This window comes from Galeopterus variegatus, unplaced genomic scaffold (assembly GCF_000696425.1).
Source record: "Galeopterus variegatus unplaced genomic scaffold, G_variegatus-3.0.2 Scaffold2579, whole genome shotgun sequence".
Taxonomy (NCBI): domain Eukaryota; kingdom Metazoa; phylum Chordata; class Mammalia; order Dermoptera; family Cynocephalidae; genus Galeopterus; species Galeopterus variegatus.
In genome coordinates this window covers 66,439-125,318 of record NW_007728690.1, presented here as the reverse complement: position 1 = coordinate 125,318, position 58,880 = coordinate 66,439, and the positions used below count along the sequence as shown (strand labels likewise).

Below are 58,880 nucleotides of genomic sequence, written 5' to 3'. Positions count from 1 at the left end.
CAGACTTTGGCATATTCTTAGAGAGGCTTCAAGGAGTTGTGCAAGCAGGGTATGTTCCAGGAAATTACAAGTCCTTTGTGTTTCATGTTTCTTGGCTGCCAGCAGCTGGCATCTTTCAGAAATCACATGAAAAGTGGGCAGACTTCTTTGTGCAAACTTCAGAGTGGAGGGTTATGGCAACTTTGTGTGTAACTCTTAATCTCGTTGGGAAATTTTAGGGTGAAAAATGTAATTATATCTGAAATGCCAACAAGCAAGGCCAGAAGGAATGTCTCCTCTTTGGAAGGTTCTTTGTTGATGAGATTAAAAACTAAGCTCTTGTGCTCCTGCCTACAAATTATTCAGATCATTTGAAAAGGGGCGAAAAAAGACACTGGGAAGAAAAATGCTGCATACCACACTATGTAGTACTTAACTATCACTCACCTGTTTAGCGATTAGCTCAACAAATATTTATTGAGTACCTACTGTGTGCAATTCAATAGAAACTAGACAGATAAATCCCTGCTCTCCGTGAATAATTTTTCAAGTACGGCATATTATTAATTATCTGTCAATGTAAAGTTCTGGTCATAAGAAGAATTCAAGGACTCTACAGTTTAGCATAGGGCAAGTTCTATATTGCCATCAATTATTTAGAGATATAGATTAGCATGGGCAATTGGATTGGCCTGAACTCCAGGGCTGAAGGTAGAGAGGGGTAACACGCAAAAGAACTAAAAGGAATATAGGAAAGGGACACAACCCCACTGGAATGTAGGGTTAGAGTCAGCTAACAGTGAAGTCTTGTGAGCCTTGTAGCCATGGAATCAAAGTCATGACAATGAGCATAATTTGTCGTGGGGTGGAGATCTGCCATTATCAAAAGCTTCCTTTGTCCACATGTAACCCCACTTAGTCGTCTTCTGCCCCAGCACGAAGATCTTAGGTTGCCCCATTTTACAGAGGAGATGTTAAATTGCACCTCGAAGGTCACACAGCTAGGAGGTGAGAGCCCGGTTCTGTTCTTCACCATTGAATGTGTGCTCTTTCTTCAGTATGACATGGCTGCCACCAGCCAACACACAGCAAGGGGTTCTTCAGACCCAGCTCCTTAAACCACATGTCAAAGTCTCTCCTCAAATCAATTAAGTTCCAAGAGTTTCGTGATTGGGAAATTGAATAGTGACATGTATTGTTTATTATACATTATACAAAAGGTCTTCAAAAAGTTTGTGGAAAGATTCATATTGACTTTTAATTCTACTTTTCCACAGACTTTCTGAAGTACCCTCATACATCTTATATATATCGTTGCAGGATACATATTGTGTATGTTAAACATTGTGTTAAGTGCCCAGGCTCACCCACGAAAGCTTGTGTCATGTTGCTAAAATTCCTATGCTTGTGGAGAGTGTGGAGAAAATAATGGAAGATAATAACTGTAAAGTAATAAGAAAAATAACAATAGTGAATGAAAACCTAATAAGAGCTCACCCACGAAAGCTTGTGTCATGTTGCTAAAATTCCTATGCTTGTGGAGAGTGTGGAGAGAATAATGGAAGATAATAACTGTAAAGTAATAAGAAAAATAACAATAGTGAATGAAAACCTAATAAGACATTGATTGATCTTGGGCCCAAATCCTCAGGAGAAGTGGTCTTGTTTAAAAAGAACAAGGAAAGGTGGTGCCCATCTTACAAGGTTGTTTTGAGAATTAAATCCATTAAACTATGTAAAGTATCTGGCATGTTATAAAAGGGATGTAAATGTTAGTTGCATAGATAAATGGAGAACTTTAAACAAATTTGAAAGGGAATTTCTGAACACTTTTAGAGGTTTTAGAGAGAGATCGCCTAAATTATTTATTCTGCCTGATTTTACTTTAAAACAAGAGTTCCCTTCTACATTGCACCTTGCCATTTGTGCATGTGGTAAGTGCCTGTCAACCATTCATAATTCTGAGACTGCCTGCCACAGCCAAAATTGCCAAATAATATAACTGAGCAGCAGCTACTGAAGCCGCACAGTCAGATGCCTAACTTCCAGCTTTGGAAATAAAAACTAGTGAGCGATGGAGCTGGAATCTGTAAGTGGACAGTTTGCTGGAGGGCACACACTATGATAAGATTTCTCAACCTGAGCACTGCTGGACACTTCTTGGTCTTGCACCGTGTGTATTATAGAATATTTAGTAGCATCTCTGGCCAATAACATTCCTGTGCCCCAGTTGTGACAACCAAAAATGACTCCAGAGATTACTGAATGCCTCCTGGGGGGCACATTGCCCCTGATTGAGAATCACTGCTTTACACCGAGATGTATTATACATGTATGTCCTGGAGGAATTCCTGGAATCGACTTAGTACTTTAACAAAGTATGACCCACAGACTGAAGTAACCTCACAAACTTTACAGCCGTGAAGTCATCTCCTGCACTGGTCAGAGGAAGCAGAACTTTCTTGTAGGGAGGGATGGGAAATGAATTTCCTGAAAACGTCCCTGTGCGCATTAGGACTAGGAAGAGAGGAACAGCAGTCAGGTTGTGCATGGTAGGTAGGGGTACAAAGGGGAGGGTGCTGATCTGAAAGAGGACACATACCTGCCACTGAGAACCCAGCAAATCTGAGCTCTCTGGGCTCCCACACAGTGATTGAGAAAGCTCCTGCTAGAGTCCATAGGCCTGGTGCAAACTGCAGCTCCACCACTGAGGAGCTCTGTGACCTTGGGCCCGTTGTTTCATCTAAGTGTCTCTGTTTCCTCTTCTACAAAATACTGGCAATGTTATTTTCTACCTCATGGTAGTGTTGTGAGTTCCTAAAAGCACCTGGCATACTTACAAAAAGGACTGCATAGATGCCAATCAATTAGTTGTCCTGGCTACTCCACCTGAGGCTGTGGTGTTTAGTGGCTAAGAGAACAGGATATGGACTCAGACTGCCTAAGGGTAAATCCAGCTCAGCCACATCCTGGCTGTGTGATCTTGACTGAGTAGCTCAGCCTCTGTGAACCTGGGCATCCTCACTTCTCGTCCCTGCCTTGAAGAGTGCACATGTGGAGGCTGTGAGATGATGCGGTCAGCCCTCTGCCCAGTGCCTGGCTCCCAGCATTAGCACCAAAATGACACTTCCCACCTTAAGATTTGGACTTATTTCCTAGGGCTGCTGTAGCAAAGTGCCACAAACTTTGATCAAGGTGTCTGCAGGGTGTCAAGGTGTTTGTTCCTTCTGAGGCTGTGAGGGAGAATCCGTTGCATGCCTCTCCCCCACCTTGTGTTGGTATGTGGCAATCTTTGGCATTCCTTGGCTTAGAGATGCAACCCCTGATCTCTGACTTTATCTTTATGTGGCATTCTCCCTATGCGCGTGTGTCTGGGTCCAAATTTCCCCTTTGTATAAGGACACTAGTCACATTGGATTAGGGGCCCACCCTAATGATATCATCTTAACTAATTACATTTGCAACAACCTTATTTTCAAAGAAGGTCACATTCTCAGGTACTGGGAGTTAGGATTTCAGTGTTAGTGGGACACAATTCAACCCATAACAGGATTCTATGAATCTTTTTAAGGTTTCTTTCAGCTCTGAAATTTCATGAGGGATTATTGAGGTCTGAGTACTTTGGGGCAACCAAATAAATGAACACCTGTGAACAGTAGAAAGAGCACTGCTTTAGGAGTCAGGAAATGTGCCACTTGAGGGAAGTGTCTTGATTTTTTGACTTTTAAAATGAGTTTACTTGGCTCTGAAACCTTCTTTATCATATGGGGCTAACAATGACCACTTTCACCCCCCGCCCCAAATTATTCTGCAATTGAAGAAGGATGTGGCTGTAAAGACACTTTGAAACTCTAAGTGCATTATGATTATCATCCCCATTATTTATAAAGAATAAAGCAAAATGTTGACTCCCACAGGATCTGGCGTCTGTTAACAGGGCCTCGTTTCTCTATCACTGCTTCCGTTTCCCCATCAAACGCGGACCTGCTGCCGAAGTTTTCAAAAGCTCCCTGTGTTGCGAGATTTGAGCAAACTTGATCTTCCAGGTTTAACTTAAATATTGTTTCCATTTTGAAGCCTGTCATGTGGGTGTACCACAAAGAGCATTCGGTTCCCCCCAGCCCTCGAAGCCTGGGCCACAGTATGTAGGCAGTAACAGAATCCTAGGAAGAAAGAGAGAGCCTGAAATGGATCCTCAGCTCTCGGCCTGTGCAGAGACAAAGCAGGATGTAAGTAAAACCATTACTTCTCCCTCCTGATCAAAGGCGGGATGGTAACCCCGCCCCTCCTCCCCACCACCCAGCAAGCAATTAACACAGCCCGGCGTCTCCTCTGCAGTGATGGGGATTCAAGGCACTGGGCCAGCTCTGGCTCATCAGTGTGGAGAGTGAGGGCACCCTGGTGCCCAGGTTGAAAAATGTGCGCATTCGTAAACAGAGTACATTACAAAACTCTCTAATGGGGGAAACACACAAACAAACCTTGTTGACAGATTACTCTGTTTATCTGCATTTGGCGCAGAGATGAGAATGTGCCAGCAGAACCTAAAAGTTAAGATCGCAGGAGTCAAGTAGACCCAAGCAGACTTTACAACCACCTATAATCTTATTAAATGCAGATTCTGATTCTGCAGGTCTGGATGGAGCTTGAGATTCTGCATTTCTAACAGGCTTCCAGTAGGGTTTTGCTGGATTTAGAAGGCAAAAAAAGGCCAGTTGCCCAGTTAAATTTGAATTTCCTGTGTTTTATCTGGCAACCCTACTCCCAGGCAATGTTAGTGCTGCTGGTGTGTGGACCACACTTTGAGTGGCAAGGATGTACATCATAAAAACATAAAAATCTTATGGAAACACCAGGCTGAGTTAGTGTATGAGCATCTGGTACAATTTAGAATCAAGTTCATGGATAGTCACTGCAAAATGTGACTGTGCTATAGGCAGAAACAAACAACAGGAGCAAAGCATGTACATGCGTCTTTAGAAACGGGGTTCCTTGAGTTCCTAGGCCTAGAGTCCTGGGGGCCACTGTGATACTCATGTCTGCTTTATGTATTTATTTACTTAGCCACTTATTTAATATTGGTAAATCCAAAGTGAAGTTATGACTATAAAAGTAAAAAAGGTTTTTAAAGAGCTAAAAACAATGCAAAGTTCTATGCTGAGGGCCTCGGGGGTTGACATTTTGCTGCATTCTGCCTCCCTCTAAAATGAAGGAGCCACTTGGAGTCCTCCAGCAACTCAGCCCCTGACAGGTGATCTGTGAGGAAGTGGGGGCTGGGGCTTAGGTTTACACTGACATTTGACATGCAAACCAAGGCTTTGTTCCCTTTGAAGCTGAAAGAACCTATTCCAGCTTCTTTGAGGATACCGGGCCACCAGAGCAGCCACTTATAGATTGCCTGAAGGTTGGAAGGGAGCTTAGCCATCATTTATTCCATCCCTTGAATTCTACTGATGAGGGGTAGCACTGCAAAGAGCAAGTTCCCCCCCTTTGAGCCCCTTTCTCTTTTACTGACTACTCTGGCATGTGCACTGTCAGAGCTTTATCTCAGGGGGCTGCATAGGGTTAAGATCTGGTTTTTTAAGATCTGGGTTTTTGGAGGTTTCTTTATTTTATTATCCTATTTTAAAGTACTGCAATACTGCCCACATTCCAAATCTTCTTTGCCTGTATTCTGTAATGGAAATTATCTCCCTTCTGTCCATCCATTGTTGAGATTGGGTTGAATCTCATATAATATGTCTACCATGATTTTAGTAGGCTTGATTAATTAAAGGCAGACACCATACTTCCTTAAATTGAATAATGCCACTTGTTTTATTCTTCAGGTGTTTATTGAGCATCTACTATGTGCCAGATCTATGGAAGGCCACAGCCATCCAGAAACTTAGAGGACATATAGCCTTCTCTCATCCAGCGTGTCTCATCTAGACTTGGCTCTACTGCAGCAGTGAATAAGCATGGAATTTTCAGCTGAAATGCTTATAGGTTATTGATTTCAGAGGTTATTCATTTTAGTTCTTTGGCAGGCTTTAATTTCTGAAACACATCACTTTTCAAGTCCCATTTGTAGAAGTCCTATATGCCCTCTACCCTTAGTGGTATGTCCAACATGGTATTTTTCACCTAATTTTTAAAATCTACTGTTGATTCATGATTCTGTTCTCATTGTAAAAGATTTAAACTATGCTAAACAGCTTAAAAGCTCAATGCCCCTTTTACTCTGTCTCCCAACTCCACACTTCTCCCCAGAAGCAATATACCCCAATTAATTGGTAGATGTGACCTTTGTGTGCTTTTTTAAAATTTATTTTTTATTTTTTTTTGTGACCGGTAAGGGGATTGTAACCCCTGGCTTGGTGTCGCCCGTACTGCGCTCAGCCAGTGAGGCCCCACCTGCGGCCTCGGCGCTCCCAGTGCCGCACTCTCCCGAGTGAGCCATGGGTTCGGCCCCGAATATGTGTACTTTTACACTTTCCATTTAACACATATTGGATTATTTTATACAGACTCTTCTGTGATTTGTATTTTTCACTTAACAGTATGTTTTGGTAAACTATCTGTTTTAGTGCATGTGGATCTTCCTCATCGTTTTCTAATAGCTACAGAAGCATTAGATGGAATTTCCCTGCCAAGGTTTATTTAACCACTTACAGTTGATGGATATTTCGATTGTTTTCCATTTTTTGTTATGACAAACAAGACTGCAGTAAATAATTTTGTATATAGTTTTTGAGCATGTGTACAAGTATTTTCATAGAACAGAGACCCCGAATTTTAATTTTCTACATGAAATGGATCTGATAAGCTGAAGAGAGCAAGATTGGTTGCCAGTTGGCAAATACATTGAGAACTGAGTCTTAAGTTTCTTAGCCCATGCTGTTCTGTTTGAATTAATTCAGGATTTCCCTAAAAGTACTCCATGTTCAGACCCTGCTGGCTGACATTTTGAAGTCTGGAGTCGAGCTTCATAGATTAAAAACCTTAGATTGACAATATTTAAATATTTTAAAATGGTATGGACTTTATTGAGAAGGAAGTAGAAAATGGAGAAAATAAAGAGAATTTCCCTAATAAATGGATTAAAAACTCCACATTGAATAGAGCATTAGTCTCCCAAGAAAGGAGGTTGGCCCATTCTTTTTGAAAAGAGCATTTTTTATGTTTTTCTTTCCAGCTAAGCCAACTCCACAAATAGCCAAAACTAAATACGTCATGAGTGTGCTGTGTTGATATGGGTTTTGTTTCAGATTTTTAAATGTAACTAACAGGGTGTGGTAGGTGGAATTCTGAAGCGGTCACCCCCAAGACTCCCTCCTTTGGTTGTTCAATCAAACCCTAGTCCAGGCACTGGGTGAAGGGACTTTGTAGATGGAATTAAGGTTACTAACTAGCTGACCTTAAAATAGGGAGAGTATCCGGGATTATTCAGGTTGACCCAATGTAATGACATTGGCCCTTGAAAGTGAAGGAGGAAGGCAGAAGAGGAAAGAGAGGAGATGAGGCAGAAGGAGAGTCAGAGAGATCCCAAGAGTGAAGACAGAGGAAGGTGGCCATGAGCAAGGGAACGTGGGTGGCCTCTGGAAGTTGAGAATGACTCCTCGCCAGCCACCAGCAAGGAGAGTCCTACAGCCACATGGAGCTGAATTCTGTCAGTGACCTGAACGAGCTGGGAAGTAGATTCATCCCCAAAGTTGACACCTGGACTTTGGCCTTGTGAGACCCAGAGCAGAGAACCAGCTGAGCTTGCTATACCAGATTTCTGGCCTACAGAACAGACAGTCAATAAATGGATATTTTTTAAGTCATTAAATGTGTGGTGATTTGTTATGACAGCAATAGGAAACTAATATACAGGGGTTCAACCACATCCATGGGTTGGACACAGCAGAAATGGACCCATAGGGCAGTCTGTTGCATTTCTTACTTCCTAGCATCTGAAGCAGGTGGGGCCCAATGTTATAATATGAAGAAGATTAGCTTGCATTTTCTGTGTGCTTACCATGTGTTAGGTGCTGTGCTGGGTCCTTTATGTGCATTCCCTCCCTTATTTTTCACAACAGCCCTGCAAGGATTGGTGCTTTTATTATTATGCCTATTTTATAGGTGAGGAGCCTGAGGCTCGGAGAGGTTAGGTAACTGCACAGGGGTCACATGGCTTATAAATGGCAGGGCTGGGACTCAAACCTGCATCCTACAGGACATCATACCCAACATAATGCACACGAATGCTATACTTCATGGTGCACCACCACAATCAAATGTGAAGCTGATATATTTACAGATATAAAATTGCTGATATTTAAAATCTTGCCATATACAACTAAGAATGCCTTTCAACACATAAATCCACTTGACCTTGTTTTAATGTCCTTGGAATACTACACCATGAGATGCTGAGCAAGGAGAAAAAAATCAAAGTTGGATGGTCAAGGAAACAGGAGACTCTTCCCCACTTCCTCAAGAGCACAAGCACACTCCACGCCAGAGCACAGCGCACACTCTTATATTTCTGTTCAAATCCTTGGAGGTCCCACATGTTCTAGATTGTGTCACAGATTGTGCTCTCTTCCCTGCAGCAGGCACTCAATTCCAGAGGTGAAAGTTGTGATGGAGACATTTTTATGTCTTGAACATAAACATCAGAAGCCAAAAGGAATATCGGGTGGAGCAAATGAGGTTCATAGCTGACATTTTATCTGGGGGTAAGGGATGGCGGGGGTTGATGTGCTGATTTGCCCTCAGTTGTCTGTACAGAAAGTATGACCTCAAATTCAGCCAGTGGAAAGTCTGAGCATGCAATAAACTCCTTCTGATGCTTATTCATTCACCTGTTCAAGCATGTAACAAATATGAACTAGGCTCCTATATTGTGCCAGGGTTCACACTGAAGCTGAGGATACAGTGAAGAACAAGATGAGTTCCATGTTCATGGGTCTTACAGTCTAGTGAAGGAAGCACAGAGAAGCGAATGATTTCAGGCCAGCATAATAGACACGATGATGGAGGAGGCACAGACTGCCATTGGAGCATGTGGGAGAGACACCAGACCCAGACTCAGAAGACAGAAGTAGTGGCCCCTACACTGGGGCCTAAAGAAAAAGCAGGATTTGGCCAGGCACAGAGCAGGTAGGGGACAATGTTCTAGACCAAGGGAATGTCATGATCTAGGTCTGATCTGGAAACATACATGTGTATGTAAATACATCCGGAAAATAGAAGGCAAAGAGACAGAATGGCAAAGGATGAGGCTGAAGACATCAGGAGGGGCCGAGGTCAGAAAGTCCTTCTCCTATGTCAAGGAGTTGCACTTTCTTATAAGGTAACTTGGAAACCACTGAAAGAAAAGGCTGAGCAGTGACATGATTAGATGCGGTTGCTTTAGAAGGATCCCTCTGGTGGAAGAGTCAAGAATTGAGTGGAGGCAGAGAGGCTACTGAAAAGCTAGAGGCGGTGGTAGGTGTCAAGGAAGGGCGGGATTAGGGACAGAGAAGAGGAGCTGGATTCCAGAGATACCTGGGAAGGAGGGTCAATGGGATTTGGTGGTGTGGCGGAGGGAGATGAGTGAGTCCAGGATGACTGCCAGGCCCGACTTGGCCAGGGCATCATCCAGCTATCATTCTGAGTGGACAGGCCCAAGTTGTGGTCAGCAGAGAAGAGATGGGATTGTAGTTTGCTACCTGTGAGAGGCCTGAGGAGTAGGGGATCAGCCAGGAAGCAGATCTTCCTTCTATTGCACTAGGCAGCTGGGAGCACCTCTGTGGATGGGCAACTTGGGGATTTCAGAGCAGGTAACTCTTGGTTGTTTTGAATATGCTGACAGAAGAACAAAAGCTTTAAGGAAAACAAAGCCTAACCCCTTATGAAACAGGAACTGATACACAGTTTCAAATGCTTGCTTTTTCTCCCATGCTCTTGTTTTCTGTGGAGAAAGATGCCTTGCGTGTTGAAGGTGGCAGGTGCAGGTTGCTCTGTGGGCCTGGAGAAGGGTCAGTGCAGCTGTAACCTGTTCACCCCATGTGCCCTGACATGCTGTGACGTCTTGACAGGTGTCCTGACTCTTGGTCTTGACATGTCACATCAGGGCTGCCAGTCAGCTGCGACAGGGCTGGAAGATCCTGCAGGCCTGGGGCTTGGTAGCACTTGCTTGGTTAAACACTTGTCACTGCTATGGCTAAGCCCCATGGCAGGCTGACAGATCAGGGCTACTCGGATCCACTTACAGTGATAGTCCTTCAGTCCTCTTCTTACTACTATAGTTCTGCAGCAGGGGGAGGGAGACCTTCGTGGGCAAGTGTGTGGGATATATTCAGTGCCTGGCAGTGATGTACAGCTATCTGCTGCTTTGGTCCACCCATTATTTGCCTCCCCATCTCCTGATACCAGCAGCCAGACTTTCTTTAGGGAACTTCTTTCAGTTTGTGCAGTTCTGGTGCAGTTACCTTTTACCCAGTACCATGTCAGGTATGGGCACAGGACTCAAGCCAGCCAATCAGAGTCCACTTTCCCTGGACTTGATCACTCAGAGGGAGCTATTCCTTGATTGGCACGTAACCGAGCTAGGCCAGTGAGTCTCAGTTCGAGACTTTGCATTAGGGCTGTTGAAAAAGAAGTGTTCATTCTATGGAATTGGAAGCTGGAATGATGAAGTTTGGGGTCCAAGGGGCCAGAGGGCCACAGTATGGAGAACTACCTGAGAATTAAATCGAAATGAAAAGGAAAGTAGATATGGGGGGTGGGGGCAGAGACAGATCCCTGGAGACATCATTTGAGACCCTGAAGCCACAGTATGGAGAACTACCTGAGAATTAAATCGAAATGAAAAGGAAAGTAGATATGGGGGTGGAGGCAGAGACAGATCCCTGGAGACATCATTTGAGACCCTGAATTCAGCTGTGCCCAAAGCCAGCATAGTCTGAATGATTTCATTACAAGAGCCAACAAATGCCTTTTTCCATAAGCCAGTTTAAGTGCAGATGAATAGAAATTTCATCCATTATTGAGTCCTGGTTCAAGTCAATTAAGCCAGTATTTGTTAAGCTCTATGGTGGGAGTTATACTTCAGAACTGTAGGGAACACACGAGGCATGATATAATCACAGCCATAACAGTAATTATTATTATTGTTCCATTTATTGAAACTTTCCTGTTTTCAGACAGTTCTGGTGCAGTTACCTTTTACCCAGTACCATGTCAGGTATGGGCACAGGACTCAAGCCAGCCAATCAGAGTCCACTTTCCCTGGACTTGATCACTCAGAGGGAGCTATTCCTTGATTGGCACGTAACCGAGCTAGGCCAGTGAGTCTCAGTTCGAGACTTTGCATTAGGGCTGTTGAAAAAGAAGTGTTCATTCTATGGAATTGGAAGCTGGAATGATGAAGTTTGGGGTCCAAGGGGCCAGAGGGCCACAGTATGGAGAACTACCTGAGAATTAAATCGAAATGAAAAGGAAAGTAGATATGGGGGTGGAGGCAGAGACAGATCCCTGGAGACATCATTTGAGACCCTGAGTTCAGCTGTGCCCAAAGCCAGCATAGTCTGAATGATTTCATTACAAGAGCCAACAAATGCCTTTTTCCATAAGCCAGTTTAAGTGCAGATGAATAGAAATTTCATCCATTATTGAGTCCTGGTTCAAGTCAATTAAGCCAGTATTTGTTAAGCTCTATGGTGGGAGTTATACTTCAGAACTGTAGGGAACACACGAGGCATGATATAATCACAGCCATAATAGTAATTATTATTATTGTTCCATTTATTGAAACTTTCCTGTTTTCAGACATTCCTCAGCACTTTACACAGATTATTTCATTTGACCCTTACAGCAAGTCTTTGAATTAGAAATAATTATCTGTATTTTATAGAGAAGGAAACCTAGACCAGAGAGGTAAAGAAATATGTTCAATATAATAATAATAGTGAAAGAGTGAGTCATAGTCTACTATGGCCTCAGACTCTGTGTCTTCACCACCCTGCTTTCTTGCTTCCTTCCCTTGAGTGGCTCACACTCTGGTCATGGAGGCATAAAGAAAACACACTGGGTATAGCAGAGCAGGTGAGGTGACTCCCTCCCACCCCAAGGACTTTGAAATAAGGGAAATAAGATCTTATACCCATGAAAACGAAATAGAATGGATCAGAGTCGAGATTTGCGAAATTGCCCTACAGAGCCAGGACGGCTTCCAGCCAGCCAGGCTAGGGCTAGCTGCCTGAATGTCCTGATAGCAAAGAATAAATGGTGTGTCAGAAGAGGTGTCAGCCAACCATGGAAGCAAAGAGCAAGGGGGTCAAAGAGGAGAGTCTTGGGAATGGACATCCTAGCACTTTCCAGGAGATGGGTGCTACAGCCAGAGGTGGCCAGACCATCTCTTTGGGGAGCTGGGAGAGAAGGTGGGGCCACAGGATCCAGCAGTCATTCTTCTCATGAAAGCCACCACTCCCCCTGGGCCTGCTTCAGCCAACACGCCGAGTTCTGGGGATGCCATGCTTTTCTTCATTATGACCTTTCCTACTCTCTTTTAAAACCTCTGCTTCCCTAGAGGGTGTCTCTGTAAAGAGAGGACTTTTCTTGCCACGTGTAGGCAGGCATTCCAGGTTCTGCAATGATGGTTGAATGTCACTGTAATTTAAACTGGCCTTCAGAGTCTAACTTGGTTTCCCTTGTGAGTTCCTACAAGGAGGGACTGGGTTGGTTAGAAGCTCGCAAGGCGTCGGGTCCATACATCTGTTAGAGTTCTCCATATAAAATAATCATAAGTCTTCCTAATTTACAATGTTAACTACACAGGAGCTGGCTACTTTGGAAGCTGCCCTTTTGGAGATGAGTTTCTTCTGTGTGCTGATAGGGCAGGTTTCAGAACCTGCCAGACTCAAGGCCAGGCCTGGATGATAGCACAGCAACCGTTTAAAGTGCTTTCTCATGTACATATCTATGCCTGGATGAGAGAGGCTGAGCAGCTTTGCAGACAGAAAGAACATCATGTGCTTAGGAGTTAAATGAACTTGAACTTGAATCACAGCTTCACCATTCCTAGCTCTGTAGATAAGCTTTCCACCTTTCTAAGGCTCAGTTCTTTATGTAAAAGATGAGGACAATAACAGGACCTGTCTCACAGAGTGGCTATGAGGACTAAAATGAAAAAGAAAAAAAAAGAATGCAAAGGGTTTAGCAGGGCACCTGACATAGCCAACCTTGTTAGCTGTTAGTGACTCTCTTGTTGCTGATACCATTGCATGCCTGGCACAACACACCCCTCTGACCACATACTTTTCTATGTATGGTCCAGGCCCGAGTGTTCCATACAGTGACACAGGCCATCAGGAAGGCAGGGTGTCTTAAAGAAAGAGAGCACCTGGCTTTACAGGTGGGCTCGTCCACCCAACTGTCCNTATGTAAAAGATGAGGACAATAACAGGACCTGTCTCACAGAGTGGCTATGAGGACTAAAATGAAAAAGAAAAAAAAAGAATGCAAAGGGTTTAGCAGGGCACCTGACATAGCCAACCTTGTTAGCTGTTAGTGACTCTCTTGTTGCTGATACCATTGCATGCCTGGCACAACACACCCCTCTGACCACATACTTTTCTATGTATGGTCCAGGCCCGAGTGTTCCATACAGTGACACAGGCCATCAGGAAGGCAGGGTGTCTTAAAGAAAGAGAGCACCTGGCTTTACAGGTGGGCTCGTCCACCCAACTGTCCACAGGGTCCAGACTGGAAATGTCAATGAGGGAAATGGGTCAGCTGGGAGGGGTTGGACGGCATATTCAGGCCTGGCTAAAGAGGCCTCACAAGTCAGCTCCCACCCCACATGCCATAAAGGAATGAAGACCCAGTATAGCCATTTCTGTGCATTTTTCATTAAAGCTAAGAATCTAGGTTTCTTTGTGAAGTTTCCCATTTCTTACATAATAGCAACTAATTTAAATTCTTTTAAACATTCTTCAGGTCCACCAACTGGCCTATGAACCTGAAACAGTCTTGGGCTTTCATTTTTGATCTCTGTCTTAAATTCTGAGCAGGATTGGGGTAGGAGATGTCTGAGTTTGGGTTCCCCCAGAAGAAGATCCTATATGACACCAACTGGCCTATGAACCTGAAACAGTCTTGGGCTTTCATTTTTGATCTCTGTCTTAAATTCTCAGCAGGATTGGGGTAGGAGATGTCTGAGTTTGGGTTCCCCCAGAAGAAGATCCTATATGACAAGGAAGCAGGACAAGCAGTTTTAGGGGAATGTGATCCCAAGGAAGCAGGACAAGCAGTTTTAGGGGAATGTGATCCCAGGAAACATCGATGGGGCTGTGAGGAGTGGGACAGGGATAGGAAAGCAGTCGATAAAAGGGGGATTATTGAGTCACCACTGTGGGTGACTGGTGACTCGAGCTTATTCCTGCTGGGAACTCTGGGAGCCAGTGTAGACCCTGAGTCACCCCATCCTGGGGTGAGGGAGCTGGGATATGTATGTACTCACTCCTGTCAGTCATTGGCTGCTGGCTGTTCCCTGGGGACATCAATACCCTCACACTCCTCACCTGCCATAAGCCTGTGCCGCTCAAGCCTTGAAGGCCAGAGGGGCCCAAAGGCAAAAAAGGCATGTGATGGGTAGCTGTAGTTTGGACTGTGCAGTGAGGCCATGGGTGGGGCACCTGCAGTGTCAGTGGCAGAGGGGCAGAAGGAAGCAGAGTCAGCACCAGCTACCACATTAACAAGTGTTCTAAGCATCATCTACCTCAGTGATTAGGGGCAGATGGCAAAGGTCCTCGCACTGGCTCCCCGTGTCCTGTCAGATGAGGCTTCCAACACCTGCCTCTGGTTTCCTTCTTGTGCCAAAGCAGAAGTTGAGGCTGGAAAGAGATGTGAGCTCCTAGCAGGAATGCCCTCTTGCCATGCCTGCCTCTAGAGGCTCTGCCTGTCAATTAGAGAAAGATCTGCGAGATTCTATTCTCCTCCATTATCTTCTACCGGGGTCTCCAGTGGCAACTCTGCAACCGTTTTCTGCAGAGTGATTCAAATTGTTTTATATCTCCTTAGCTGCCAAGTACAATGTCATAAGCAATAAATAAATAAATCGTTGGCCTATATGGAAAGCATATTTTGTCCAGATGCATCCTTGAAACTTCAGCCCTGAAACATGAAAGTCAGATTGGAAACCACATTCCCAACACTCGGGGGAAGGAAGCTCTTGTGGAAAATCTGTTTGATTGGCAGTTGCTGTCACCCAGCACCCAATATGTGTCCTGCTGATAGGCCAGGCAGCACGCCTTCCAAAAGGCTGAGCATTCAAGGGGATGTGGCTTGCCAGTGTTCGTGCTTAGCATGGGTGGCTCTACTGGACTGCCTGGGGTGAAGGAGGAATCGGTCTTGGGGGTTGGTTAACTAAGGAGCTGAGATCTGTGTGTTCCTTTTGACCTCCTCCTGATCAGCTGAGTTGGAGCAAGCTTCCTCATCAAGAGGGCCAAGTTTAGCACCCTTTCCTGGGGTGCAATCTGTTCCCAGCTATCTTGACCTTGTTGACTGCAGAGGGCAAGGCCATGGGGCAGTTTAATGAGAAATGAGGAGAAAGAGAAGGGAGACCTGCATGGCTGAAAAGCATGAAGAAAGCTGATGGGCATGATTTATCTGGGCTGGCCTGCCCCAGATGGAGTGGGCATTCCTAGACAGGGTGTAGGCCATCCAGGAAGGCAGACGTGGCCTTGATGGCAGGAACTACCAGGTAGAGCTCGCCAGTGGTGACTTGAGCTGTCTGTGCCAGCTGGCTGGGAACACTTTTAAATGTCATCTTGATTGCTTTTTAAATTAAAAATACATTCTCATAAACAGACTGGACAAGGACGAAGTGAAAACTGAAAGTTCCCCCTGCAACATCTCCAAATCCACTCCCTCTCTGTCCTTCCAGAGATTCTTCCAGGTTCAAACACACACACACACACACACACACACACACACACACACACACACACAGGCATACATACATTTTTATAAGAATTGAGCTTGTACTATGCAAATTATTCTATAATTCCCTCTTTTGCAGTTCATGTATTATGGAAATCTTTCCACATTAAAATAATCTTTTTCATTGCTTTGTGGTGCTCATTTGATAGATCACAATAATTTGTTAAAATTTTCATGGTGACTTCTTAGATTGCTTTACAAATTGCTAGCCTATGGTAAGCAACCAAAAACAGCTGATGCTGTTATCATTATTGCAACAAGGAGTAATATTTCATTACCTTACCTGTTGAATTCAATATAATTAAAATTGACTATGGAGGAATTCATGAAAAAAATGATTATAAAAATGGTGGTTTTAAATAGGTATATACATGAGTAATATATATGTATAGTATAATGAAATTCAAGAGAGATAACAGGCTGTCTGGGTAAAACTAAAGATGTCACTGAGTTATTTTTCTCGAATGAATTCCTTTACCCACCACCAAGATTTAACTTTAGGCTTGTATGTGTTCCTTGACTGACAGCCCAGCTTGGTAGCTAAGTGTGAGGCTATTGCAAAATACTGTAGATGGTTAAGAATACAGGCCATGGACTCAGATACCAATTCTGATACTTTCCAGTGCATGGACTTAATGTACTTAACTCTCTCTCTGCCTCAGTTTCTTCATTTATCTAAGCAGAACAATGACATGCACTTCCTAGGGTGGTTGAGAGGACCAAGCGAGAGTATGCCTATGAAGCTTTGACCTGGCACTAAGTACCTGCCCAGCATATAGTGGTTGGAAGAAGTAGGAAGATGAGTGTGATCACCAGCAGACAGCAGGTGTCTGGTCAGGTGTGTATGCCTCAGGGGTTTGGTCCATAAGAATCCACCTTCATAGGCTCTCTGTCTTCTCTCAGCCAGATAGTTAAAAAAAAAAAAGGAAAATAAAATGAGTGTAAACAATCTTTAAGGACAATAGTCAACTAAAACTATTCCAAAATGCCTTAGAGGTTGTCGCAAACCATCAGCTATTCTAGACCAGAAACAGAACCTGATTTCCAGTTGTAGATGATAAATAAACACACCGTGTTGCCCTTTACAATGAGTGGCTATTTTTTTAACCCATGCAGATGTGTCCTATTTACATTGAAGCTGTCATACAAATTAGCAAAGGCCCACAGAATCTGAAAGAAGGCAGGCTTCAGGCCCTGAAATATTCACAGGAATGGAAAATGGCTTATCCCTCTCCTCAGCTGGGGTGTTGCAGTCCTGGTAGGGACTGGGAAGAACTGAAGAGCTTTTCCAGGCCAGCAGAAATGTTTGCTGAACAAGCAGGCTTTGAAACTAATCTGCAAGGCTGGGTAAAATGAAGCACCATGGGTTTGGAGCTGCTGCAATTTCAACTTTTTTGCAATCTGTGAAAAGTCCTGAATCTTTAACAGATATGAAAATCTCCTCGTTTGGTACAAGCTTATGCATGGCAGATGGAGTCTGAATTAAAACACCAATTAGAGAGTAACGGATGATCTCCTATTTCTCTGTGTGTAAGGTTTCCTTGTCAAAATACTTGCTTGGCTATACTTATCAGACTTAATGCTTATCAAACCCCATGTATGGGCTGCGAGAGGGAGAGTATGGAGGCCTGAGACACAAAGTCCAAACAAGGGCTGAGAGGGTATTAAGATACCAGGTTTTTCAACCCTTTCCATAGACTCAAGAGATAAAGGGTCAGAGAGGTGAAAGGTCCCTCTCAAGATCCCCCAGCTGAGGCCTGGGACTAGAACCCAAGATGCAGGCCTTCCACTAAGTGCAATTTCCACTAGATCACGTGGCTTCCAGATGCTCTTTCTCTTGGGGGAATGTTCATGGACAGAAAGATGTAAATAATTTAAATGTAAGCTTTAAAATGCTATGGCTGATCTCTCCTGGAGAGAAAGCAAATCCCTGATGGTGTGAGTACAGAGACGTTTTGGTTCTGGAAGAGCAATTCGCTAATTCTTTAAGCACTGCAGAGGACCTGCCAAGAGCCAGGCTCTGGCAAAGTCCTAGGACTTACAGAATGGCACATGTAGGTCCCTGCCCTCAAAGCAGTGAGGACAGAGTTGCATACGACATCCTCTGAGAGGAGCCATGAAGGACTGTAAGAATGAAACAAAGAGGGTGGTTTTTCAGTGTTGCCTGTATGATTCAGGGAAGGCTTTATTTGACCTGGATCTTGAAGGGATAAGAAGGATTTTTCGTGACAGAGAGTTTGTTCATTTATTCAGTAAATTAAAATTTATTGAGCACCTACTTTTTGTCAGTCTCTGTGCCCAGTAAAAAAGCAGTAAATATATAGCAGCAAACAATACTCTTCCCTCATAGATGTTACGTTCTCTTGGGAAGAGTCAGAAATTAAGCAGGTAAATAAACAAATAAATGATTTTAGATCGTGGTAAGGACAAAGAAGGAAATGAAGTAGAAGAGACCAAGGGTGAGTATGCCACCTCAGATAAAAGGTTTTGAAAGACTGATGTGAGGAGGGGACACCTGGGTTGAGAAGGAGCCCGCACAAAGGAGGCCAGGGAGGTGGCGATCAAATGAGAAGTGGGGAAATGTGGTGGGAGGTGGAGTTGGAAAGGTGGGTGGTAGCCAATTTGCACAGGGCCTGTGAGCTAGACTAAGCTGACCGAATGTTTTTCTAGGAGATATAGAGAGCCATGGGAGGATTTGGAGCAGGAGAGGCCATGCTACATGGGCAAGGAGGCAGAGAAGCATAAAAATCAACGAGGTGAGAGTGGAGTTTTAGTGGTGGATTTGGAGCTCCCCAGAATGCTAGGTGTCAACCTGAATTCCACCAAGCCTTTCTGCTTTAGAATCATAAACAGTCAGAACTAGAAGACAACCTGATCATTTTGTTCCACAGTGAGGAAGCTGAGGCTGGGAGCGTCCATGCATGTGACCAGCTGGCCCAGACCCTGGAGCTGGGATGCCCAGTCCTGTGTTCCTCCCCTCCCTGCCTCCCTGCTTCCCTCTTTACCCACCTGCATGTCTTCCAGTGATGTAGATTTAAAATCTGTTCCCCATCAGACATTTCAGAGAGGGCTTTTGTGATTTGTTTTTAGTACTGTGTTAAAAGGCAGTCACCTTGAATGACTTCTGCTTGACAGAAGTGTCAGCATTGTCACCGCCTAGTCCAAAGAGCAGTGGCACATGACGGGGGTGCCCTGGCTCCAGGGGGAAAGGAGGAGGAAGGCAAAGAACTGTTCACCAGAGCTAGAAGTCAGGTTCAGCATTGCTCCTGACTGACTGTGGGAAAGTCTCCCTCACTCTGGACCTGCACTTCTTTATGGATAAAATGAGAGGATTGGGACATAGGCATTATTAAAAAAAAAAAAATCGATTCCAGGATTGGACAGTTTTGAAAAAACAAGTTAAGTGATTGTCTACTGCAGGACTTCTCAGAGCTTTTACTATGCTAATGAGCACTGTCAGACTCCAAAAGGGAAATACAGACTGATGCATGTCACAGATGTAATTATGCACATGTCCCTGGACTGCTTTGGGGAGGACACTTCATAGAACTGTGCTCTTTAGGACCCTCTCAGGGAATTGGTCTGTGAGATAAGCCCAAGGGTCTGAGATGGGGCACGATAGGGAGCCTTTTCTGGTTGCCTAGCCTTGTTCAACAGTGGCACAGAGTGGCAGGTTGTCCAGTGTCTTGGTGGTGTGTGTCCCCCCTCTTCTGCCCCACTCTCACCTCTTCTCTATTGCCCGCCCTGCAGTGACCCACAAAGACTGTCTTCTGGAGAAGCATGAGGACAGAAACAGCCTCTTTCCCTTGAGGGCCCACTTGGAGCTATTTGTGTGCTCCAGCCCCTTAAGACTGCTCTTGGCCGGTGCTAGAAGGTGCTCTTCTGGTAGACAGGCTCTAGGTCCTAGGGTCTCTCTTTTTCCATGGGGTGTTCTCTGGACCTTTTCTTTTTTACATTTTATCTTCTTGCTCGTGTGTGAGACTCATCTGCTCAGCAACAACCATGCAGACTGGGGGTCTCTCAAGTGACCCTCAGAGGCAGCTATCTGCAAGACACATTTCTGTGGGTCCCACATAACTGCCATCCTCGTCCTAATGTCCCCTGTCTGTTGAGCACTTACTATGCTCCAGGCAGCATGTAGTTTTTATCTGCATTAACTCATAGTCTCCTGGCTGCAGCCCTGTAAGGTGTGGGCAGTGTTCTTATCCTACTTGTACAGATGAGGACATGAAGCTTGGTCAGGTTTAGTAACTCCCCAGAAGGCTCACAGCCAGCTCCTGGAGGGGCTGGAAGTCCCACCCAAGTCTGTCCTCCAAGTCTGTGCATTTGATTGTTGTATCACCTTGCTCTATTAATATTTGGACAAATGGAAGTTGAGTGAATGAATGAACCTGTGAGGGAAGGATAACCCCCTATCCCACCGCCATCCCACCCCCAGTTTCTGGAAGCTTGCCTGGCCCTGGAGGAAAGCAGACATGCCTCTGTTCAGCCACCACCTTCTGTGGCCCTATTGTCTTTCCCTTTCCCATGTCCCTCCCCCACCAGGGTACAAGTAGGCAGCAGTACCCTATGGCAGGCCATGGCAGCTGGCTGCCCACAGCCACCAGGCCGTCCCTGCAGCAGTCCACACGAGCTCCACCCGCCAGCGCACACACAGGGTGGAGCGGGCAGCTGCAGCTGGACCCCCAGCCGCCACACTTTCAGCTTGCTGGGGTTTGTGCTGCCTCTGCTGAGTTTCTCTCCAAGAGGCGGGCAGCTGTTCTGGGATTGAAACATGAAGAAAGATGGGCTGAGATCAGATAAGCATCCCTTCCCAGGCAGACGTACCTCCCAATTTGCAGGCCTTTGTTATATTACTAGCAGTTAAGGAATGTTGAAATGGAGCTCTAGCCTTGATCTGAATTATAATCTCTGAAGCTGTATTTAAGTCTACCTAAAGATATTTCAATTTGCTATCTCTCTTTTTTTTTTTTAACTCTCCTTGGCTCAGAGCACACTTGTATCCTGCAGAACACAGAAAGCCGGGACGTATTTCTTAATGTTTTACATTACAATGTAAGTCCTTCTTATCCTTTGATAATCATATTTTAACTTTCAGTCAACATATTTGTGGGTGTGCCTGTGTGTGTGTTATATATAAGTTCACTTTTATACAAGCAGCATTAGCTCCTTTTATCTTTTTTTCCCCCCAAAGCCCTACTTGTAAGACTACATTCAGCAGAGGATTAATCCCCAAATAACTTAGTTCAGCTTTCGCAGCTGCTGCCAAACAGCCTCTCTCCTGGACTGGTGTAGACTTTGTGGTGGTTATAATTAATAGTTCGTGGGGGAGCAGGGGGTGTTGCAGCCCACGGAACCAGAACTGGGAAGGGGAGACCACCAAATACTAGTGAAAACTGCCAATAGAAGAGCATATAGAGGATTTTTGTTGGAAGAGGACAGGTCGAGGAGGGGGAAGAGGAACAAGAAACGTGTCCTTCAGCAATTGACTAGTGGCGAGCTGAAGAGGAGGATGAGCTGGACAGGCCTCTTTGCGAGTGTGTTCATGTCTGGGGGGTGGGGAGGGTTAGAGAGAGAGAGAGAGTGTGTTTGTGTGTGTGTGTGTGTGTGTGTGTGTGATAGAAAAGGGAGCATATCTTTGAAGACTGTAGGTTTTAAAATTAGATTTTGTTTGAAGTCTTATTTTTCACTTATTACCTCTGTGACCATAGGTAAATTGCTTGTAACTGGCCTCTCTGTGCCTCGGTTTTCCTATCTATAAAATGGGGATTCATTCATTATTCAGAAAATATTTGTTGGGTGCCTATTCTGTTCCAGGCACTGTTCTAGACACCAGGAATGCAGCAATAAAGACAAAAGTCCCTGTCCTCATGGAGCTTACTTTCCACTAGTGGAGAAACCTCACAGGGAAAGTAATTAGGATTAAAATCGATTGTGCCTGTAAAATGCCTAGCACAGCATCTGGCACACAATAAAATTTTGGTAAAAAGGAACAAATATTAGCATTATTATTCAGCAGGTTATATTTCCAAAGTGACAACCCCCTCCCTTCCCAGAAAAACAATCATGAATCTAAATTACACCATTTTATTTTACAAACAGATTTTTTCCTTAGAAAGTAACATAAGAGTACTTTGGGAAAGTATGCTCTGTAAATGTTTTGCTAGCTCAGTCAAAACACTGTATCTTTGCACCAGACATCTTGAGGGATAAAGATGCTTCTTGAATGGGTTTTTGCAAAGGAAGATCAGCTCTCAGGTGACAGCTCAGACATGACAAACTGGAACAATACAGAAAGGAATGCGTGAACGGGTTGGATTAAGAATTGCAGGGCAATTACTTTCTGCAAACTGATATGCAAAGAAAGAAACAGGCACACCTTGTTATCCAGAAACACAATAAGCAAAAATTCACTATTACAGAATTGCAGAATAGGCAATCCCCTACGTAAAAGTGGGTTGTTATTAAAAAGGGGGATGGGGGCGTTGTGAAATTGGTTTGGAATGTGGGCCTCATTTTCCACTAGAGTAGAGTTCATGGACTGATCCTCAAGGGCTTATTTAACCTACAGTTGCCTGAAATGTATTATTTCCCCCTCACCAGCCGCTATGTTCAACTCAGCTTTTATGGGAGAAGACATTGAAAGGGCCCTCCTTTCCCTGCACCACCATTGTACCAGTTTGTACTAACTATCCAGGGATTTCCCCTTGGATTCCTCTTATCCAAAAATTCATTATCCAGGGCTGGTAGTTAAAAGGCTGCAGGAAAGCTAAAGTTGTCATAACACTAAAACATTCTCGAATTAATTGACCACTTATCAAATTAGCCGCACTGAGACGTCCTTCCCCGTTTAATGCTGGGCCTCCCACTATGGTCAGAGTCAACTCTTTGTGCATCTGTCTTTTCTGGACTATCTGGATCTTTTCAGCATCCAGAAACACAGTGAAAATAGATTGCACAACACTTGCAAAATGAAGCAGCAAATTTTTCAAAAGATGCAAGGTTTTATCAAGTTAATGAAAGGGACGTTGGAAACCAGGTTTGTCTCACATGGAAATTCATTAATGAATGAAGATAACTTTTTATCAATTAAAAAGAGAAAAGTCAGTAAGCATGATGACAGCCCAGAAGCTTCAAAGTGCATGATTAGATGTTAGAGGCTTACAACAGGTCCTTGGAAAAATGGTATATGTCTCAAATATTTTTGCAAAAGTCACCCTTTCAATGACTACACTGAAGAAAGTAAAGGATATTAGATGTTAGAGGCTTACAACAGGTCCTTGGAAAAATGGTATACGTCTCAAATATTTTTGCAAAAGTCACCCTTTCAATGACTACACTGAAGAAAGTAAAGGATATCACATCATGCCCTCATACCACCTAATTGGGAAAAAGGGGGCCAAATAAATATACACTTATTTTATTGTTTGTTCTTCATAGAACTAGTGAGATTGAAATTATAACTTAAATTTTATTAAAAATAATATGCGTATACTCATTTTCCAAAAATTTTATTCTCTTTTTTAAAGATAAAGTCTCAAATCTCTTTTCTACTATCTACTATGAAATTTTGATCCCTGTAAAAATGGGGATGGGGAGATGCCTTCTTCCCAGTTTCCCTCCAATAAGGAGAATCTGTGTATTTAAATTGGGCAAGTTCTCACTCGAGATGACCACTATGTAGACATTCTGAATTAAGGGTAGTGGGCAATATGGGAGCAAGGTATTCATCAGTCTAATCATCTGTCTGTCTATACTGGTGATGCTTAGTCTTTTCAAGGTCATGAACTCATTGGATGGAAAACATGATGATAACTGAGGACTTTCTCCCTAGAAAATTCATAAGCACAAAGTAAATTTCAAGAGATTCACATATGCTCTTGATGTCTATCTGTGGATCGTAGATACTAGATAATATAAATAACCTCTAGTCTACACTCCTGACTCCCAACATATATTATTTATTTATCATACATATCTCATAATATGTAGCTCGTATATAGACACACACACACATGCACATAGATTTAAGCACCTATTAAGTGTGAGAGCATGTTATAGACTTTTGTCTTTTTGGTTCCTGACAGTGACCCTATGGGGTGTATAATATTGTCCTCATGTTATAGATGGAAAACTGAGCCTTGAGAAAAGTCAGGTAACATGCCCAAGGTTAGTAAGTGCTTGGTCCTGCATTTCAAACACTTGGGTTTTCTGAGGCTTAAGCCCACACTTTTCCTATGACATCAGTTCAACTCTGTGTGTTCACCTACCACACTTTTTTTCTTAATAAGTAACTCTTACAAAGTCTTTCCTTTTTACCCAAGAAATGAATTCGCTGTAGAACAATTACACATTTTAAGTCTTAACTTTTGAAGAGTTCTCAATTCTCTTTTATCTTAAGTCGAGGGAAGGGCAGAAGTGATTATTATTCTCATTTTACAGATGGTAAAAGGGAGCGACTGAGACTTCAGTGACTTGCTGAAGTCAACCAACAGGTTGGCAGCTCTCTAATGCTCTAACTGGGGGTGGCTGGCCAGCCATGGGGCCTGTGCACAGGGCCATGCTGCCCTCCCATGCTCACCTTCCTCCTGGTGACTTTTTGACCCTCCCTATTCTATCCACAAAGGCCTCCTAATCATTACATATCACAGTCACACTTTAACCAATCCTAGCATCCCAGAGTCTGGAGGGCATTTGTGAATTTGGTTCTCATTATTTTTTCGAGGTATCTTGAAACCCAGAGACCAGATATTTATAGCAAAAGCTGCTTTGTATTAGTAATTCAGAGTCTCAATTGTATTTAAATTTTAATATTTATTTTTCCCTAAATATTTTGTCTTTAACATTAGATGCCAACTCACGTATCATTTTACTACAAATGGGAGCCACAAATTTCTCCAAAGATACACTTGTTCAATAATATGTCACAAAGTAATGAGAAAATAATCATACCTAAACTACTCTGTGCCAGACATTGTGTTGTGTGTTATGTGTATTAACTCATTTACTCTTTACAGCGAGCCTACGAGATAGGAATTATTGTCATCTCCATTCTACAAGTGAGAAAACTGAAGCACAGAGAGCTTGAGTCATTGGCCCAAGATTGTGGAATTTGCATACAAATTTTTTCAAGTCCAGTAAAATTCAACTCACTAAAGTAATAACAAGTTCCTTGAAAACAGAACCATACCCTAGAGGAGGCATTAGAGACTCTTTTTTCTAACGCTGTATTTGCCAGAATTCTGTATTCACACGATGACTGATGCTTTATAATGATTACCTCAAGGCAGAATAAGATTTTGAAAAATCTTTTCAACAATCAAGGAAATATCAATATCTAAGAAGTATTTAAGGAAAGGTTAGCCTGCCTTTTTATTTTTTGAAAAGTTGCTTTCTGAGTCTGTAATGATTGCTAATCCATTTTTTAACTTGCAGTCCAATTCTCTGGAAATACTCCTCTAAATGAAACACATTCATCCTCCAGAAAAATAGTTTATTGTATAAATATATGTCTAATTTTAATCTGTGTCAACTTAATAATAACTTAAGGAGAAATTGAAAATTCAGCTTCACAAGACAATCTTTAAAATAACGTTCACTTTGACAAAAAATACATTATTATTTAATCAAAATAAAGAGCTTAAAGGCTTATATGTGACTAAAAGACACCCATAGTTGCAGGGCTGTGCACAAAGCTTTGTCAGTCAGACCTGCCTTGTACCCTGGGACAAAAACAAACTCTGTTTTAATGTGCACTCGCCTAGTGTCAGGGAGACCTGCTCCCAGCGCCCCACTTGCAAGCACAGGTAGACCAGCACTGCAGAAAAGCTTCTCAAAGCCAAGCAGCCACTTCCTCTAAATTTACGAGAGTAAATTTCTGTGTCATGTTTGCTCATGAAAATATAAACCCAGGTACGTAAAGTGGTAACCCTCATCTGTTGCTGAACTGCTTAGCCTCGAGAGTAAAACCCTTCTAAATCCATGTGCGATATGGATTTAACAAGTCAGCTCCTCCTCTCGTCTCCCTTCTGCACCTGACCCAATGGGATATTAGGCACACTTCGGTATGGCATTGGAATGGCACAGTGAAATTATGTGGAGAGAGCGTATCAGTGTAGAAAACAAAATTAATCAATTAAACCTCTGGTCTGAGGAAGGCATGAGAGCCAGAGAGAAAATCTGGGGTGAATGGGAAGAGATTGAACTGAGCGTGTTCCTCTTGGGAACGGAGGACAATGGAAGACAGCTTTTCAGGTTCCATGTGTCTTCCTCTTTACCTGATGGTGTAAGGAGGAATCTCTGAAGTACCCACAAACCCCAGCTGTGCATATTCCTCATTGTTTATTCGTTCAACACACATCGAGTGCCTACTATGGGCCAATGGTGTGTTAGCGTGTGTTAGTGCAGCAGAAAGTATCTACTCACCAGCGCTTTCTCCTTCTGGGTAAGGGAAGATTCTATTTCCTCACCATGCAGCTGGCTTCTGGCCAATGGGATTTGAGTGGAAGTGACGGGCACCACTTCTATTCTTCACTGTAAAATATCCCTCACGACCCTGTTTGTGCTCTCAGAAGACATTTAAGACTACTTGAATCAAACTGAGAAACTTAATGAGCTAGCAAGATGGGTGAAAAAAGATGGCTAGACAGTGAGTACACAGATTACAAAGGCACCAAGGTAGCAGAAGGTGGAAGTTTCTGCTCTTCTTTTACACCTTTCTCATGACAAGGAAAACAGCGGAAGGAAAAGCAGGGAGGGGTTAGGAGGAAAGGTTCCTATGCTGCAAGGAACAGGAACCTATACAGGCTATCTGAAGCAAATGGGATACGAAGTTGTCAGGACTCTTACATCCATTCAACTATTTTTTAAAAGGGAGGATGGGAAATATATAGGCTCTTATATTTGAAAAGTCAAAGCAGGATAGCTTCAGGTATAGCTGGATCCAGGAGACAAAAAATGTCATTAGGACTCTGTCTTTCACCATCTTTTGGTTTTGCTTTCCCCCAAGGGCATTTTACTCTCCCTCAGACTTCCACCAGCAGCTTAACCATAAGAAAGAAAAACAGTGCTGACAGCCGCAGATGTTTATATAACAATTTGGATACACCAGAAGTATGGAAGCCTCTCTCTCCCAATAGTTCTAGAAAAAGCTCCCAGATGGAATCTTATTGCACTGACTCTTGTGACATTCCCATTCATGAACCAATCAATGTGTAGCTAAAAATAGGACATTTTAATTGACTAGCCCTGTGTCATGCTCCCTCCCTGGGATCGGAGAATGGGAAGAAGTGTGATTCCCCAAAGGAAAAATCAGGGTGGTGCTACAAAAAGAAACTGTATTGAATGATGAGCAGGAAAAAGAGCATCTGCTGTGGAGGATTTGTTGAAAACCTGCAAGGGACAGTCACAGAGTTGAAGGGCTAGGTGTGTAGCTGAGCTGCACAGGACTGGATCTGGGGAGTGCAAAGTCAGGATGTTTGTCTTTTGTTTCCTCATCTGTTCTTCTGTCCCCTCTCGTTTGACTCCCTCCACCTTCATCGTGCCCTTTCCATAGCCTGCACATTCCCACAACCGTATCATGGACTGACTCAATCTTGGAATCCCTTTTTCTCAATCCCCAGGGGAGGAAGCTCATTGGTCCATCTCAGAACCAAGTCAAGCTACAGCTTTACAGATGTATTTGTCTGAAGCGGGAGACCTAATTTGGTATAGTCAACTTTGCAAGTTAAGGCTGATCAAGCTGTTTGTGGGGTTTCTCTTTTCAAGGCTGTGGATAAGGTAGAATCTTTAGAAAGGTATGGCAGAGAAAGCAATCATTTATGTCAAGAACAGTGAGAAATGTCCACAGGATCAGGCTGCAATGCCATTCCTGGAACATGAGCCTTGTTGAAATGCCAGGAATCTCATTCCTTGACAAAGACAGATGGACCAGGAACGGGCCATCAAGGAAGCAGGAAGGCCAAGTTAGTTACCAAGGAGGCAGACAAAGAATCAAGGCTACTCCAACACAGCCACAGATTTCTTCTCCTGGGGAGGTGAAATGCAGCCACAGGACCTGTGAATTGTGGCATCTTTTCATATCAGGCAGGACAAGATTTCCCAGGCAGGCTTTGTAAAGTTGCTTCCTCTGAGTTTGACACAACTCTCCTCGCGGCTCCAGCCCTCTGTGGATCTGCCTCCTTATCAGAGGCAGCGGTGATACCTTGAGTGGTCACCACCTCTTCTCTGCCGGCCTTGGTCCAAGTGTGAAAACATCTGCTTCCTGCTTTTGATAAACTCATAAGCAACCCAGGGCTTTAAGTAAATAATTTTATTAGAAACACAAATTAAATGTATGCACGCACACGCCCACACACCCCACAGAAACTAAAGGATCATAAATTCGTAACGTTGATTGGATTGTATTTGGATGAGTTAACAGCAGGGGAGAGTTCTTCTAAATATGTTTCAAAATTAGAGTAGGCATTGCACACAGGCGATCTTTCTTGGCTGATATAGATTTAAGTTGACAGAGCTTTCAGGCCAAGCAAGATGTTAGATCTCTCCCAATTATTTATTCATTTTTTCATTGATTCAACAAATATTTATGTGTCCTTTATGTACCAGCATCTTCTTCTTCTTTGGCCCCAGCCTATCCTTTCTCTCCCTTCTGTAAGCTCCCTGGACTTCTCTGTGGTTTGTGTCCTGGTCCCTGGCCTCCTGGATATGAATATACTATCTTCCCTGGCATCAGCAATTCCTTCCCTGAAGTTCTGCCTGGATCCCCAAGATTCATGCCCCTACCTTGAGATAGTTCTCTTCTCTGTCCATTTGGTCTGGGGACATGCTAACTAACACTACTTCTCCCTATGGATAGGGGTCTTCTAGCACCTGGACCTAGTCTTCTTAGATGTGGGTGACATATTTCCATGTTGTTTAAGCATCAGATTCTGGGCACAGCCAAAGTCCTCTTGGACCCAATTCACACATTCCTGTTTTTTTCTTTGAGAACTACCTCCAGCTCTAGATGCATATGCAGAGTCAGATAACTCACTGACCACGAATCCAATGAGCAATTCACCTGGCTTCCAAGGCATTTCTCCAGGGTGTTCTCAACTCTCAAGTACTGTCAAGGGAGATGTAGTAGATAGTGCTTTTTACTAGGGACCATTCAACATATTGTCTTCAACACCAAACTCTATGCTACCCGCTGTCTACAGCAAGGTAAGATGGGGCCGCTGTGTGAAGGTTGCAGCTGTACTGTTAATACTATTCTAATGTAGTTTGGTGAGTAAAAATAGTAGTGCTTTTTACTAGGGACCATTCAACATATTGTCTTCAACACCAAACTCTATGCTACCCGCTGTCTACAGCAAGGTAAGATGGGGCCTCTGTGTGAAGGTTGCAGCTGTACTGTTAATACTATTCTAATGTAGTTTGGTGAGTAAAAATAAAGAAAAATATTTGAAGTTTTCCTGATTTCCTTTTAGTTTTTAGAACAAAGTGGTAGTGATTAGCCAGCCCTATACACCCTTAAGGAAGTCAATTTAAAGCCTGGTAACCAGCCAACAACATAAAAGTATTTGAATGCTGTGTATTTATTAATTAAGGTATTTACTTGGGGGATGGGCAAGGACTCTGGTTCCTGTTCATGTGGTGCCCTTTGGCGAAAAGACTGCAAACTCTAACGTAGACTCTTTGGGGAATCTCTCTGAAGTAGTAAGTCATTCATGGCCAACCTTTTAATTGTAGGTAATAATAATTCCAATAATATTATTAAGAACCACCATTAGCTCGGGAAGGACTGAATTCACTGACGTAATGCCAAAGTTATGCCCAGCGATGACTGCTTTGCTGAGCCCCCGGGGGAATAACTTTCATAATCCATTGAAAAGTTATGAGCTCCTTGTGCTTGCACCAAGAAAGAAGTCAGCGTTAACCATTTGGGAAGCCATGTAAAAATGGAGAAAAAGCTACTTGTGCTTTTAACAACTTAATTAATGGCTGCAAATGGAGTTAATTCTCACAAAATCCCCATGGAGGAGGTCGGGATGTGTGTTGACAATGGAAAATTATCCTGATTTTATAGGTGAGGGCAATTTCCAGACACTAGGAACAAACATGCTCAGGGAGAAAGAGAAAAGATGACTTTTTGTTGTGGAAGGAATGGGGCCTTGGGCCAGCAGGCTCACTGTCTGGCTTGGGACAAGGGAAATCATTGTGTGGGGGAAACTGAATGGAAGAGAAATCTGGGTTAAGGGCCCTAACGGAAAAGGGCTTGATTATTGCTTTTGCCGTCTGTTGGCTTTCTGACTTTGGGCCAGAAGGGTTAACTTTTCAGAACCTTAGTTTTGTCATCAATAAAATGGGAAAAATAACAGTGACTAACTGGTAGAGTTGGAGGGGTCGGTGAGATAATGTATGTCAGATTCTCATCTCAGTGCCTGGCGCACAGATAGTTACTGCTGTCTATATCCTCATTGTTTTTCCTTATTAACTGATTCTACAAATACATAATAAACATCCACAATGTACCAGGGACTGGGCTAGACATAGAGAGCAGTTTCTTTTGAGTTTATTGTCCAGTAAAAACAAGTAAACACGTTAATAAGTACAATGCTTGCAAATTGTACTAAATTTGAAAGCCTGGTTCCAGTGAGCACTCAGCAGATTAGAGCTACCATGTGCAGTCAGGGACAGAGAGTGGTTTTTAAGAACTTGGACTTTTGAGTTGGTCAGACCTAGATCAGACCAGTGTGGGTGCCAATCCCTGCTCCCAGTCTGGGCTTTGGGCAAGTCCTCCGTGCCGTCTGAGCTCCGCTTCTCCCTCTGTACACAGGGGTGGCTCTGGGCAGTGCCTGGAATGTGACAGGTGCTCAGCACATGGAAATGTTACCTCAGCAAAGCCCCAACCCATCCTTTTAGCAGGTCTGGCTTAAGTCTTTCCATCTCCCACAGTAGAACTCTGTACCCCGGGTGTAAGGAGTGTGAGGAGGAACTGCGTGTCCACGTCTCTGCCCAGACATGGACGAGAGACTTCCTACCCCATCTCTGAGGATCTGGACAAAGGAGGGCTGTCACTGGTTTGAGAAGGAAAAGAAGGGGAGCATTCCAGGAGGGCCTTTGGCCTGCCAGGGCCTCAGCCACAGGTCTGGTCCTGGTCCCGAGGAGGAACTGGGTGCAGCAGGGTTGTTTACAGGATGGGCAAGTCCCCAGGAGAGGGACTGGGAGGCAGGAGTGACCTGGCATACCTATGAGACTAGGATGGGTCCCGCTAATGGTGGTGGAGTGTCACAGGGTGCAGCTCGTGGTTGGAATGAACCTGGGAGGGACTGACCTCTCCTCACTTCCTAGTTTCCCTTTGAACTATTGGTCTAATACTGGGTGTGTAAGTCATGACTGAGCACTTATTTTGAGAGTCAGGTCTGCTTTGTCTTTAGCAAACTAGGCCTTTAGAATAGGGGTCTGCAAACTATGGCCTGCAGGCCAAAGCCAGTCCCCTGCCTGTGTTGTAAATAAAGTTTTATTAGAGCACAGCCATCCCTATTTATTTTCTGTGGCTAGTTTCATGCAGCAACACAGAGGCAAATAGTTGTGACAGAAACTGTATGGCTTGCAGAGCTTAAAATATTTACTGGCTGTCCCCCTTACAGGAAAAGTTTGCCAATGCCCAATTTAGAATATTGCCATTTTGGTAGGAAAAGATTCATTCATTGATCCATTCATTCATTCATTACACAAATAATTATCAGTCACCTAAGATGCTATCTGTGTGGTGCTAGGCCGACAAAAGTGTCCCAGACATCGTGCTGGATCCTTGTAACAGCTGTGTGAGACCATGATGTTATTATCCCACTTTGTAGAGGCTGAGTGATTTTCCCAAGGACAGAACCGGGACTGGAACCAGGCCTGTTAGTTTCCAAATCCTGCCCTGTCAACCTTAGTCTTTGACAATGTGGCCCACGTTTGTCCTTTATCTCCCCCACCAGTATGGATGACTATGAGAAGGGAAGACAGATAAAAATGTTGAAAATAACTTTTTAAAAAATCTCTGATGGAAACTGTTGCTATTTAAAGTGATGGGAGAGTGAAGTTGCTACTTACTTGGCAGAGCCTGGGCTGAGTTGAGATAATTCTTCCTTGTGCATGGTCCTGACCTTGCACTAATCACTTTAAACACTATCAAAAAAATCATCTGAAAGTGTTTTCCCTCATAACGATATGATTTCACCACTGATGTTGATAAACATTAAAATGACATAAAGCATTTCCTGTTCCAACCTGACAGAGATCTTAGAGGATTTGTCTAAATATTAGCATACCTTTAAAATAATCAGCGAGTGATTATCTGGATAAGAGGTCAAAAAAAGGATGTTTAGAAAAAAGAAATAGTAGAGTGCAGGTTTACCCTTTCAGAACTCTCCAAGCTGCTGTGGGAGAGGACATAGCTGCCCTACTGCTTTAACAGGTTAAAAATGAGCCACTATTTAGTGAGCAGCTGAGATTGCGTTATCCTTTTAATCTCATTCCAGACGTGGCTTTCAGACGTGGCCAGCATCTCCGTGTGATAAATGCAACCCAGAGTTTCTAACTGGAAATAGGAGAGCACCATCTTAGCCGAATGGTAGTGAGCAGCTGAGATTGCGTTATCCTTTTAATCTCATTCCAGACGTGGCTTTCAGACGTGGCCAGCATCTCCATGTGATAAATGCAACCCAGAGTTTCTAACTGGAAATAGGAGAGCACCATCTTAGCCGAATGGGCCATGCTGCCTTCTAATGACAATTTATGAAGATGGTTTAATCTTACAGTCTAAGTAGAGGTTCTACTGACAAGTTCTCATATGAACTGATTAGGCTTCCCCGGTAGACATTTTTATCAGACTGATTCATTCCTTTGGAAGAATGCTGGCTTTTACATTTTTTTTAAGAAGAGATTCCAAATGGCTTGTCAAGATTACATCTTGCATGTGAATCTCAGCCAGGATTATGTTACAGCCGGGACTGACAATATTTAATAGGTAGAATTCAGGCAGGATTGTAGAAATGGCGCAAGCTGGTCCCAATAAATAGTAGGAGTGTGCATGTACGGTGTACATAGATCCCAAGTAGCTTCAAGGCAGTCTGTGCATTGGATATCCTGGGAGAATGCATGGAAACATAAAATGTAATTTTCAAAGAAAATAAATTACTTCAACTTTTGTCTGTTACTTATGGTATAAGCATATTCTTATAAATTGTCTTCATGTCTGGGGCATTCCATGACCTGAATTCCTAACCACCCCTTCAGATCTGCTGTAAAATCCACATGGTGGGAAGAGGAAGGAACCAGACACTTTTGTGCTAAGCTGGCCTAATGCAGAGGTCTTGGCTGCATTTGATAAGTGATGACAAACTCACCACATCTGAAGGGGCTCCTTTGCAGTGGCAAGTTCCCTGATCTTGGAACTCAAATGGAGCTTCTAGCAGGCCATGTGGGAGGCAGGTGGAGCATGTGGCCTTTCACATCTGGGACCCTTGACTATGAGAAAGGAAAGGGGTCTGGAGGGATGTGCATTAGAGTTATCTTTGCATTGATTAAAAAGAATCAAGGACAATATCCTCTAAGTAACCTTTTTTTCTTTTTCTTTTTTTGCTTTTGAATGAAGGATGAAAGAGAAAGTGCATTAACTGTTCCTGGATTCAGTAGAGTGTAAGCTCCATAAGGGCAGACACTCCATGCATTTTCTCACTGCTGCAGCTCCAGGGTGTAGACCTGTGCCTGGCAAAAAGTAGGCATGCAATAAAGATCGGTGGAACGAATGAAAGGCCACTGAGCATTCATGCATGTATCTGCTCTGTCAATACATGTGAAGTGAAACACCTATAATGTGCCAGACATCTAAATAAGGAGCAGCCCTTAAGGAGCTCATAGTCCAATAGAGGGAGACAGACAGGCCAGCCAACAGTTCCTACCTTTTCAGACTCTTGTGGGCCAGGGACATGGTGTTATTTTATAAAATCCTCACACATGCCAGTGTGTCTACTGATTGATAAGTAAATAAGTATAGTTGACTATTTCTCAAATACATGTAGATTTGGTGTAGCTGATAAAATATAACATAATTTTAAAGGGTTAATGTATTCCTGATACTTTTTTTGTCATCATGTAATTTTTCACCTGTAGGTAATGAAATCATCGTCACGAGAGGGTCATGGAACTTTGTGCCACATAAAGGCAGGCGGGATGGCAATGGAAAGAGCAACCTGGGTGTGTGCCCCACTCCCACCAAGGCCAAAGTCTCATGATCCTTCTTTCCACTGCCTGTGTGCACGCTCTTTCCCGCAATGCCACCTCCAACCCCACCCACCTCCTTGGTTCGGTTAACTCCAAGTCATACCCACCCTCTGCTTCCTCAGGGAGAACTTCCCTACCTGGAGCCTGGCCAGAACCCCCTACTCCATGCTCTCATAGCACCACGGCCTCTCCCTCGGGATCCTCATGTGCTTGGTCATGTTACCACTATTTGTGGAATTCAGCTGATTAACTTCCATGAGAGCAGGGGCAGTGCTGGTTTTGTTCATCTTTGTGCCCCCGGGGTCTGGCACAGGCCTGGCATGCCATGGGGCTGGGCAGATGTCTGGGTAGAGAAATAAAGGGAACTCTCTGCACACCATTTGAACAATATGGACAGCAATATCTAACTCATGGGGTTGTTACAAGGTTAAATGTGACAACATGTGAGAAGTTTCTGGCTCATCACACTAATGAGTAAAAACTGTTATTTTTATTATGACTATAAATATGACTATGATAGCAAATAATTAGGGTGTATAGGACAGGGTTCAGAAGTTGACATATGGGGCAACAGCCAAATCTTCCAAGGCAAGAAATGTCCTGTTTGTCTGGACATTTTGTGCTTTCCCCAGAATCAGATCAAGGTTCCAGACCCACTCAGCTGTGTTGTGGGTGGAGAAACGACATCGGCATAGCCTCCCGCTGCTGCAAGAGCTGTGGATGGCAAGTGTCTATCACTGTGTCCTGGTGCTGTTGGCTTGGGTGAGCCGCATGCCTTCTCTGGCCCTCAGCTTCCAACATCGGCATAGCCTGACGCTGCTGCAAGAGCTGTGGATGGCAAGTGTCTGTCACTGTGTCCTGGTGCTGTTGGCTTGGGTGAGCCGCATGCCTTCTCTGGCCCTCAGCTTCCTCCTGTGCCAGGGCTGGAGTTGTGACTTGCCAGGCTGATACTTTGACATGACCATTTTGACGATCACTTTTTAAAAAAACATTATAAGGTATGACTTCGTATAAACTGTCTTTGAGTTTTGGACCATGTGGGAATAGTAGTGAAAGACCATTCATGTTTTCAGGGGACAGAAAGTGAGCCTCCTTCCAACTTTGGCAGGCAGCACAGTGCGGTGGTTAGGTGCACGAATACTGGGCCAGGCTGTCTGTGTGGGAACTCCAGCTTGGCCACTTTCTAGCTATGTGACTTTGGCAAGACATTTAACATCTTTGCTCCTTGTTTTCCTTACCTGCAAAATGCAAGACAATAGTGCCTGGCTCATGGGTTTGTTAAGAGGATTGAGTGTGTCATTGTTTCTAGAGTGCTAAGATAATGCCTGGTAAATAGGATGTATAGATGGATGTTGGGAAAATAGAATAGTTTGGTCAGGGCCCTTGCCTCAGGTCCAGTTGGGTGTGATTTTAGCACATCCTTTGTAAGCAAATTGTGTGTGTGTGTGTGTGTGTGTGTGTGTTTGGAGTTAGTGTGCATGCGCATCAATATATCTTTTTAGTTTTGTTGCTATTCTTGTGTTCTTCAGAGAGAGAGAGAGAGAGAGATGAGTTTTATTGAAGCAGGCAGGCAGGTGTCTGCGTCAGGCATCCGCCTGGTGTAGCCATGCTTTCCAACCTACAGCTTCCAAGGACTGTTTGGTCAGTTACCTAGCTCATAGACCTGTGTGTGAGGGGTCTGGGGATGCAGCCTGGCATGTGAAGGGTTTGTGACCCAGTCTGTGAACGGGCTTGAGGGGTCTGTGAGCTCCAGACCCAGCCCTAGCTTGGCAATTGACCCAGTAGGTACAGGATTACCGGCAGGTAAAAGAGCCCGACAATTGGTGTGGTCGGGTGGCTTTACAATTGGCATCACGAACAGGCTAAGTAGCTCTGCAATTGGCTATGGTGACAGGATTCCAGACATTAGCAGGACTGCCGCATTGGCATAGTCTGCAACAGGATTCTGAGCAGGTACAAGAACCGAAAGTCCTTGGAAGGAGGAAATATGGCTACTTGTGAATATGCTGTGCCCTATGACCACCTTCCTGTTGACTGGGATCTGGTTGCTGCACAGTGTACTGCAAGGCAGCATAGACCAGGTACTACAACCCAAAACCCCTTAGGAGGGGAAGGAAATGTGGCTGTCCTTGAGCATGTGGTACCTAGGGGCCACTTTTCTGATGACTGGAGCCTGGCTGCTGGTCACTAGGCTGCAAACTGATTGAGATTTGCAGCAGGAAGCAGAGTTGTTGGAAGCATGGATAATTGTCCTGTAGGACGACGTGTAGCAACTGGCCACTCCTGCCTCTCACACCAGGGAAGACAACCAACCCAGTGGTGAGTTGGGGAAAACCATGCATCTCCAGGCACAACCCGTTGTGCGTGAGAAATCGAGACAGTAAAGCAGCAGAAACAGGGAGAGCCCCTGGTGGCTCCAGCCATGAGACCTAGGGGTGGATGGTGTAACATGCTCTAGAGACTATGTAGTAAATGCATGTCACGTTTGTCTGAAGGCAAAAGGCTTGGAGGGTGCCACTTAAACCTGATGGCTGGCTGGGTGCCATAAAACCCAAGAGAAGGGTGCCACATACAGATGGGCAGATGACCGAGGATGGGTGCCCCTGCAGAATTTCAAGTATATTTTCACCTGGTGAAAAGGTGGAAAAGTTAGTCTCCATTACTATGTGCCTGTCTCTGTGGCAGCGGTTACAGGATAGCCACAGATATGCACAGGGGCAGGGCAGGCACTCCTTGATGGACCAGGCAAATGCAGCTGTTTGAACTGTGTGGGCAAACACTGCAAAAACGGCCTGAGACTGAGTGAGTAGCCACTGTAAGCCAAGCTGATTGAAGGAATTCAAAAGCCAGAATGTAAAGGGAAGCAGAGCATAAAGATTTGGAAAATTTGCAGCTTGGCCATGTGGTAGAGAAGTGGAGAGCAGGAGAAGAACGCAAGGGTGAAGCAGATAAACTGTTTGCTAAAGACATTGTCTTGGAGGTGAGGCAGCCAGATGCTAAGAGCCAAGACAATGGGGAAAAAAGCCCTATATGCACTTGAGAAGTCTGGATGAGTGCCCCACCCATCACAGGCCCTGAAGGCATTTGAGAAGTTTGGGAGAGCACCCCTCCCATCCTAGGAGAACTGAGTTTGTCTGGGAGGGCAGACCTGAGGTGTTATTGTCCTTGGCAAACTGCTCCCTGCATCCCAGCTGCTCTGGCTGGAGCAATCCTGCCTCAGCACCTCCGAAGAAAAAAAGACGAAAACCTTGGTGGCATTTACATTGTGTTAAGTTTGCAAGCCAGCAGTATGTGAGAGCAGTGGAGGCGTGGCAGCCTCCACCTAGATTTCAGAAGATGTATGAATAAGCTGGGGGACTCAGGCGGAGACCTGCTGCAGGGGTGGAGCTGCTGCAGAGGTCGTCTATGGAGCAATGTGGAGCAGAAAAGTGGGGTCAGAGGCCCCACAGAGAACCCCCACTGAGGAAATGTCTAGTGGAGCCAAGATGGCAGGACTGCCGCAGAACCCAGAACCATGGTGCTACTAGCAATGTGCAGCGCCAGCCTGGAAAAGCTGCAGGCACCAGAGCAGCTCAATGGGCTGCACTTGGCAGAGCTGTAGGAGTGAGGTGGCCCAATGTTTTAGGGGTCCAGGTGCCCCAGTGTTCTTAACGTTTGCCCTGTTTCAGTTTTGGATTTCTTTGGGGACTATTTTTCCTTTCTATTCCTCCCTTCTGGAATGGGATTGTGTACCCAATGTCTGTCCCACTGTATCTTGGAAGTAGATAAACTTGTTTTTGACTCTTTACAGGTTCACGGCTGGAAGGACTTTTGCCTTTGGTCTCAGAGGAGACTTTGGACTTTGGACTTTTGAGTTGGTGCTGCAACAAGCTAAAGAATTTTGGGACTGTGATGGAATGTGTAGTATGTAAATGTAAGGGTCATTTATCTTCACTAAGGGAACATCGCGTAAGATTCTGAACGTATAGATTGTATGGCGAGGACCCCGAAGGGGTGGATTGTTGGGAAAATAGCTTAGTCAGGGCCCTCACCTCGGGTCCAGTTGGGTGTATTTTTAGCACATCCTTTGTAAGCAAACTGTGTGTGTGTGTGTGTGTGTGTGTGTGTGTGTGTGTGTAGTTAGTGCACATGCACGCCAATATCTCTTTTTAGTTTTGTTGCTATTCTTGTGTTCTTCAGAGAGAGAGAGAGGAGTTTTAGTGAAGCAGGCTTTCTAACCTACGGCTTCCAAGGACCTTTTGGCCAGTTACCTACCTCATAGACCTGCATGTGAGGGGTCTGGGGACCCAGCCTGACATGTGAAGGGTTTGTGACTCAGTCTGTGAACGGGCTTGAGGGGTCTGTGAGCTCCAGACCCAGCCCTAGCTTGGCAATTGGCCCAGTCGGTACAGGATTACCGGCAGGTTAAAAAAGCCCGACAATTAGCGTGGTTGCGTGTCTTTACAATTGGCATCATGAACAGGATAAGTAGCTCTGCAATTGGCTATGGCGACAGGATTCTGACATTAGCAGAGCACCACAATAGATCATAGGCAGATACATATATACATACATACATATGTAGGTAGATACCTAAGTGGATGGATGGGGGAATGGATAGATGGTATATTAGTCCGATTTTGTTACTTATAACAAAATACATGGAACTGGGTAATTTGTAAGAAAACAAAATTTATTGCTTACAGTTTCAGAGGCTGGGAATTCCAAGTCCAGGGAACACATCTGGTGAGGCTCTTCTTTGGTGGTGGCTTTACAGTAATGCAGGGGTCTCACATGGCAGAAAATGGTGGAGCAGAGAGAGAGACTCTCACATACTTTCCTTTTAAAGCCTTCAGAACCACCCTCCTGACCACCATTGTTAATCCATTCACTATGGCATGGTCCTACAATCTAATCGCCTCTTCAAGGTCCCACCTTTCAAATACCATAATAGGATTTCCCACCCTCGACAGTTACTGTGGGAATTAAGCTTCTAATATATGGACTTTGAGACACAATTCAATCAATCCACAGCATTCTGCCCTTGGCCTCCAAAGTTCGTGTCCTTCTCACAAGTAAATACATTCAGAATATCCCCAAAGTCTTAACTTGCTTCAACTCAAAAGTCCAAAGTTCAGAGTCCCATCTGTGAAATCAAAACAAGTTATCTACTTCCAGGATACAATAGTGGAACAAACATAGGGTACATATTCCCATTCCAAAAGGGAAGAAATAGGCTAAAAGAATGGGGTAATAGGTCCTAAGCAAGTCTGAAACCCAGCAGGGCAGGCATCAGATCTTAAAGCCAGTGAATCATGTACCTTGACTCCATGTTTGACACCTTCTGCATGCTGGTGTGGTGGTTGAGTCCCCAAGTCCTTGGCAGCTCTGCACCTGCGACTTTCCTGGTGTCAGGTGATACTTCAGCTCTTACAGGCTGGTGTTACACACTGGTAGCTCCACAATTATGGGGTGTCCATGGGGGTCCTCCTCCCATGGCTCCACTAGGTGTGGCCTTGGTGGGGTTTTTCTGCTGCAACTCTGACCCCACATTTCTCCTTGGTGTCACTCTAGTGGAGACTCTATGTGGTGAATCTGCCCCTGTGACAGATGTCTTCCTGGGTTCCCAGTCTTTTCCATACATCCTTTGAAATCAGGGTGGAGGCTCTCAAGCCTTCCCAGCTCTAGCATTCTGTGAGCCTGAGGATCTAAAACCACGTAGACACCCCAAGGCTTCCAGGTTGTATTTTGCAAAGCTGCAAGTCCAGCCATATCTGGGGACAATTTATCTATGGCTGGAGCAGCCGAAGTAGCTGGGGTGCTGCTGTGGGGAGCAGCATCCCAAGGTGGCTCTGGGCAGTGAGCCCATGGAGGGCACCTCGGGCCTGTTTCCCAATTCAGCATTCTGCTCACCACCATTTAACCAGTCTTTAAGAAGTTCCAAACTTTCCCTGATTTTCTTGTCTTCTAAACTCCCACCAGCAGCTAGGCTTTTTCTAGTCTGCTCCTCCAAATTCCTCTAGCCTCTCCTCAATATCCAGTTCGAAAGCCACTTCCATATTTTCAAGTATTTGTTTTAATCAGTACCCCACTTCTTTGATACCAATTTTCTGTCTTAGTCCGTTTCTGTTGCTTATAACAAAATATGCAGAACTGGGTAATTTCTAAGAAACCAAAATTTATTTCTTACATTGTCTGAGGCTAGGAAGGCCAAAGTGCAGGGAGCACATCTGGTGAGGACCTTCCTTGGTGGTGGCTTTACAGCAATGCAGGGGTCTCACATGGAGACAAATGTCAGAGCAGAGAGAGTGATTCTCACATGCTTTCCTTTTTAAAGCCCTCAGAACCATGCCTCTGACCAACATTATTAATTCATTCACTATTGCATCTACAATCTAATCACCTCTTCAAGGCCCCACCTTTCAGACAAATGTCAGAGCAGAGAGAGTGATTCTCACATGCTTTCCTTTTTAAAGCCCTCAGAACCATGCCTCTGACCACCATTATTAATTCATTCACTATTGCATCTACAATCTAATCACCTCTTCAAGGCCCCACCTTTCAATTACCATAATAGGGTTTCCTACCCTCCACAGTTACAGTGGAAATTATGCTTCTAATATATGTACTTTGGGGGACATAATTCAATCAATCCACAGCAGATGGAATAGGAAAACTTTTAAGTAGGCTTGAGAGGAATTTCTGATAGGATTTGCTTGCATTTCTTGAGCATTTTACTTTACCAAGTTCTAGTCTTCCCAGCAACCTAATAAGGGAGGTTCTATTATTTTGCCCTCTTAGAAAGCAAGAGCCGGAATGGACAAAGTACTGACTTGCCCAAGGACATGTGATGAATAGGTGGCAGGGCAGGATTCCAATGCAGATCTTTCTGATTCCTGAGTTCTGAGATCTTAGCTCCTGAACTAAGGCCACCTAGAAAAGGTCAAGTGAGGGAGTCATTTCCCGCTAGACCCTATTGCATAATGTTCTTAAAGCTCAGCAGTGCACGTTGTGTTGGGCCCACTTCTGACTGTGCGTCCACTCACTCATTCACTCACTCAACAGATATGGAGCGTCTTTTCTGCACCAGGTACTCTTCCAGTTGTTGGGGTTTTCCTAGCTCCTTATGGTCTTTCCTGGACTATGTTATATGGGTGCTTTCATCCATGTCTTTAGCAAACATTTATTGAGTTCTTCTGTGGGCCAGGCACAGTAATAGACATTGGTTACTTGTCCTAGAGCACACAAAATTCACAAAAGAGAAAAGTTGCTCATCTTTTCACTTTCCAGTGCCTAGCAGATAGTAGGCAATAAGGATTCTTTTGTTTAGGTGGATAGATTAACATATGGACAACTAGTGGGTACTGAGGGGAAAATAGTGACAGGATGATAAAATGGGAAGACCACATACTAGGAATTTGATGCGTGTGTTCTAGTCTTGGTTTTACCACCAACACTTCAAAAGCTATTAAACCTGTTGGAAACTTAGCTAGCTCACTAACCATCTTTTCTTCCATCATTCTTCTCTTCCTTCCTTTCTTCCACAGAATTGTATTGAGAATTTTGGCTGTAAGTTGATGTTAATTGGGAGGGAGATGAAGGCTTGAATTATCCCCAAGATTCCTACCAGCTCTAAATTTTATGATGTAATGATTGTTTAGATGAGTTGCATCTTCTATTGAGTTGTCTTAAAGTTGTAGGTTAGGACTGTAATCACCTCAGGCTGCTAAAGATCCCATAGGACGGGAGGGGTAGGGAATAATTAATCCATGGCCAAGCCAGATGTCTTTGGGCTACTCCTTGGACTTCCACTGAAACCAAACTGAAGAGAATAGAGGGATGGGAGTTTGAGCCAATAGTCTTTGCCTCCTTATCTCCATCTCACCTGATCTCCCAGAGCCTGATAGCCTTTCAGCAGTGGATTAATACCAGATTCCAGAAAAAAAAACATTGACTTGAACCTCATGGACATCCATACCCTGGGCTTCCTTGCTTCTCTTCTCCAACCAGTTAGTTCTCAGGTCCGTTTTGACTGGGATGGGAAGCTGATGTTCCACTGGTGGTTCTTGCTGCTTACCAGCTCCGCATGTTGGCATGTAAATGGACACAGCACACATTTCCTCTTTGGCTGAGGGACCCAGCCCTCTTCTGCTGTTGTGCATAGTCAGAGCCAGCTGTTTGGCAATCCCTCTAGCTCATCCACCCAATGGGAGTTCATTTAGAGAGTAACTCATCACAGTATCAGGTGTGAGCAAGAGTTAGCACAGACTCCAGGCTCAAGCATCCTTGGTTGCAATCCAGGTTCCTCCATTTACTAGTTATGAGACCTTGGGCAAAGGACTTAACATTTCACAGCTTCAGCTTCCACATAGTTCCATCGAGGATGATAGGAGCCCTGACTTCCCTGCGTTGTTGTAAAAGTTGAATGAGTGGAACACCACCCACAGTGCTGACACACAGTAGGTACACGGTAAGCAGAAACACTACTATTGTTGATATTGTTGTTCTTTGTGAAATTCTCTCAGGAACCAATAGTGTGGATTCTATAGTGATAAAAATCCCCGCATCTTTGTCCAGTGCCTATCAGGTGATGGTTGGTGGCTGGCCAGAAGCTGTCCATTTGGCCACAGTACTTTGGAAAGAGCATTCTAATGACTCTTCCTACCTCCTGACTTTTTTCAACTTTCTTTTCACTACTGAGAGCTCCTGACTTGACAATGGGAAGAAATCAATGTGAGAGTTTAGTTGCACATGCACTGTAAAGATGGTCCATTTAGTTGGCAGAGCTAGAGTTTTGGAGGGGGAGTTTGAAAGACTAGCTTGTAATTTTTGGTGCCAACCCGGAGGCGTCAGGCAGTGTTTTTCCTTTCCTCCTGAAAGGTCCACAGCCTCTGTCAAGGGCAATCTCTTGAGTTTCACTGAATTGACTGTTACGTTTGGAAACTGACTTGTGCATCCGAGCGTTTTGGGGAAAGCTATTGACTAACCCTTGCTCTTTTTCAGCCTTTCTCCCTTTTCCCAATATTTAGGAGCTTGGACAAAACAAAGAGTCCATTGTGTCCCTGGTACAAGCACTAGAACTAAATTAAACATTCATTGGGTCTTAATTAATTGTATTAAGGTCGGGCAATTCCCATTGCTTGGGGAAAAAAAACCAAATACTTAATTTACTCGCGATGTGGTGTGTGTCCCCCTGTATTGAACTAAACCACCACGAGACAATCACTCACTTAACAGAAAATGGGGCCTCGGCCCAGGAACTAATTAGTCCCTCTTTCTCTATATATAGCTATCTTCACCACCAGGACCATCTGGAAGTTGTTACCTTCCAAATTCTTTCCATCTATTTTTTTTTCCAAACTGATCATTAGTGCCATGATTCTTTTTTTCTTTCTTTCTTTTCCTTTCTTTCTTTCTTATCTTACGTGACTTCTCACTCTTAGATTCTCCAGTGTTATCTCAATCACAGCCCAGCTGCCCTGGATATTTACTCTCTGTTTAATTTTCAAGTGGCACACCTATTTTTATGTACTTTTCCCAGTGGCAGAGAAAAAAATATCTTTGTGTGAAACCTAGAAGCGGAAGCAGGGATGATTGCCAAGGGGTTTGGGCCTGCCCAAGTTCACTAGGTGCCCACCAGGGAGGCCCCTGAGCTCTGTGCAGCCCCTACAGTAGTGTCTTTGATGGTTAGGGACACATGGGGAGTTCTTAGAAAAACTTGGTTTCTTGCCCAACTCATTGAGCAAAAAGCACCAATGTAATCTGCTCTTTCTTTGAGGAAAACTCACCCTGATCAGCATCTACTATGTTCTGAGAGTCAGTAAGGAAGTAAAAAGCTGACTTATCTGACAAAATACTGTGGGAGAGTGGCCTGAAATATCTTACAAAACTTCCGAAGTCCTTACTCTGGCTCACAAGGGCCCTTCTGGTCTGGCCCCGTGTCCTTCTCCCCACTCCAATTATATACCATCATGCGCTGGTTCACTGAATACCCCAAACCCAGCTTTCCTTCTGCCCCTCCCCACCAACGCGCCTGGCTTATGGCTACCTCTGAAGCCCCATGCCTAGAACCCATCTCCCTCCATCTATAGAAGCCTGGCTCCTGCTCATCATGCAGGTCTCAGCCTAGTTGTCACCACCTGAAAAGGCCCTGGAGAACCACACCATCCTAAGGCCTCCTAGCCCTCCAGGTCCTCTCTCTCACATCCCCTGTTCTGTAGTCTTGATAGCACTTGTCATCATATGAATTATGTTATTTATTTGTTAACTGCCTGTCTTTAGTAGATTACCCATTCATAGGAAGTATCTTATCTATATGGTTTACCATTGTGAGCCCAGCCCCTGGCAGAGTGCCCAGCACTGCAGTTGGTTGTTTAGTGAAATCAATTATCAGGGAACAGCTAGTGAATTTCTGGGTATAATTACATAATATAGGTGCTTAGGATTCTTTGGTCATTTAGAATTCAATCCAAAAGTAGCAAGAGGCAAGGAATATTGTAATAAACCTTGAATTATTCTAGTAAAATCACTGGGAAAACTTGAAATAATAAACTAACTTTACCTAAAGTGCTCTCCAAGTCACTAAGTTTCATCGTGTTTCAGGTTCATTCCTTTTGTTTTTGGTGTGTTAGGCTCCTTTGGGGGTAAGCCTCTTGCTTTCCTCCCAGCCCCAGTCATCAAAGCAGAAGCAGCCTAAGCCTTCCAGAGTTCATTGCTCCGTGGCTTCTGATTGTCTCTGGGAGCCATGGCCTCCTTGTCACCCCACTGCCCTGGCATCCCTTCCATATCCAGCTTCAGAATATATATTGCTTGTTGGCTCAAAATGAGCAGCCAGGCCTCAGAGACTGGAAGTGTAATGAATTCTTGTTTTATGGAGGGTGGTTCTCCTCTTCAAGCCTGAAGACCGACTCCCTCCAGGCAAAGGGATATTTCTCTTCCCCCACTTTACAGTAGTCATCTGCTTCTTTTTCCTGTTGCTTTCATTTCTACTTCTTACTCCCAAATGGTGGAAATCCCTGGGTAGCTAAACTCCTGGTTCTCAACTCCATTTATATTAAAAATTCCCAATATAAAAAAGGCCCGTGGTGTCCAGATTTCAGCAGGGCTAGCAGGACACTCTCTGCAAAGAATCACACATCAGAGCCTTCAGTCCCAAGGAGGAATCCAGTTACATGGCAGTTCAAGTCCACAGCCTACTCTTTATGCATTTTGATTTCCCTTTCAGTGTCACACTGGATTCAACAAATTCTTTTTGGGGAGGAGAGAAAATATTCTTAACAGCCAGGTTCTTAGCTTGACTTTCATCAGGGAACCTTCAGCTTTTCATCTTCTCTTTTTAATCACCTTTTCACAGGCCTTTTGCTACTGAGCCTTTGGGACTTGAATCCAAGGAAGAAGGGATTCAGGCCTCGATAGAATCCTGCTCCAGTCTATTCTTTGGCTGATGATTGGTCTTCACAGAACAGTCAGAGTAAACGTAAAGAAGGAGGGGATTTTTTTTTAGAGGCAAAGGCTTAAGTAAATGAAATAGAAAACATCAACAACAATACAAACCAGAGATGATCCACAAAAACAAAAGCTGAATCTTTGGAAAGACTATATATACATGTATATAGAGAAAGACCTGCACTGTCTTGTTGTCTCTACCATGAAGCAGTTGAACTAAAAAGTTCTCAAGAGCCTGGGCAGCTCCACAGTCCGACAGTCAGAGTAAACGTAAAGAAGAAGGAGGGGATTTTTTTTTAGAGGCAAAGGCTTAAGTAAATGAAATAGAAAACATCAACAACAATACAAACAAGAGATGATCCACAAAAACAAAAGCTGAATCTTTGGAAAGACTATATATACATGTATATAGAGAAAGACCTGCACTGTCTTGGTGTCTCTACCATGAAGCAGTTGAACTAAAAAGTTCTCAAGAGCCTGGGCAGCTCCACAGTCCCACAGCTTCATGACTTTAAGAGACTTGTCCTATCACTAGTCTTGTCTAGATAGTTTACAGCTTCCACGTATTAAGTGACAACACTGGGTCACTCATATGGCCAATCTGATCTGCTGTGCTAAAAGTGATTGTTAAATAGACTCAAAGAAGAGGGAAATTTCTAGAAAATCAATTGATCCAACAGTATTGTAGAGCTGAAGCCTAGTTTCAATTTGTTCCTGTCTCATTCAGGGAGGATTTCTCCACAGAAAAGAATGTACTCATCGCCCTCAATGACACTTTCCAGCGGGGAATAGGTTGTGCTTTTTTTATTTTACATTAATAGCAATAGCTAATATTTATAGAATGATTCCCATATGCCAGACATAATCCTATAAAGACTGTATATGCACAAACCCATTTGACATGTGATGTTGCTAGATACTGGCTCCATTTTAAAGTCCAGAAACTGAGACTCAGAGATGTTGTTACTGGCCCAGGGCAACATGGCTCTTATGTGCTGAACGGAACTCTAGGCCCGAGAGACACTACAACCTGTGCTGTTATGCACAGATGACAAGTTATGAGTCCCGTGGAGCCTCTGTGATGGCTAAAGACATTTCTGTCTGGGTTTTATTTCCCTGGTAAGAAGTAGCAATTCTTCAGTGCCATGCATCTGTAAGAGGTTACTTTTCTGATGCTACCTTATCCAAAGGACCCCGGGAAGCCATTTGTTTCCTTCTGTGATCAAAGCAGTCACTGGCCTGGGCTTTATTCAGTAAGGAAGCAGGGCAGGCTAATAAAAGCCCATTTGTGTTGTAATATTAGTCAGCTGCATGTGTAAAGGATGGAAAAAAATGATAATTGCTCAGGCATTCCAGGGTCTAGCTTGACGGGAGGGTCCTCAGTGAATATGCTTTAGCCGACTTAGGGAAGTTACTCCATCATTTCCCTCTTGCTGGTTTCTTGAAGTGTCTGAAGTCCTTACATTGGTGACCACCAGGGCTGATCATTGGCGTTGATCAGCAGCTGGTAATTTGCCTGATCTCCTTTGATTTTGTAGCTTTTCTCAAAACTTTGTTTCCAAATACCTGGAGCTTAACTAGGAGGCAAAGACTCTCATGCTCAGGGTCATCAAGGACAGTTCTGCAAGGGTCAAAAAGGCAATGCTAAGGAAGAATTTCCCTGTGGCTCCACTTCCTTAGCTGTTCATTCCAGACTCGCTATGTCAAATGCAACTCACCTTTGCAATTCGTATTGTGCAAGATAGACTTTGGGAAACTTGGGTAGCTGAGAAACATTTTTCAGGAACTAAAACAGAAGTAAGTTCAGTTTAAATTCTTTGGGACACACCTACCTGAGATAATAGGGCACTTCTTTAAAAGTTTTCTGAACCCACCAGGAACCTTCTGTAGAAATGCAGACATGCCTTTCAGTCCCCTTGAGTTAACACAGGGGCTTAAAGGGATAATGCGCCCTGGATTTAGCTTCAGTTTAAGTCTTTGTGTTGCTGACAAGGCTTAAAATGGGCAGGTAATCACTGGTACAATGTGTCATCTTTTTTCCTCCCCCCTCTTATGAAATAAAGTGCAAAGTACTTACCTTTCCTTTTTTTTTCTTTTCTTTTCTATTTTTTGTTAACTCAAGCTATTTCTTTTAAATGAAACAAAGTTATCACCATTATTCTTTGGTCTGACACTTTTGGAAAGTCTTGGTTTCCATGGAGAGATGGAAATGGGTTAGGTATGTAATAAAAGGGGTACAATAAACAATTCTCCTCTATGCAGATACCTCAGTTGGTCTATGAGGCATTAAATGGCTAATATTAAATGTTAGTGAAGTCTCTGGAAGAGAGAACCAGGAACTGACCAGGACCGTGTCTCAGGCTTTGGGCCCAAATATAGGTCCTCAGTCTTCTTGCCTCTCATGTTTTCTTTCTTCTTAATGAATTCTTGTTTTATGGAGGGTGGTTCTCCTCTTCAAGCCTGAAGACCGACTCCCTCCAGGCAAAGGGATATTTCTCTTCCCCCACTTTACAGTAGTCATCTGCTTCTTTTTCCTGTTGCTTTCATTTCTACTTCTTACTCCCAAATGGTGGAAATCCCTGGGTAGCTAAACTCCTGGTTCTCAACTCCATTTATATTAAAAATTCCCAATATAAAAAAGGCCCGTGGTGTCCAGATTTCAGCAGGGCTAGCAGGACACTCTCTGCAAAGAATCACACATCAGAGCCTTCAGTCCCAAGGAGGAATCCAGTTACATGGCAGTTCAAGTCCACAGCCTACTCTTTATGCATTTTGATTTCCCTTTCAGTGTCACACTGGATTCAACAAATTCTTTTTGGGGAGGAGAGAAAATATTCTTAACAGCCAGGTTCTTAGCTTGACTTTCATCAGGGAACCTTCAGCTTTTCATCTTCTCTTTTTAATCACCTTTTCACAGGCCTTTTGCTACTGAGCCTTTGGGACTTGAATCCAAGGAAGAAGGGATTCAGGCCTCGATAGAATATTAATGTGTCTGTATCTGCAGACAACCCTTGGGACTTCCTTGATCTCTGTATCCCCAGCCTAGCACAGTGCCTGGAGTAGAGTGGGTGCCCAAGGCCTTGTTGAAAGAAGAAACAGCAGGAGGGCAACTGTGGTAGATAAGTGTGATATTCCACAAGGGAAAAAGAGAAGCTATACCCTGTCTGTATAAAATTCCCACTTTATATTCCATTTTCTTTTTGTTGTTACCCTATTTTTTTTTTTCCACAAAGGAGTGTTTGCCCCATGTGAAAAGTAAGACCCACTTGCCTTCAGGGATGTGCTATGCATGTGGAAGCCCGGCATTTCCCAGCTGGGTGTTTGGCCAGCCCACCACTTGGGTGTTTTATAATTGAGTGTTTCAAGAGGTGTTATCTCCCTCTATTAGGTTTTTTGAGAAGAAAAGGTGATCAAAGAAACCAACTCTAGGGGAGGTTTTAGTGTCAAATCGTAGTTTTTATGGATAAGGATGGGGACAGAGTGGAAATGGGGTATGGATGATCATAACATGGGGGGAGTGCTTCATGGGCCTCCTGGCTGTGTTCGTATGCAGCCGTCTTTCATATCCCTATAAGATAAAATCACCTGAAGGGTCATAAACCACTGTCAGAGTATTTGACAAGCCCCATAGGTAGTTGTTCTGAGCCAGTAAAAGCATCTTAATTGACCTAAATGACAACAGTTATGTTATAAATATCTAGAATTTATGACCTGAGAAGGCATAATCACATCTCCCATCAGTTAAGTTTGCATAGGAGAAGCTTGAGGATTTAAGATAGGGCTGCAAGTTGGGGAAAATCTGATTAGCCTTAACTTTATGACAAACACAGAGCTAAGTGAATCGGAGGGCTTTCAAGTTCCTGATCCCTGGAAGTTAAAGGCAGTGGTGTTTCAGAGTCAGTAAAAGCCACCTAGTTCCCTCTGTGCAGCTGTCATTTTATTGGCCTTGTAAAGTCTCACATACACTGTGACAAATCCAAGACCATATACCTGCGAAGAAGAGATGTTTTAGATTATAGGGTGCAGAGGAAGCAGACAGTGGGCTTAGAGGGTGAAAGCGTATGTGTTTATGCCAAACCTTCTTTGGAATGTGCAGAGTCATTGTAAAAGGCAAGTAGATGCTGTTCCAGAGAGCACTCCTGGGTCTGATGAAATGTCTTGTTCTCTATGGTGCTGGAGTAGGTGAAATTCCAGGTAGAGTTTTAAATGAGTTTATGCATCTAAAAACTCTACAGATATTTCAAGTTAGTGAAAACTGCACTTAGATTTTCAATACATGATTCATTTCCTGAATTTCTATTATGGGGGGTGGGGAGGTGTGACATTAATATCAATCGATACTACTACATCTAAAGCAAAAATCATAACAAAGCCAATCCATAAAAGGATGTGTGTTTTAAAAAAGACAAATTATAGAGATAAATTTGATATTATTGATCAACCAGGTGATTGCCTGGGGACTCACGGATCAATGGAGTGGAGCCGTCTTCGAAGTAAAAGGCAAACATCCAACCTAATCCCAATTCCTTCAAAGTGAACAGTCATTTTACAGGGCAATGAAGAGCTCAAGCTATCTATTAAATGCCAAAGTCTGAAGGCAGTGAAATTTCTTCAATGGACGTGAGAGCGATCCTTCAAAGAAACCTCCAATTGAGTCCCAATTCCTTCAAAGTGAACAGTCATTTTACAGGGCAATGAAGAGCTCAAGCTATCTATTAAATGCCAAAGTCTGTGAAGGCAGTGAAATTTCTTCAATGGACGTGAGAGCGATCCTTCAAAGAAACCTCCAATTGAAGCCCATAGAAAGGCCAGTTGTCTTTGAACTCAAGAGATGAAGTTTATCCTAGATTAATCTGATCTTTCAACGTACTCTCTTGTCATCTAGGGACAGAGTTCTGAATTTTGGGAGAAGCATTATAGTGCTTTGGCAGGTGTGCCTATTTTAGCATGCAGAAACACTGCGAGTTTCCCATTACTCCATTTGTTGGTGAGGAGGTCTTCCAACCAAGGAGTCCATTTTACACATGAAGGCCCTGCACTTGTCCATGTTCTAACAGTTTCTGAGGACCAGAGGGGTCCTAAAGTGTGTACTCAACTCATTACTAATTAGTGGGTATGAAACAAAACTTCAATTTTGGTTTTATTTTTATCATACTTTCCGCTGTGCTTCCATACCTTTAAACCCTGCATCCCTTAAATCTGGAACTCTGTGCCTTACAGTGTGGAAGAAATAGGAAATCTGGAACTGATTATGAAATTATGAAGCAAGGAGATACAGAAATGTGTAGGGATCAGTGTACAAATGCATAAGGCCTGATGCACACAAAGCCTGGTGCGAAGGACACATCATTTTGGGTTTGAACCCTGCTTTTACATTTCAGCATAATGAAACCTAGCATTTACTTTGTGTAGTACTTGGGGAGCTTTTGGTGTTAACAGAATTCTCTTCCAAAGAAATTCCTTTAGATTCCTTTAGAATTTGTCTAGTTTCCAGATTCCAATAGGAAAAACGTGGACAAGATTTTTTAAAAGAAAAATAGTGCTTCGGATTTTTCAGTTGGCGAGCACCGTACTCTAGAGCTGCTATTGTTTTATTAAATGGAACAGGTCAGCTTAATAGATGAGCTCTCGGCATTTGTACCCTGCTTTAGTGGAAGAGAGAAACACGGGCCACCTGGGAAATACGCCCTCTGGGATTTTGAGTGCCCTTGTAATTTTACCATTCAATTCTCATCTCATTGGAGAATACACTTGAGAACAATTATATGTGCTAAGTCAAGACCAAATCCTTTAATGTCCTTTACTCATGTCTCCTCTAGGAAGGGAAGCTGATTCTTTCCATAACATTATTTCAAAGGTGACTCTCTTCTCATCTGAAAGCAGATTAGGAGAGTGATGGTGTCAGTGGGATATTTTATTTTTTTGCTTTAATGTTTTAACTGATTTCTAAAGGCAATACATTTTTATTACTAAAAATTTCAAATAATTCAAAAGTCTTTGAAAAAGAAAATAAAAATTCCCTCTAATCTACCATCCAGGAATCCTGACATTTTGTTGAACTACGTACATATCTTTCTAGTTTTTCTATATATAGCCTCTGGGGGAAAAAAATGGGATTATATTATAAATGTTTTTATAACCTGCTTTTTGAACTTAACATTGTATGTTGGAGAACTTTCCACATTAATAAATATACATCTACAGCATCATTTTTGTAGTTGCAAAGTATAGAATTTTACATTATTTAGCCAGTTCTTAATAATGCACATTTAGTTGTTTTTAAATGTTCCCTTTTAGAATGCTAAAACTCCTGTGTACTTACCCCCAAGTCTTTTTGTTTTGTTTTGTTTTGCTTTTCCAATTTAACTCCAGTAGGTACAGAGCCCTCAGAATTTGTCCTCTGGGTGGTAGGGTGCAAACCAACAAAAACAACCAACACGCTTAACTAGAAAGTTGGTGCAATGAGAGATGAAAAATATCCTGGTGGAAATGAACATGATACTCGTGACTATCTGGGATTGCACTCAATTTCCCCATCACCAGGACATATATAGTTTCTCTCCTGCCACTACGGTCCCCTGACTTAAGTTTTAAAGGTTTCAGTGTGAGTTACCTTTCCCAGTTTCCTTGTGAGAACAGTTTTCTTTGTTGTGTGTGAAGATTCGTAGGCCTTGGTCAATAAGAGGGAAATAGCTGGTGCTAGATGCTCTCCGCACTCCAGGCCTTACAAACACCTAAAACAAAACTAGGGTAATGGGTTAGTTTTTGCTGGTCATACGTTTCAAATTTAGGACTTCTTGGCCATTGAGGAGTCCAAGGTTCGGGGCCCTTTTATCCTTTTATTGGTGAATTCACTGAAGTGTAGGCAGACAGAAAATGTTCAAGTGGCAGGCAGATAAACTTGTTAAATCCCTGGGAGTCTTTCCTTCCTTGCTCTGGGAGTTTATCATCTTGGCGGAGTTAAAAGGCAATTAGGCCTGCAGGTCTTTGCCGGCTTGTTTATTGGCGTTTTACACATGGGTGTTGAAGAGACAGGGCCATATTAAACATTCCGATCCCACTGGCCAGAGGGGAATGAGACCTCAGCCCAGCTCAGTAAGTCTCCTTGAGAGACAGCCTTGCCAAAAAGCTGGAGGAAAATCATTTAAATGTAGTACCTGTGCCCCACGATGCTCATTGTGGGTGGAAAATTGTAGTCGGCTAGCTCCATGCTGTGCTCCATTTCCTGGGAAATGGTTTTATGGAAGGGTGTTTGATGAACAAGTTCATTCCTTCTGTAATTGTTAGTTGCCCCATGGTGTTAGTTAAGGCAGCGGCACACTAGAATCCAGTTTCTTGCCCCAAATCTCTAGAGCAAGCCCACTCATGAGACAAGGAAGGCTATCAGTTTGAAAGTGGGTGGGGTACAGATTTTCATTAAGTCCCGAGGTCCCTCTGAGTTTTCAGAGTTTCCTCAGTCATGCTGGTCCTGGGCAACATTTGTAAAAAGAGGTAGGTCTGGGGTTTCTGCAACAACTTCTCCCTTTCTCACACCCTTCTCTCCATCTGCCCAAAGCCTCGTTACCAGGTTGGACTGATGCCTAACTCTTCACACTCATGTGTTAGTGAGGTGACATGGCCCTTCACCCCCCTCCTCCCCACCCTCAGAAATTTGTGTTTTTCCAGAGTCAGCCTGGGCAGTCATCTCAATGGGACTGATGAGAATTTTCAGAGCTCAGTATACCCAAATGGTTAAAAACACAGCTCAGGAGTCAGGCACTCCTGGGATCCACTTCTGGCTGTGTGTCTAACTTTGTGGCTTGAATTCCCTAGCTCAGTTTTTTTTCCATCTGTAAAATAGGGACAAAGATAGTTCCTGACATGCTAGTTGCTAGTTTGTTGAGACTCAATGAAATAATACATGAAAAGTGCTTAGCATAGCGCCCGTCACGTAAAAAAGAAAAAAAGCACAATGAATGGTAGTTATTATTAAAATGTGCTTTATTTGTCTAACACACACATATGTGTGTAGTCTATGTATATAGGTGTGTAATACACAAACAGTCGAGTGACAGACATTTATATTTTTTGACAAAACTCAGCTATTTTTATTTTACCAATCTAGGGTGTTACTGAAATATAAAAACCTATCTGTATAATATGAGAAAATCCTTGCTCATGTCCAGAATACCTGGAATGTAAGGACTTTCCGTTTCTACCACTGACCATTGTGCTCAGTAGTCAATGGAACTGCTTTCCTAAGTGGCTGCTACTTACCCAAATCTTAGTTTCTAAAGAGCGAGGCACTCTGCCTTAATTTTCTCAACTAAAGAAAACACAATAGATAACTGCAGCTTTTACTCGCAATCTGACCTTCCCGTGTTTTGAAACTGCTTTGCCACAGTGTCTTGCCTGCGTCTGTGCAAGGACTTCCTCCAGCCAAGGAATGTGGTTCTGATTAAGGACATCCTATAAGACCGGGAGGATGGCCTGGGAAGGAAACCGGCCTGAGACGAGAGTGAATTTCCATCCTCCAGTCAGATATATGATATTGAAGACCAGAAGGTATATGGAGTTTATCCTTAGGAAGACTCAGCGGGAGGATGGCCTGGGAAGGAAACCAGCCTGAGACGAGAGTGAATTTCCATCCTCAGTCAGATATATGATATTGAAGACCAGAAGGTATATGGAGTTTATCCTTAGGAAGACTCAGAAAGAGAATGAAAGCAAATGGCTGACAAATTGGCTGTCTTTTATGCAAAGTTGACAAGCAGGCCGGCCTCTTACCCGAAAGAGGATATGCAGAGCCCTCGGGCCAAATGGCTCGGCAGGCAGTCAGCAGGCTTTTGAAGTCCATACTTGCATGCCACTTCTTTTAACAACAGGCCTCTGCTGAATCGCCTCCTCCTCAAGACACCAAAACTTAAGTTTCAGCTAAAATATTATAGTTCCAACAATGGTATTCATTCCTGCATGCGATGTTAGGGTGAAATACCTGTGCTATGTACAAACAGACTATGCTTTTTTCCCCCTCCCTACAGTTTTATGAATTGGGTTATAAATGCTAAATCTTGCTTTATTCTGCTTTATTCTATGGATACTAAGACCTTGTCCGGGGGCCCATAAGGTATTGACTCACCCCTGTGATAGCCAGGAAGGTGGAGGATCCCTTTTGCCTTCCCTGGATTCATGGAGGTTCTGTGTCCGTGGGACAAAGGACAGGAGTGGTGTGCCATGGGCAGTGGAGTTTGGAGAGCGGACTTTCTTTACCGAGTATCTAAGAATCTACTCATAGTCGTAACTCTAATATGATTTTCTTGCTAATCTCTGTCAAACCATGAAATCTGATATGTTAACCATGACTAAGCCGTGAAATTTGTCAACTTTGTCTGTGATTTACACAAGATCTGTTTTTTCTTTCCTTAAAACCTTAACACAATGGGGAACAGAACTTCCCAGCATGCTTTTCCCAACAGGCCGCTGGCATCCCAGGACAACAGGGGAGAAGAGAGTGAACGCATTTCTTGTGCTGTTTCAAGGACCAAGGACAGATAAGATAAAACCTGAAAGTGAATATCTTTTCCTTTGAGGTGATAATTATGAACATAGTAGATTTGCTTAAATGTCAATAAGCTGGCTTTAGTCAACTTTCTCAGGCTGGTGGACCCTTGAATGGTCCATAAACACTGTCTTGGAATCTATGAAACCTCTCCCAACTCAAACAAACAAACAAACAAACAAACAAACAAAAACTGTGCAAAATGTTGTGAAAATGTGTATACATGTATATTTTCTATGCAAAAGGTCTATAACTTTTATCAGGTTCTCTCAGAGGAGTTTGTGACCCCCCGCCAAAGGGGGTGAAGAATGATTTCTCTATAATTTGTGCCCCTAAAAGTCACATTTCCAGTTCTGATTATGAGTTGCAAGATTAACAATTACACCCACTTTAACCTTTCAAGGCAAATGTAGCATATAATCCCTGTGAATGCCTCACATCCCAGGCTTGCTTGTAAAACAGCAGTTGGATTGTGAATTCTTCAGGTTGTCTCTGCAGCTTTAGTTCTCAGTCTGATTTCTAACTGGAACTAGGTTCTAACCATCTTAGAACCTAGATGGTTCAAAATGGATAAAAATAATTCATGTTTATTTGCAATGTTCCAGAAAAGTACATTATTTCTAAACACAAACCTTTATTTATTTGCTTCATTCTACTTTGGTCCGGTATTAGGGTTACCAGATTCAACAAATATAGGACAAAGTATATATTTTGAAACTCAAAATATATTTGAATTTCAGATAAACAATAAATAATTTTTTTTAGTATAGTTCTTGGGAGGAGGAAAAATTGGATCAGGCTTGTAGATGTAGAAAGGGCCTTCTTTCAACTCTAAAATTTTTGCTACAAAAATTAGGGGAATTTTACTGTAAACAGTCACAGGCTCTTTTGGGGGTGATAGAAATGTTCTAAAACTGGTTTGTGGTAATGGTTGCATAATTCTATAAATTTACTCAGAATTGTTGAACGTTACACTTAAAATAGATGAACTTCATGTATAAATTATATTTCAGAAAAACTGTCAAAAAATTAAGAGATAGCTTTATGTCAACTGTTGCTTAATTTTTCGTTCTGAGTTTTAGATTAAATTAAAAATATAATGAGACCCATAAATCTGCTTCTCAGAATAAAACATGTAAGAACCTACACCAAATTTTGCTTAAAATTTCTGGACTTACTGTAAAATACTTGATAAATAATGAATGGCATCTCTGGATGACAACCTCTACCCTTAATTGGGATTCCACACACTGTTAAAATCCTTTTTTTGACATTGGGAGTAAGGCTTATCCCTGGCAAAAGCAAGGAGTTGCTGTTTTTGGAAATCTTCAGTTGTTGACTAGGAGGGTAACCTCTTGTGACACCTACCGCCCCACTGAGACCGGGGCAAAAGGACTTGAAGAGGGCAGTACTTGTCTTACAGTGTATGTAGAGCCTTGGATTTCTGCTCATTTGTTTGTTTTTTAAAAAACAGCAGCACATGCCTGCTAAAGCAGACTCGCATTCCCTCCTTAACCAACCTCTTTGGTATAAAAAAAATGTTCACATGCCAGTGTGTAGACTCAATCAGGAGGCACCTCCATCAAAACACAAAACTCATTCTGTGGTTTTATGCACACCGGAACTGAGAAGTGGACTACTCTTTTACCTCTGTTGATGTACCCAGGTATCATTAGAAATACGCTTGACCAGGATGCGTGAGTTCAGTAGATGGGGGTGCAGTTGGGGTAAGGATGCTTAACCACTACAGGAAGAGTGTGCCCTGAGAAACTCATTCTTCAAGACTTGAGGACTAGGGCCAGCCCGTGGCTCACTCGGGAGAGTGTGGTGCTGATAACACCAAGGCCATGGGTTCGGATCCCTATGTAGGTATGGCCAATGGCTCACTCGGGAGAGTGTGGTGCTGATAACACCAAGGCCATGGGTTCGGATCCCTATGTAGGTATGGCCAATTGGCTCACTTGGGAGGAGGGTGGTGCTGACAACTCCAAGTCAAGGGTGAAGATCCCCTTACCAGTCATCTTTTTAATAAATAAATAAATAAATAAAAGACTTGAGGACTAGCTCCTCCAGATCTAATTACTTAACTCTAGAAGGGACAGTTCTTTATAAAGCTCATAACCGTCACTTTGGACCTCTACTAGAACCTATGAATAAATACTTCTATTTTTTTTTCTATGATTTTTATGTTTTAAGTGTCAGTTTTTTACCAAAACAAAAAACAGTACAGCTAAATGAACAATAGGAAGAGAGCCAAGGCCCCTCAGAGTCTCCTTTATTCTTGCGCTTTCTCCATTGGAGTCCTGGTCAGTCCCTAAGCAGGCAGATTTCACTGGCAGTAGGGGAGAAGCAAGGACAGTTGGAGAGTGAGGGGCCAGAATGGGGCAGCTGGAACCTGCTGATGGCTGGAGGGGAGGCTGCCTGGGAACTGAGAAAGCAGTGGAGTCCCAGCCCTGATCTTCTGAACTCCCCTAATACACCTCTCCATCTCCCAAGGCATTAGAACTTCTAGGGGAGAAATTCTAGAATCCAAATGTTTTCATGCAGTGAAGCCCCAACAAATCCCAGTCTTGCATACAAACCAACCTGGTTCTTCTGACTGAATTGATTAGAAGTCACTGCCTTGAGGTGCTCAGAAATCTGTGCCTTGAAGCAAAGCCTCATTGGAAGAGAGCACTATTCTGGAGTTCCTGGGCTGGCCTCAGCTGGCTGCTTTTGTGAGGACAAAATGAATTAAAATATCTTCCGCCCAACCTAACAATGCAATATTAATTCAATCAATTCTATCTTATCTTCTCATTCAAATTAATCCTGAAGGAAGGACCTCGGTCAACCCACTCTTAGTTACACCTGGCATTTGAAAGCAAGTAAGTGTCTTCCTTGAAAAATATTCTATAAGTCCATCAATATTGCTGATTTTAAATGTCCACATTTGTCCAAATAAGTGAGGCTTTTTTTTTTTTTCTTCTGCAGAGTGAGTTTTAGGCCTTTGCTGGAGGGATCATTTCTGGTGAGGCCAGCCTCTTCCATGTTTTTGGCTGAACCTGAATCCAGGAAATAATAATAATACAATCTTGAGGTTCCATTTTCTGTCCTGTGGAAGCAAGAAGCTAAATACCCACTTAGGAACTCATTGTGTAGATGCATGTTCTTTGTTTCTAATTTTCTCCACTATATCCTTTTCTTTTTGCTAGTCTTTAGGTAAAATTATTTCTATTTGATACTTTTTCCCCACCCTGGTTTTGAATGGGTCAGTAAGTCTTCTGTAGGTTCATAGCCCTGACAGACAGCAGTATTGCTATCTCGGGTTTTTTTAGTCAGCTTTCCTCAGGGGATATTTTACACGGTTCATGTAAAGTTCTAAGGAGAGTGGTGTTTCGCTCCCTCACACACCATACTACTACAAGGAATCATGTTTTCAAGGATGTTGTGAGGAAAACCTAGAAACAACCTCAACTGTTCTATTAAAGCAGTGGTTCTCAGCCAGGGGCAATCTTGGTCCCACCCTTGGACATTTGCAATATCCACAGACATTTTTGGTTGTCCCCAAATGAGGAGAGGCTGTGCTATTGGCATCTAACAGGTAGAGGCCAAGGATGCTGCTAAACACCCCACAGTGCACAAGGCAGTACTGACAACAAAACATGATTTGGCTCCAAACTTCAGAAGTGCCAAGGTTGAAAATCCTGCATTAAAGGAATTCTTGCTTTTTTTTTTTTTTTTTTTTTTT

The 58,880-nt window shown here is 43.4% G+C and overlaps 1 protein-coding gene across 1 annotated transcript; it reads left to right on the top strand.

Moving 5' to 3' along the window:
• Nucleotides 1–9,841: 9,841 nt before the first annotated feature.
• LOC103598355 lies at nt 9,842–35,064 on the top strand (the record flags this gene model as incomplete). The annotated part of the gene is given in 5 exon segments (XM_008582350.1): nt 9,842–10,157; nt 10,239–10,372; nt 10,374–10,443; nt 34,078–34,132; nt 34,821–35,064. Coding segments are annotated over 5 exon segments (819 nt in total), but the record flags the coding sequence as incomplete, so codon positions are not given.
• Between the last annotated feature and the right edge of the window lie 23,816 nt (nt 35,065–58,880).